The 54,031-nt window shown below is 40.3% G+C and overlaps 1 protein-coding gene across 5 annotated transcripts; it reads right to left on the bottom strand.

Moving 5' to 3' along the window:
* Positions 1-8,698: 8,698 nt before the first annotated feature.
* Positions 8,699-29,751, bottom strand: LOC119660977 (U8-agatoxin-Ao1a-like). 5 transcript variants are annotated; one of them, XM_038070057.1, is made up of 4 exons: positions 29,610-29,751; positions 28,022-28,266; positions 13,767-13,833; positions 8,699-10,809 (listed from the first exon to the last, which is right to left on the bottom strand). In XM_038070057.1, exons 2-4 carry the CDS (start codon positions 28,119-28,121, stop codon positions 10,647-10,649), a joined length of 330 nt encoding a protein of 109 aa, XP_037925985.1. In that variant the 5' UTR covers positions 28,122-28,266; positions 29,610-29,751; the 3' UTR covers positions 8,699-10,646. The 5 variants fall into 5 exon arrangements, with proteins under 5 accessions (XP_037925985.1, XP_037925987.1, XP_037925982.1 ...); XM_038070059.1 differs by lacking the exon at positions 29,610-29,751 and adding an exon at positions 28,739-28,923 and having other exon boundaries at positions 8,699-10,782; XM_038070054.1 differs by lacking the exon at positions 29,610-29,751 and adding an exon at positions 28,739-28,899.
* Between the last annotated feature and the right edge of the window lie 24,280 nt (positions 29,752-54,031).

The raw sequence follows: 54,031 nt of genomic DNA, 5'->3' as shown, positions 1-54,031 counted from the left end.
GGTGGCAGGATGCAACTCTGGCGAACTACGCTTTGGACCTCAAACTTCTCCGAGATTTTACATCGGTGCAGCACATGACATTTTGCGCCATCATATATCGCTGTGATAATAGCTATCAGTTTCTCCGGAATGGACCCTCCTACGAAGAACCTTCCGATACACTCCCTATTCACGATATGGAAAGCTTTCTCGGAATCGATGAAGAGCAGATGCAGCAAAGATATAAATTCTGCGGACTGTTCCAAAATGATCCGTAGGGTGTTGTTGATGTTGTCAATTCAGGAGGATGCGGGGCAGAAATCACCCTACTCTTTGTCGATCAAATTTTTGATATGTTTTTGGATGCGTTCCGGGATTATTTTAGCTATTATCTTTTCAATGTCAGGGAGCACATAGATACCTCTCCAATTGTCACACTCAAAAGGTGTACCCTTCTTTGGAATCATAACGATCATCCCCTTCTTCCACTCTCAGGGAAAAACCTCGGATTCCCAAGATTTCCATACGAGTGGAAGCTTGAAGGAACAGTCCGTATCCGCATGTAACCGTGAGCAGCCATTTCATCCACAAGAGGAGGAATTTCACCGAATGTGATACCACTTGTTCAGTTGTGCATTATTGTGGATGGGAAGTCGACTGTTGAAGTCCTTCACACGACCATCGAAAGATTTGCGACCACATGCAAGCTCTTTCCTGATACAGGAATGTTCCCGTGGTCATTGCGATCTGCAACATCTTCCGCTTTCCTGAACAGCGTAGTAACCAATTCTCTCTTGTCACTCGCTCGATATGAGATTACGAGCGCGTCATGTCCACCGTCGTTCGCAGCGATTAGACCCGCTTTCATGATGTCACAGCCAGCCAGATCTTATGACGCCTCTTTGGGACGAAATCAAAGACCTGTGTAGCGCCCGAGAAAAGAACATTTTCGATGACAGCCTAATGCTCATCGATATTCTCAGGCGGCTTACTCAGTGTATCCGCCATCTGATCCGCAAGGTGGCTCTGTCTTCCCAGACCTGCGAAAAGTGGCGCAAACAACACGCAAGCGAACGTAAACGACCATCAGATGGTGATCCCTTTCGAGGCCGATATCAGCGCCAACTCAATCTGGTTGATCTGATTGTTCGTACGGCTGCGTTTGATACCGAACTCACCTTATGGCCGGCTCTGTGCTCCAACAATGTGTTACCAATGACGAGATGGTGGAAGCTACAGAAATCCACGAGCCTCTCACTATTACCGTTTCGGTCGCCAAGACCGTGCTTCCCCATCACATGTCCGAGCAAGGTGTTGTCAGATCACTTATCACGATCACAATGTCATCTTTAAGAAGCCTCCCCTGAACTGCATTTAATTGCTCGTAGAAAGCATCCTTCTCCCCTACATCGGAAGTCTCCGTTGGTGCATAGCATTCTACAATTGTTATGCTCCTTAACTTGGACCGTAATCTTGCAGTTGCATGGAAAGAATTCGAAGAACTTTTTAAGCAGGGTATCTTCAAACCTTCAGACAATTGTTGGTCTTCGCCACTTCACATAATCCCTAAATCCAATGGTGAATGGAGACCTTGTGGCGAGTACAGGTGCCTAAATGCTCAGACGATTCCGGACCGATACTCCATTCCACTCATCCACGATTCTGTGCACTCTATCGCAATGGAGTTGTGGACAACGACCATCATACCTTTTTTCTTGTGGAAAGTGGGATGGGATTCATCAGGAGCTCTATTTAAACACGGGGGTCTTTCTCCAGACAACATTGTTGAGGAGATGCTGAGGGGCGCTGACAGGTGGAGTCGTGTTGCCCATTTGGTTGCGGTATCGAGTCACTTAATCCGCATGGAAAAGGATTATTCAGCCTGGAAAGTGTATAATGGCAATATCTATGATAGAAAAAGAAGACGAAGCAGACCCTGCCTGAGACGGAGCAATGGCGTAGGTCAGGACGCCAGATAGCTTTTAAGGATATCGAATTGGTGCACCTCAGCATAAAACCGGAATGTCTGGAGTTTTTTATTAAGGCAAATTTCATTGGTGGCAAAAGGATATGTGAATGCATATCTGAGTCAAATTGAAATAATAATCCCGAACAAACACAGTGCAGACAGCATTGGCTCCAAGCGTACGGTTAAGACCGCGAAATGAAATGCTCTAACACGCTTCAAGATAGGCAGTTAAATAATTACAGGAATTTCTGTTTGTAGAATACCACCTTGAAGGACTTACCAAGCGACTAAAGTTGACTTAGGTAAACTGATGATGATGTCGCTTGTAGGTGCAATCCTAGAAAGAGCATGGCCCCTAGCTAATCTTCTGCTGCAAATCATTCACAGATTTCTCCTTTAGCAAAGAGGATATCGTGACTGTCATCAGAACCGTGGGAGATGGCTGCTACCCACAGGAATCAGAGAAGAGCTAATGGGAGAATGCAGACCCTGTTCAAATGGAGCAATGGAGTGGATTCCAGGCAGCTCCAAGGCAAAAGAAACCCAAGCGAAAAGTTCCATAACCACACAAAAATCACATTTACTACCATGGCATGACTAGAAATCCTAATATTCAGCAAAAAATGTCGACAAGTAAATTCAAAGTCAATTGTCACCGTAATCATGATGATCATAACATCAGTTCATTCTGCCCATACTTTCATAAATCAAATGCCCAGTTGATCTTGGAATATGAAAGTGACCTTAGCTGAAACCGGCGGGGTCGCTTCACAATGAACCTCGGTACTTTCCTCGCCTATACATGCTGTAGCTGTATATTTCGTAACCCAAAAGTTATATCAATCCGAGCAAATAATAATCCACACATATTAAAATACTTAGCTGGCAGGCGAGATACTCACAGTCAACTCGGGATGCACTATCGAAATAATTTCTGTATCTTCTTCAATGGGGCATGATCTTCTCTGGCTAGTCAACAAGAAAAGCAATAAGAAATACAAATCCATAAAATGTCGCAATTTATTTCAGTTAACGAGAGGAAAACACGCTATCGACAGATTTTAGAAAACCCATTTCCCTCAATTTTCGCTCATCCACAGGCAATTGTCAGATACCATTGTTATGAATGCGTATCTTTCACACCCAACTTATTAGGTACCGTCTGTACCCATATGCGCCATATGATATGACGTGTATCCAAATAATAGGCAAGCGTAGATAAGTTGTAAACTTCAGGGACAACTCAGTGAATAATTTATTATTGCAATATAAAAGAAAATCAAGACACCATTCATGTTAAAGATCGTAGATAACTACAATGGACCCTCGAAAAGATAAAAAACATGATCGATTTGAAGTCGCGTTCCCATTTATGAGTTCTTCAGATTGACAAGCATCAGGCGAATTTTTCCACTGTATTTTCTGACCAGTTCAACAAAAAGGTGTAGCTTCACACCTATAATCAGCTATCAAAGTGATGAAATATTCCACTTTCCTTTTACTTCCTAATTTCTTTCCTTAGTAGTATCTTGGGACTCAGAGGTTGATTTTCATCACTAAAATTTGGATGCAAAAATGCGAAAATTAATTACAATAACAGCCAATTACCCACGCGGTTTGGAGGACTAGTTTAGTTTAATCGGGGGAGCAGCAGCTCCGTGCACTCAGGCCTTTACTAGGCCCATTATATTATCCCTGTAAACTATGTCCCACTACTTAAGGGACCATAAAAATGCAGCTCCAGCGGCCCCAAGTTCTTTCGCCTGCTGGCAAGAGCTCAAATTTCTCCACAAGGCTACGTCAATCCTTGCAATTTCAGCCTTCAGAATTGACTTAACAGTGAAAGCACGCCAAAAGTTACACCAGCCTAAAACCAGAAACGACCCTTAAAAAGGCTCAGGACAGACCTAAGTCATTGTTATCGGAGCCAAGAAAGCAGGGGGCAGCGGAGATTAGCCCGCATGAGGCGAATACTCCAAAAAAACCCAAACCCAAAGCAGAAACAGCCAGCACTTCCCGCTATTAGCGCCAAACAGATCGCAAATGGCTCACTGAAAAGTGAACTGGGGAAAAAGCGAAAAGAGGAAAACGTGCCTGAAGGAGAATTAATCCAAATAGTTTCCAAGGATCAAAAAAAAAAGGCGAAGAAAAATAAAAGAATAGAACTGACTAAAGGCAAAGACGCTACAAACCAAAAGCCAGCAACAGAAAAGACGAGAGTAAGGACTAGATCGTCGGGTCTGCTCATTAAGCTGATGGAAGCCAAGACGTTTATGGAAGTCCTTAGTGAAATCCGCCACAGGATGAAACCAGAAGACAATATAGCAGAAGTGTCTTTTATGCGAAAAATGAAGGATGACGAAGTCCACGTTGAACAAGGCCCGAAGACTATTAGCAAGAGTACGTTCTGAGAAGCGATCAAGAGGTTCCTGGGGGAGAAGGCTATCGTTTCTAATCTAGAGCCAATGTGCTCTTTAGAAATCCGAGATTTTGACTGCCTCACAAAAAAGGTCGAAGTATACGAAGCCATAGTGCGTGAATGTCCAGAGGTAACCAATGCCCGGATAGGTATCACTTCTCTAAATGCTAGTGCCCAAAACCTCGCCGAAGTGGAAGTTCCCAAGCAATATGCTAGGAAATTCCTTAGGAAATCAAAAATTAGTTGAGTAGCATGCGGTAGTACGAATGCAGATAATCCCCATCAAGTGCTGCAGGTGTCTGGACTATGGATACACGTCAGCAACTTGCAAGGGACCCAACAGGAGGACAGCATACCGCAAATACAGTCAGGTAGGTCACCAAGCGAAGACATGCAATGAAAACGAAAGTTGCGTTCTCTGCAGGGATCGTGGCGCGTCTGGTGAGAGCTGCGTACATACTGTGGGTTCGGGACGATGTGCAATCTAGCATGACTAGCATGATCCACATCCAACAATTAACATGCACTGGAGTGCAACCGCTAGCGCAGTTCGCTGCGGAGGTAAACGTCAGTGCTAATTAGTGGCATGGCATCTCGACTTATCGGGTACTTCTGCATCTTGATTCGGGGCAACGTTCCACCGTGTTCTTGCTCAAGGCCGAGGGAGTAGGTTTGTATGGATTCGGTGTTTAGGAATAACGGTTTTTAGCGTTTACCTGCCGCCGAATAAGATGATGCCGGACTTTCAGCACCGGCTTAATGCTCTGGAGGACGTCGTTTCGGGCACAGAGGAGCAAATCCTCGTAGGCGGTGATCTTAATGCTATGGTTCTTGAATGGGACATGCCTCAACCAGACAGACTCCAGAGGGAAACGGATCCTGTCGATAGCGGCGAGCTCCGAGATCGTAGTCTCAAACACCGGATCCACGCCAACGTTGCGGCACCCAGATTGCGAAAGAGGCATCTCTAACACAACTTTTGCATCTTATCCCCCAGGGCAGTCGGATTCAGAGCATGGTGATGGATGCTGTTGTGGAGGTCGAGGATGAGGTTCATAGAACCAAGGCACACAGCCGCAGATCTCGGCGAATAGTGCTTCTCTTAGCGCTTGATCTCAGAAATGCCTTCAATTTCGTAAGATGGACAGATATGCTAGGCACATTAGACTGTTCATTCCACGTGCCGAGCTATCTCTTGCGTGTATCGAGGGATTATTAGAAAGACCGCCCCCTGCTCTATGAAACGCTAGAGAGCCAGAGGAGGATGGAGGTCAGATCAGGAGTAGCAGGGGACGGACCTTTGGAACGCTTCCTATGATAGCCTGGTAAGACTCGATATGCTAGAAGAGTCGGGCTTTGTTGCCGGACGCACAGTTGAGCAGACGCAAAGCAGATTTTTATTGATGCGACGGGTAAGCGGATGACTGCTCATGGTTTCAGTCTTGCGTTGGAAAAAAACCGAAGTGGCCATCTTGACCAGAAAGAGAATCCAGATCCTGCGTCCCATTTCGTTCGGCGAGTTGACTATAGAGTCAAAACCAGCGGTTCAATACCTTCGGCTCGAAGATGAGCTGCTTTGAGCAATTCAAAGAATCAGGGGACAGGACTGCAGCTGGAGTCTCGTTCTTGAGTTGGGTAATGGCGGATGCTAAGGAGTGAAAAACCATCTACATCCGCAAGGGTTAAAATTGAAGAGTGGTGTCTGCTCGTGAAGAACGTCAACGCACCCTTGTCGAGAGGCAACTCTGTTGGCAATATAAGCCAAGGGACCCATGGAGCTCATCGACAATTTAGATCCGTGTCTGAACGGAACGCATGGTGAGATTGATTACTTCCTTACCCAACTGTTAAGTGGGCATGGAGGTTTTCAGTCTTGCCTGCACAAGATTGGTTAAGGCACGATCTCCTGATTCTGTATTCTACAACGGAGTGGCAGACGACGCCGAACACACCTTTTTTTCTTGTGAAAGATGGGACGGCTTTCGTCAGCAGCTCTATGCAGACACTGTCTCTGCTATGATTTAAGTTCCAAAGAGTTCCCATGATTGTAATGATGTGAAAACAAAACTGGGTATCTAAAAAGTCCGAATATAGAGAGCTTCCAACGATTTTTACCGTAGTCTTGTCAATACGAGATTAAGGTGTGAACTTTCTTCGTTTCGCAGTAATATTTCCCAGTTTTTGCATATGTTGTGTATATTTCTACATATCCTATGGAATGGTTATAATGTAAAACAGTCGGAGAGCCCATAATGCAGCGCAATTTTGAGTCTGCGATGTTATGGAATCATCCATGGTCTGTGCTTAAAAATATTCGAAGGTGGATAAGTTGCTTCCTCAGTGCGTTCAAGGTATTTGCACCATACTGAATTCGCCAAATTGTAGCTGCTATGGCAATTTATATGCAAGCCTCAGATACTATTTCCGAACAACATGAAAATCATACGAAACAAAACAAACCAGGGTCCCCAAAAAATCTACTTATCGTTTTGCATGTGATTCACTTGAAAAGGTAAACGTTGTGCAAGAAATAAATGTGCGGACAGTTTTCGATTGTCTTGTTGACAAAAATATTGTAATATCCATTAACCAATCAACTTGTACCTCCACATATGTGGACATCATAGTCATAATCAACTTTTCCGCTCTTGACTAGGCTCACGTAATGTCGCGGGAGCTCACAAAAAATGTACATATTTATATTTACCGATAATAAAACTTCAGTTTTCTTTATATACATATCTACATTCTTTTCGCTTCCCCCTGTTTCCGTGCTGCAAAGATGCAGATGGATAGATGATGGGCCTCAAGTGGCATAAAAGTGTCGCCAAAAAAGTTTAAGAAATCAACACTGCATGAACACTTTCACTATCCATTTTTGTACGCAAGTTTTCTTGAAAAAGGGATGAGTAATCTTAGTGCAACCAAGTACTATAAATTTATAGAGGTTTGAGTCGCCATTGACGTTATAAAATGATTGAAAGTCAATTTAAATTTGTTAATTTCTTCGTTGTTTATGTCCAAACATTCTATTCACAACTGAGCACAATAGCTCAAGTTCAAAATCACGTATCTTCTCTTAAATTTATTGAACGTCTGCTGACTTTTTATACTATTGTTGCCCAGACAACGATTACTTGTGCATCCTCACCTTCTGTAAAAAAAGATAAAAAGTTCAGAATGATGATCACAACAGCGGCTAATTGTGTCTAGGCCGACTTGGATTTATTAAACATAAGGGCATTCATATTGCTCAGTTTTAGTAACATTGTCAATAAAAATTCTTTGTTGCTTGCAACTTTTTTACGTACATAGATAAATCCACTCCAAAGATTTGTCAATGGTATAAGTAAAGATTAGAAACGACCATATCTAAACTAAGTGGAGTTTACCCTGTTCATTGTCCGTTGAATAAATAAATAGGCTCTTTTCAGCCCTTTTCAAGATAAGCCGAAATGAAGCTAATATTTGGCAACACCACGTTCTGCTGAATGATACTGGTCACTTCGTGAAATAGGTCAAAAGCGCCACAAAATTGGAGGAAGAGAACTTCTCGGAGACCGAATCAACTACGCCATCCTTCCTTTCATCTAGCTGACAGATTTATCGTGAGCGAGGTCTTCAGCGAATCGAAATTTACACCGTTGAGCGTCGAAGAAGGTGACGATTAGTTGGAGGCTATCTTGCCTGCTCCACTGTGCTGGAATCGCTGGGATCTGTGTCGGAGCGCCGGATGCTTATCAACCCAATTGAACTTCGTTGTGCATCAAAAAAACGGCCAGAAGGAGAGCACCCTAGCACCAGTGGCTTTCCATCATCAGCAGGCGGCAATCCCAGGACATAGGAGAGGGTTTGTCAAATTCCGATTTGTCATGTCCGTAGTCCGTGTGTAACACCAGGCATAGTTCCTTCAATGCGATGATTCCGAGATTGCACTTAAAATCTATAGTCCGCCTGCATCTGAAAAGTCCTTAGTGTCTTCTAACAATAATCCTTCAACAAATTTGATGAAAATAACCGCAACACTCAACCAACGAAAAATCTGTTACTAAATGGTGCCTAGGCTATAGTTAGCTAATAGTATATTACTGAAACTTCTAATAATTGAATTCATCCTAGAATCTAAAATACACAAAAACCTTTCATACCTGCAGCATTCAGCTTCCTGTTTCCCGACTTGTTAATAATTCTGTTTAAAATATGAATTGGAATAACCGTCTTCCCATAAAAGATGCTCACTTTATTGCTGATGAATAACTTAAAAAGCGACCTTCTAATATAGCTATGTACATCTATGCATCAACCAACCTGCACTAAAAAGCAACTTTTTTTCAGAATGTTCGAACATCGTTTATTTATTTTTCTTCTGATTTGCCATATATAATATATATAATTTCGATTTATACATCTTGATTGCATTTATTTCATCAAAATTACACCAATATATATATATATTTCTCTTAATAATGTTTTTTGTTTCTAATAATATTTTTGTTGGATTATTATTTTCCCCTTGTGACTCCATTCAATTTTATCAAAAAATAGGATACAGATTTTGCTTCCCTTCCCTTTTTGTTTAATATTTCGTTACCCTCATTTCTATGATAATTCATTTCCTAATATTAGAAGATAAAGAATAATAAAATAAAGTTAATTGCTTTAAGAGCTTTGCAATTTCTAAGAAACAGATAAAATTAGGCCATTTTTCAAATATTCAAAATTCGAAAATAAAACTATTCAAGATTGCCCAGAATAAAGATATGATATCCTGTTCGGATTGGTAAACTCTCCTCTCTTCTCATTTTTGAATTTCTCTTTACCTTTAAATGCCCCTTTCCCAAGTTCATTATAATTCCATTTTTAAAAGTTTGGGTGCAAGCCCTAAGCGACGGGTCCGTGAACCAGGAAAGAGGGAGTAAGTTGCTCCCCATTTGGTCCGGTCCTGCATTAAGTTGATGCGGACTTAGCACCCCTTTCATTCTCAAAATGCCCATTAGTATTCAGTGTATTATTGTAATAGTAGTTGTAATACACTTAGTAAACACATTCTGTCGTTGCACTAATTTATTCTGTTGACAATTCCCAAATAGCTTACATTAATACGGGGATAATTTTCATCACTTCGTTTATGTATATATATAACCATTTAAAGCCTGCTATGATTAAGTATGACAAGTGATACATATCTACATACATAACTATCTCAAGCCTGCTATGATTAGATATAGCAAGTGACTAGTAGGATTATGTAATGAGATATTATTTTATCTGCTTCCACGCGTTAATAATAGATATTTCAATACAACATTTAATAGGAAGGGAGAGAAGATACTAAATTAAAAAAGGAAAGGAAAACAAAGCGTATTTACGGGATAATTCAAAAAATATTCTATATATATATATAGGCATGAATTTGGCATATTTTGTTGCCCAGAGAAACTTGATCCATATATGCATACTTACATTGAAAGTTTTTAAATTGTCACAAACCCATTAATAACCTGCATTAAATATTTAAGATTTTTCACTGAATATATTTGGGGCTGATTTTTCATTCCATTTTTTGATGTTACCAAGAGAGTAGTTACCATTAATGCATATATAGTAGTAGTATGAATGTATATAGACAAAAAATGTTCAAATCTTTTCCCCTCTTATATATTTACGGTATGATATTTCCAATAAATGCTTATTATCCATTTAATACAAGTGTCCGATGGGTTAAGACTTACAAACACTTATAGTAAGAATTCATCAATTCGTTTTAGCCAAGGTCGTCGTTATTAAAACAGTCCTTTGAGATTATTTATCTACATGAAATTTTGAAACCATATTATATGTATATGCATATATGCACGTATATATACCTGTAGCTTATAAAATACATACTCGAATTAGTGCTGGAGAAGGCAAAGTTTATGACGATTTGGAAATAATTATTTGGCTGGCTGGATCCAAATTGTCTAAAGTGCCTTCTCAGCAATAATTTCAAATAATTCTACTGTCATAAGTCCATAAAAAGTATAATTCCAATAAAGATAACAATGAAAACTAACTCATCATGAAATAAATAAAATTAAAATTAATTAATTAAATAAATATTAAAGGAAGAACTATTCCATTAGGACGAAATTTTGGGAACAAAAAAACTCAAGCGGAAGAGAATACAGAGGCAATTGAATAATAAAAATTTCATAAACAAGTAGAACATTGTGGAAATTTTATCTTTCTAAAGTTGAGATTTTGCGCCGTTGATGACGATGATGAAAATTGAGATGTTTAACCCCATTTTTGAAATAGTCCCATACGTTGACAACGACAATTCGAGCCCCATAAATTGCATCTACATGAACTATTGTAGCAGCAATCATTTGGACGATGATCACAATTTCCTCCGCGACGAATACATGCTCGCCTAAAAACAGAAATCAAAGGCGATCGTCTAACAGGAAAATTAGAATATTAGAAAAATGGTATGAAACTGTGATATATTTAAAAAAATAAATATATATTAAACATGCTTTTAAGCAGGAAGCAGTAGGAGCGAAAATATAATCAATGCAATATAAAACAACAGATGGATGCAATAGCGATACTCAGAATGCAAATGAGTAGAAAATCTTAGAACAGTTACTAAAAGATACTAATTATATTAACAATATAGTGGCTTTTCAAGAGTGATATCAGTTAAGAATTCAATCGTATCTTTTCCTGCTTTGCACAACGGCAAGTCCTCACACAAACTCCTCGTGGTGGCCGCTGGAAATCGTCTCCGAAGGGACCAAGAGTGTGTAGGGCCGGGCTGGGAGTAGGCTCATCCAACCGACGAGGATCTGTTCATCTGTTGGTTATGGCGCTGGCGGCAGGATGAGCCGAAGCAACAGCCCGGGGATAGTCCTCCCTGCACTGGAGAAGGTGTTAATAGGAACCCAATCCAAGGAGAAAAGCGTGACCAATGGGGAACTTGTTATTTAAAATGCGAACTCTGAACACCTTGGACCCTTACCCTAGTAGCCGAGCTAGTCAAAGTGGACATTCTTCCCGGACTACTCGTGGAATCAAGACACGGACTCAACAAAAAACAAAACAAATCGACGAGAGGAGAGGAGAGGTGCCAGGCGCATCATCGGAAGACGAGCTGCTGCTTAAAGCAATCGAAGGGACCTCTCGAAGTGAGGCGGCACACGGACTCATCAAGCTAAGTATAGCGAGTACCAGATAGATTACTCCTAAACCGAAACCGTCGAAATCGCAGGATCCCTCAAAATCAAAGACCGATAAGAACGTCAGTCATCGGAAACCGATTAAGTAACGAAGGTCCACTGGAATTCTTCTCAAAAGCCAGTACCAGAAAGCCATACATATTCTCAACAAGATTGCTAAGAATAAGTAGGCCGGTACTGTCGCCGAACGGGATGAAAATTACCTCGCTAAATACCAAGCGATTGTTGAGGAATATAACAACAAACGCCTGACAGACAAACAGAAAGCGTAGCCACCGCTCTCAAACGCAATCGATCTCCAAATGAGATCGAAACAAGTCAGAATACCGGTAAGCTGGATGCTTCGATTATAGCATAACACACCAGTTCATTTTAAGCTCTGGGAAGAAACATCATCAAACGACCAAATGCAGCATCTTGAGAAAAATGCCTCGAGTCGAAAGCCGGTAAACGAAAAGGCTACAGTAGCGGGGGTTCGCAACGACAGTGATAAACTTGACTCTTCCGTGTTCTTCAATACGTAAAGGGATCATTGTCGAGTGATCTTAGATTCCAGCTCACAAGTCAACATAGTGTCAGAAAGACTGTTGGGGAAGTTAAATATGCCACTAGCAACTAATTCAAGGCCAAATCGCCTATAAAGAGTAGAACTTGAGTAGAGCTTTGAGCTGGAGACGCATCCGAGAGTGATCGTTCAAATTCAATAAGGAGTGACCAGTTATTCAACGAGAGTCCAAGCGATTGTTCTACCTCAGATCGTGGCTCCACAGCCCTCGCGAACATTTAACATTTCTTCAAAGAGGCTGATGGGATCGGGTGAGTCTTCTGCGACATGCGGCATCTATACTTTAGACGAACCATTGGAGCGTAGTATTGAACGGTTTTGGCAGACCGAGCCGCTTTTAAAATCCTCCGCGCATTCATTAGCAGAACAACGATGTAAAGAAAGGTTCAACCAGAACAACCGCTTTGAGAATGGCCGATTCATTGTAAGCCTGTCATTTTCCGACAGCGCCTGGAGCCTCCAGAGATATAGCATTGAGCAGGTTCCATACACTTGAACGCAAGCTCGGTCACATAAAGGAAATCATCCCGAATCAGATACCCCACCCTCATTATGTCCTACCGTATCACTGGGTGCTTCGACCAGAGAGTAGCAGTACGAAGTTAAGTGTTTATATTTAGCTACAAGATGCCTTCAGAAGCTCGCAGATGAATACAATACAAGCTATCCGTTGGACTGTTAAATTCTTCGAAATTTTGATGTTTGATGATCTAATGAGTGTCGCCAACAATCTTGGAATGACCGAGGAAATTCAAAACCAAGTAGTGAAAGTCCAGCAAAAGAGAGGCTTTAAGCTCAGGGAATGGACTTCTAACCATAAAGCTCTGTTGCAGGAAATTCCACCCGAGGAATTAGAGGTGTGCCTTTAATGACAGCAACGAGGACGAATGAATAAAAATGTTGGGACTAAATTAGCTGCTTTAATCCGACATGTTCCAAATTAAAGTCAATCGTTTAGCGCAGCGTAGTGCAACCAAAAGGACACTTGGGTCTGATATTGCAAGAATCTTCCATCCATTTGGTATAGTTGCACCAGTTGTGATTGTTGCTAAACTCTTTCTTTAGGAGCTGTGATCACTCAAATACGATTGCGATGCAGCTCTCCCATTGGAAATGCAGACACGATATGTACATATCGAGAAGTAACTGTCCTATTAGCAGCTTAAAGGGCGGGAGCGATTTTTTCACAATAGCCGTCAACAATCACATCATTTGATCACTCCCGAATAAAATGATATATAGAGAAAAATTTAAAGTGTTAATGAAGCATTTATATTAATTTCGCTACTTATTTGTTATTTCATGTATACCATTTGCAAGTCAAATGAACGCCTCAGCAATTTCATTTGTTATAGTGTTGATTTTATTTGTAAAAGCGTTAATTTCATTTGTAAGAGAATTAATTTGACTTGCAAATGCTATATATTATTTGAAGATTCCTAAAAAGTTGATAGTTCATAAAAACTAATAGGTCTAAAATCAAGCAGGTTAGCTTTTCTTAGATGCCAAATAATGTTTAGGAATTCATTGGACCATTCTATTCCATAGGAATTAAAAAAAGCATTTTTAACAGCGATCGGCAAACATGCAAATATTCACATAGGAACTTACTTATCAGCCGGTACAGCATTAAAGTCCAAATCATCCAGGTAGTTTCCAATATATGCGTTGTTATTTGCTAATTGAGACAAAAAATGTTAATTTGTTTCTTGCTCGTTGCTAACTATAACTTTTATTTTTTAAAGTAAGAATATAGAAAAACTGAAAACTGAGTTGAATTTATGTGTTAAATAGCCCTCATGCATTCATGCGTTAGCTCACTGTATTATATTTTTGAAATACTTTTGAATATATCATATAAATTCCTAATCAACTACGCCATAATGCGAACTTAGGAGGAAGCCACCCAATATTCACCACCCCGCAAAGAAAACTGCAGCAAGTCAAGTCAAAAGATAACAAAACTAATGTTTCGATTTATACAAAACCTTAAAGTTTCAAGGTTTTATGCACCACAAGTGAAAGCCTCAGTTAGTGTCTTTTTTTACAAATATAATCGCGCTTAGATATAGATATAGAATAGACGTTACGGATCTGCAAATCTGCTGAAAAGTTGTATGGCAAAATCCATGCAAAACTGGGTCCTTCAAAGGAGACAACCATCACAAACATCGGAGCCGACTCTACGTGTAACGAAAAGAGGAAAATGGGATCAATAGAATGGACTGACCATCAGAGTCACTGGGCTTGGGAACAGGATGTCTGCCAAGAGGCAAAAGGTGAAACCCGAGCCCCGCAGAACAGTTGAAGGGGAACTCGAGCCTCCTAAGCCAAATTCAAGAGCTAAAGGAACAAAAAGCCCTCATGGTTCACCAGCTTGAGCATCAGCAGGCACTCATCCTTCAACTTCGATTCAACGGCGGCAGTCCTTCCAAGTAGTCCTACACATGGATGAAACAACAAATGAGGACTCACAGAAAGGGAACTAAGACGCAGATTAGTATTAAGCATATAAGTGGCTCCACAGGCATCCCTTTCCCAGGCCAATTTGAACTAGCCCGCTGTCTTGAAAAACAACAAAGAAAACATCCTTTCCATCATCCGGTATAATTTGAATCTACCACAACTGTTGCGGGTTTTGAAGGAAACAGGGTAGAAAGCAATCGTAAAAAAATACGTACAATTCGCGGAGTCTGTCGAGGACCATAGAAACATTTTCAATCTTCTCAATGAGCTACGGCTGAGGCTGAACCCCCACAACAACTACTCCTTCCTCATTAAGGATACAGTCTCTAATTATAAGATTAACGAAGAGAAAACGCTAAGTACTCTCCTTACATGCTCCGCCTACCGGAAAGCATTGTATGAGGCAGCATGCGTAATTGTGGGGATGATTCCAGTGGATGTTTTAGCCGATGAAGCAAGCCGCTTGTAGGAGAAGCAGGAAGCGAGCCTTAGCAAGCAAACTGTGCGAATGAGGTCATTGGCTGCGTGGCAAACAGCATGGGGCCAGGCGAAAGAAAGTATATCTAACGGTTCGGTTTAGATGAATAGCCAGATTGTCCTGCATGTGGAGGTAAAGCAGAAGATGATGAACAGATTTTCTTTGCTTGCCCAGGATTCGAACGTCCCAAGAGAAACCTCAAAAATGAGCTGGGGTCCCCCTTAATGCTGGAAAATCTGGCTATGGTGAAATCGGATATTGCGTAGAATGCAGTAGTTCAAGCGATGAAACGGATGCACCAAGGGCCAAAAGAAGTAGAAGCTGATCGGAGGCATAGCAGCGAAGCTAATGTAACTAACACCACATAAAGCAGGAGCTGTTCCAGCCACGCGAAGCAATACCAGCACAGTCGTCCCCCGCGGAGAGAGTGTGGAGAAAATACAGCTTTTAGTCGATAGAAGTACGGCATACGCGTCCTTGATTCAAACTGCGTATCCTTGATGGATTTCCCCCAGCTAGAAGAAAGACAGACAGGCAGATAGGCATTGAATCGATTTTAATAAGGATTTATTTCACACAAAACCTACCGCTTTTAAAGCCTCTAATAAATAGAATCACACAAAAGAGGCCAATAGTTCAATGGAAAAGGCATTAGCCTCACACCTCTCTGCAGATTAACACACATAAGCCGAGCACAAACATTTCTGAGCATAAAGAAAGTCAGACAGCAAAAGTATATATGATACCATATATCAAAAGTAGAATCATAAATTTGCTCATTCCTTCCTCACAATTCTATGCCATGTGTGTCCCATGAATTACCCTATAAATAATATTGAACAAATTTTATGTACCACCTACGTAAATATCCCATTGACTAACATACTTATATGATGGCAGTGGGTGCAGTAATAAAACGGGTAATATGGAAAAGTCCTGGAAAACAACATCCTTCGTTTCTCTTTTTTTTTCTATTTTGTTTTCTATGTTATCGTCATTCTTCCACTATAAACATTTGTGTTTTCTATTCCTTTCTATTTTTCTTGTGTGTGGTCGTTGGTATTTATTCAACTCCTAAATGAATAGCAAGGAAGGAAAGAAATGAGGATGTCAGCATTCTGAATGGCCCTGCAACACTAAGAGATCCTAACATCGGCAGCGTTCGTTTGCAACTAAGGTTATCGAAATCAATGGATAGGTCTCGCAACATGACACCAATCAATCCAGTTACGACACTGAGTAGCGCGAACAGCTTAGAAGAAAACTCCTATCTGTAAGGACTGCATCCTCGCAAGATATTAAGCTTCGCTTTGAATGCAACGAAAACACGAACGAGTGACTCAGACAATGCTACTTCTCCCTCAACGATGTGTAAGAGAGTTCGCGACTAACCCTGAAAGAGGTCTCTGATTTGCCATCATTCAAAAAGTGCTTTCTCTGGCTTCCAGAAGAAGAGCGTTATGGTGCTGAGATTTCGGAACAACTTGCGTGTCCAGAATAACCTCAACACCACCTGGATGCTGCTAGGCAGCAAAATATTGGTCAGTCGAGAGGTCATCGACAACACGGTGACATTCCCTGACACGGCGGCTCTTCTTGGATACTGGAGATTATCAAACCATCTCGGACCACAGGCGCATTGATTTCATTTTAGAATCCGCGGAAGAGAGATTGGGCGACGTATAAAATTGAACCGAGCAGCCGAGTCACGGTCCCATCTATTGCCGAAATTGAGAAGGCAACCCAGATGATCACAACTAGTATGAATCCACGCAAGACACCAAAAAAGGTAAAACACCATGACGGAACTCGGATTTGGCAAAACAGAGGAACCACAGGGGTGCTCCTCAATGGTGCTCTGAAGTCTGACTTTGCTGCTGGCGGGCACTGATATAAGGAAGTACAGAAAACTCTAAAGAGCATAAGATCGGCTAAATGATCATCATGGAAATGGTTTTGCGAGGAGGCTTTCTTGCGATAACCTCAAATCTGAAGCGGACCCTTGTTAAAAAAAAAAACGTAGCCAGAAGCTGGCTTATCTACCTTTACAGAGCGGGAGGTACACAGAAAGCCATGAGGAAACAGCAAGCCATATTCCGAACCAGGTAAACCATTGGGTGACCCCTCTTCATATCGACCGACATGTTATACTATTTCAACGAGTAATATTCAACAGACTGCTTCGCTATTGTGGAAAAGGAAGAAAGTCTTTTTGACGAGCCATTCGGATTTCGTAAAGGTCAAAATCATCCGTCGACGCAATTAACATGGTGACTGGCCTGGTTCGAGCTAGAAGGTGACAAATGCTGCGCAGTGGTGACGCTCGATGTAAAAAAATGCGTTCAACACTGCAAATTAAAGGCTCTAGTCGAACTACAGGCATTCTTCTTCTTGGGAGAAGATTGTACTGCGACTCGGACGATGGATTGAAATACCACAGGGTTGTGCTAGGTCCCTTACTGTGATTAATTATGTACGATGGAGTTTTGACGCTATGCCTTCCTAGCAGCGTGACAACCATTGGCTTTGTGGATGATATCGGGATAATAGTAGCTACAAAACGCTTAGATAAGATAGAGATCTACGAAACTGATGCTATATAGGAGATCAATTTCTGAAGAAGAAGAAGAAAGAACATTTACTCTCAACCATCGCTTAAATACTTGGGAGTCAACTTTAAAAAACATATTGAGTGCGCTGCAATTAAAGCACTGTCCATCGCTGTGACGATCTCGAAAATACTACCCAACATTGGGTTTGGACCAAGACAAAGGGGACGTCGTCTTATGTCAAGGCTAATTAGTTCCGTACTACTGCACGCTGCTCCAGTTTGGACAACAGTTCTGAAAAATAAATCAAACTGCGGAAAGCTAGGACTAAGTGCATTCCGGGTAAGTAGTGCTTATCGAACAACATCAGCAGAAGCAACATATAGTAGCTATTTCAATAGCAACATTAAGTTAAAGTTGTTCCGCAATAATGTTAATATATGAACCTGGAGGGAAAATTATGCGGGTCCGCCTATTATCCCTTTTTCTCATTACGAGCCCCCGAGAAAACTACGGGCCCGGGGAATCCCCCCTATTCCGTTCACATTAGATTTGCTCATACGTTACGCTTGTGATGTGTTTCTACAAAGATAATTTCGATGAAACACAACATATGTATATATGCTCACACAAAATCCTAAGAGCATTCCACTTTACCTCCCTCCAATGAGATTTTCAGTACAGAATAGATACAATTTTGAAAAGTTCCTTCTACTCAGTGTCATTCCATCTCATGTCAACTTCAATTTCCGGTTCTAAATTGTGCCATCAATACCACTTATGTTACTTTGTTTTTTTTTTTTTTTGGAAAAGCTGCCAGAGACGACCATATGATAGACTGACGTATCTGGAGATACTTCAACAAACACAATCTACATTGAATTTGGCCCAATTGCAATTTCGTACTTTTTTACTTTATCAAAATCTAAAATTCTCAATTCACCACTTTATTGATTAGTGCCTTTCTCGTTTGTTATAATAAACGATAAAGACGACAAAAAGGAACTCTCCCTGGGCTTAAAAATAATTTCAGCCCCTGAGGGAGAATACAATCGGAACTCATTCGAAATACAGAGAGACATGATTTAAAATTCCCACAGGAGTGTCGAGTTCTTCACTTCAGGATAGATGGAAGCTATTGTGAGACCAACAACTCAATTGCAAACTAAATTTATAAAATCATGGTGTATCATATTTGTAGATGCAAAATATAATGCACTTTACTAATACGTCCCACACTTATCCACTCAAAACAAATAAAATTTAACGATCCCATCCATTTATATCTGCATAAAAGCATATTGAAAGATATTACTAAATATAGGGGATCACAAATCTAGATAGACAGCGACATTCTAAGTGAATTTTGCGAATTAATTCAATTATGCAAGCTTCAGTTATGGAGTAATAGCTCTTGACAACACGGTTGTCAAATAGGGTGGTGAATAGAGGGAAGGACAACCTCATAATAGCACCCACCTTAGGGTTCTTGCCCAGAGCCGAGGGGACGGCTTTTCTGTGTTCGGTGTTTAGAGATAACGTTTTTCAGTGTCTATTTAACTTCGAATGAGACGATGCCGAACGAGTTCTGAAAATAGCCGCGAGAACAGGGTTTGTAATTTTAAACACCGGATCCACCCCGACGTTCCAGCGCCCAGGCTGCGAGGGAAGCATTCCCGACGTAACCTTCGCGTCGGAATCACTCGTGCCACTGGTGGACGGGTGACGAGTTCTAGAACACTTTCCACCAAGCGACCATCAATACATTGCCTTCGAAATGGTTGGCACCATTGTGCGCCATCCCAGCGGTCTTTCTGTGCATGGGAAGTTGCAGGGGTAAACACCGGGAAGTTTGTCGAAACTCTTGGAACAAGTAAGGCCACGCTGGAGGGTACTCCTGGGGGTGATGCGTAAATTCATTTATGAACCTGATAACGACGGCCTGTGGAGTTTCCATGGCCAGGATGGCATCGAGACGTGGCAAATCCTCTATGTATTAGGGGTCGGCAGAAATTGCAGAGCTCCGACGCGAGTGTCACAGGCTCCGTCGCTTAACACGTCTAAACAACGAGGCATGCACCATAATGATCGGGTATAGATCAACCAAAAAGAGACTCCGCAACGCAATATATAGGAGCAAAGCTCGCTGCTGGCAGGATCTGATCAACGAGGTGAATGGGAACTCTTAGTTACTCGGTTACAAACTGCTAACCTGAAAAATCGGGACTCTGCGGAAACCTTGTTCACTTGAGAACACGGTCCGTATTGTACGGGCAATATTCCCTGCGCTCCCCGTACGGGATGATGAGCGCAGTGCAGAGAGTGCCGAGAACTGCCCACTTTTCTCTGTAAATGGCATCCCAGCAGAGGTATACAAACTGGTGCTGCAACATCGGCCAGACCTACCGCTAGGTGCATTCAACGCTTACCTGAAAGAGAGCATTTTCCGCTGCGCTGATCAACAAAGAGTTGCCGTCTTCATACCGACCACTTTGTATGTTTGACCCTGCTGGGAAAGTGGGCGAAAAGCTCATCAGAAGTAGACTCGCTGAAGTGATATCGTGTCGTCGGAGATTTATCCCCGAGATTGACTATTTCTCTGTCCAGCTGCATAGTGGGGATTGATGTTTTCAATCTTAGCTCCGTAAGATTGAAAAGGAACGATCCCCTCTGATTGTGTTTTGCAATGGAGTTGTGGACGAGACCCTTTCCACCACCTTTCTTTCTTGTGGAAGGTGGGATGGGATTCGTCAGCAACCCTATTTAAATCCAGGAAATCTCTCTGCACACAACATTGTCGAAGAGATGCTGAGGAACGCGGACAGGAGGAGTCGTGCTGGGCAGGAAGATAGAGCTCGACCGATGGAAGCGCCAGATTGCAGAGAGTTCCTTAAACTGACAGTTCCCTTCCCCCTCTTCCCTTTCGTTGGTGAAAAAAACTCCTTAGTTTGAAGACTCCGCAAGGCGGAAGAGAGTTAATTGACGACGTAGATTAGATTTCTGACGAGGCTAGAAATAGGGCCTTATACCCCCGTTAAAAATAGGAACACACTATGAGCTTTTCTCTTTTTTCTTCTTGGTCTGTTTACTGGGTCTGCATTTAGACCCCCAAAAGTTCTTTTATTGATTGCAATTTTGTTTTGGGTCATACCCGTATAACGAGATAACAAAATGTAGGAAATGCACGCGCACAACATCATGACAATTTTTCTTATATGGCAATTCCTCGAACGGGTTAAGAAGATGATAAGCTTAATCCGTGAATGGATGGATATCTTATCAAGGCGCGGCAAGATACATAAAAATAAAAAAAGAAAACCAAGAGCACAGTAAAACAACAAAACAAGAAAACGCGTTCTTGATTGCGCTACAACAGTGGATGGCAAAGTAAGAAGTAATGAGACAAGTCATTTTTCGGAAATTATTCATTTCTTTTTAATGTCACTGGATGACCTTGCATCTATATGATGTTCTATCTTTCGTATAACCACTTAGCAACGGTTATTTGGGCATCATACGCGGTCCAGGCCAGAGCAGCCCATTTTGTTGGTGAGAAAAACTTTAATTTGGTTAATCCGATATGTACTTCCTTGTATGGCGTGCGGACACAGCTTTGGAGCATCAATAATTATGGAAAATGTAGATACAAGATACAAGTACGTGAGCATATCTAGCATATTTCAGCACAGTTCATCTCTCTATAGGGGTTACTTTCAAGGTAATGTTTTTAAGTCTTGTTTTTCAACTTTTTTCAACTAACAATAATTGACCGCCGATATCTAGTAATTGCCAATCAATGATAGTTTTCAAAGATATAAAAAATAGCATTAAATGTTAATATTTTAGATTGTATGAGTCAGAAACATTCATCATTTAGTGTAATCAACCAAAGTCGAAATTCTATTCATATCCCATTGAACAAAGTTTGTGACTAGGTATGGTCAGCAAATTTGAAATCCGGACACCAAAAAGAGATACGTGTATCTGTTGTTTTACAACCATATAGTCACAAATCGAAGAAAATTAACATTTGATCCATTCGACCAGGAACCATCTACGAACTCTTCTGAGTTCTGGCGACTGCTGTGCCCGGTTGGCATTGAATTTCAAAAATGCATTCAACTTCGTCAACTGGTATCGCATTAAAGGGGCGTTGATTGACATAGAGGAATATTTAGCAAATCTGATCTGGAGAACTTTCTGGTGCAAAACGGATGAGGGACTCAAAGGGTACATCGTCACAGGTACTACTGCTGTGGAATGTGAGTGCTACGACTCTCAGCTTTACAAATTACCAAGCTGTAGTTGTTTGAGCACAGCATCCAGAGAAATAAGACAAGAGGACGAAAACGGTCTCGATAACGAAAAGTAGAAAGAAGAACACTGTAAAAGTGTAAGTCGGTGGATGCTCGTCTCTATGCCGGCTGTGAAATACGAGTAACTGACGGTAAGGATAGTGCTAAACTGAGCGTTAAGAAACACCTAGAGTATATATGTTAAAAGACCACTAGTGCCACCGTGGCACTTGTGAAATTAACGCCAAGGATTAGCGGCCCGAAACACAGCCGGGGATTGCTTCTAGCCGTAATGGAGCGATCTGATTAAAGCGGAAAGGAGCAGAAGCATGAGTATCATCATGATTACCTTCAAAAGGATACGAATACTGCAATAGTAAAATATGAATCCATTTAACAAGAAGTGCCTCGTTTCCGCCCAGAAAAGGACTAAAAGAAAGTAGTATAGCATGATTTAGTTAAACAGGACTTACACACGCTAGGTACATACTGCATCATCTCTCCAAAAATAATCCACTTCTCGTAGAAGAAGACAGGCTGACAGAAAGTATCGTAAATGATAGTTTATACAGTTTCATCTTCCAAAAAATGCTAAAAATATCTTCTCGCTTCCTGTTATGCATTCCGAACCATTCACCACACAGTTACTCACTTCAATAACCAAAGATATTTGTGGGTTGAATGCCGCCACTCGAATAAAATATCTTCTTCCTTCATTGTCACACTCTCTGTCTTTTCATTTCACATTGTGGCCACTCCTTGAACTTCAACGCGGTAGGGCTTCTTTCAAGCTTGTTGAGGGATTTCCATCACGTCAGGCGAGAAAAGAAAAAAACAAATTCATCCCCAAACAATAGGAGATGAGTGTACAAGTAGGTTCTGCTGATTTGAAGAGACAACAACGGTTGTATCCGTGGGATGAATAGTGGCTTCATTCCCATCTACTTCCCAACATCTTCCTTCACTTCATTCGTGCATATTGCCTATATAAAATCCCTACAATTTCGTGGGTAAACAATGTTATGGGATATTACAACCTCCATGAAATTAAACAAGAGTGACGAAATGATGTAGATATATGTATCTAATTTTTCTTACTTAACCAAAGCTTCCTTGACAAAGCCGTGACTATTTGTTGTTTATTACTTGTACGTAGACATGTTCAGCAATTTCTTAATCTTTATAAAAGAAAGAAACTTTCTAAGGATAACATATACCTTGAAGGTATAGTTGGTTCATGGCTATTCTTGTTACCCTTCTTACCCTTACCCTTTCTTCCGTTTATTTATTCGGTATTTTTGTTAATTTACCTGTACGCATTGAACAATGTGTGACGTGAATGAGTATGTGAAGTAAAAATAAATAAAATTTTGGTGAATCCGATGTCTGATTAACACTTCCTGCACCATTAGATACGCCCTCTTTTAACTATGAAATCCCGGACCAGAATAAGGATCATTTCAACAGTACAATATTATGCATGCATCTAAACTCAAAGATAATAATAAGGAGCCAAACAGTAGAACGCAGGATAGACTGACGCCTTTTGAAAGCCGAAGTGGACAGAAGGCAAGGACTACGACCATGATGAATCATGGCGAGCCATTAAAGCACCCTGCAGCGTCCGGTGCCAACGCTCCAGCATCCCATTGGACTGTTGTCCTGTGCCGTTTGAAACTGAGTGAGAATGCAGTGCGTGGTTCGCGTCCCCGATGCGCCGCCACAGAAAGGAAGGGATAAGGGAAGAGTGCCCGAGCCTGCAGTTTTTCGGTGGTCCGGAATGGAAATTTCAATGAAAAAATTAACAAGGAAGTCCGCAAGAGCCCTTTCTTCACTAAAAGTATAGAGCTAGATGATTCAGGAAATAATTCTAGTAGTCGCTATCAAAATGTAACAATTCGCACTGTACAATTCCCTCACGGGACGGGAGGATTTGTATCTAGAGATTTAACATCCTCACTCCTCCTATATTCTATCTATATTCTTTACAATTTACATTATTGATTAATATTTCCAACCTAAACACTCAATGGAATGGAAATATGTCCAATTTGTTAAAAGCATTCTATTTCGAATAAAATGTCGTTAAAAGGCAAATAACGCAGAATTTTTAGGTACAACAAAGATATGTCTCTACTCTCATTCCATAGTCTCGGATATGTAGAATGCATCGAACCTTGACGATTTTCGGATTATACAAGACAAGTCTCTGGAGAGAAGAAGAAAAATTAATTTTCCAGAACTTAGCGACCGAATAATGTCGATTAATTAGAATCTAATTTGGATATTAAAGGTATAAATTCAACATGTCCTCGCAACCGCAAAAAGGCATTTATGACAATGGAAAAGTTGAAGTTAAATTCAATTATTATAATCAACACATCGTTTCATTCTTATATTATATGCAATTATCTTCTATTTATAATTAGTACGTTATTCGCTTTCTAGTCTTGTGGATTTGTTGTTGCTTCCATTATTAATTGGAGACATCGAACGGTTCCAGTGCATACCATGAAAAAGTAATTAACATCTCTTTCTCCCTAGTACATTGTCAACGTTTCGTTGTATAGTTCACTGAATTTTCGACAGTATCCACTTCATAAATTAATGAGGTCAATTAAATACCAATTTTTATAAAGGTCTGTATCTAGAATAAAATTAAATTCCACCGTTTACCGTTCCCACCCTCCCACCAAATTTGGTGTCAATCGGTACAAGCATTTCTGAGAAAAGTACGGGTGACAGACAGTAAACTAATTTTAACGAGGTTTTGGTGGTCAAAGGGTAGTATAGTACCCATGACAAAACGTGGATTGGAGCATAAATCCTGGGAAACACCTACTGAACCAACACCAACAGTTCTACCACCAAACCCTATCTCCACCTCCACGTGATGATTGTTGGAACTTCTTTCTTAAAGAAAACCAGCACACAGAGAAGAATGAAGGCGACTCTCCCGCACCTAAAAACGGGGCAAATTGTTCCAACTGGTCCTTCAGATTAGAATTTGGCAAGGGCTGATTACCCTATACGGAAAACCGAAGTTACAAAACCGCAAAAGGAGCCTCGAGCTGGATGGATTTTACGACGAATTACTCAATCAGCAGTCAGACAAAGTGATTCTTGAAAGTACATGGGGGGCATTGGCATGCTGGGGGCTTGAAAAACAACATCGCCTAGAATCCCCTCTGACAATCAGGAGAGAGTTAACACTCCCAGCCAACCACAATACTGCCCTCCGTAACACCTATCAGGGGAAAATGGATGTTGCAATGACCACACTGAACAGAAGTCCTGGAGATGAAACCGGAACAAAGGAGGGCATTTTATTTCCGACCGTATGGCCATTGATGAACTGATCAACAACCGAAGTATCGGCGAGTTAGAGGTCCCGCCAGCTGAAGACCGCAGGCAAACGCTGGCACCACCAAGCATGAAAGAAACAATGCCTGCAATTCATCGAGATAAAAAATATAGGTCGCTAGGAGTCCATGCAATTAAATATGGAGGCGACCAATTACATCAAGGGGGGGTGCATCAACTGATGGTCAGGATGTGGGACAGCGAATCAATACCCAACAAAAAGGGAGATATCACGCAGCGCAGCAATTATAGACGTATCACGTTGATGACTACCATCTATAAGATATCTTCCGTGATCTTGCTAGGTCGAATAGCCATATGACCAAGACTTGATCAGCCCATACCAAAGAAGTTGCACTCCAGGCAAATCAGCAACAGATCAGATTTTCTCTTTGCGTAATGGAAAAACTGTTGAAATATGGCCATCAGTTGCATCATCTTTTCATTGACTTGAAGGTCGCTTATGATAGCACAGCCAAAATGAAACTCGTCCCAGAATAGGCTACGATTATAGTTTTGCCGATGACCTGGCTGTGGTTGTTGCAACAAAACACCCAGAGGATGCGGAAGTGTACGCTACGGACAATGGGGAGAGCGGTAAACACCTGGCTGCAAAAGGCTAGATTGACCCTGGAGGATGAGAGAACGGAAGCTGTCTTAATAACGAACAGTAGGAAAAAAACCGTGAAGACAGAAGTTGGTATTCGAATCTGAGTCTAAGCTATCAAGAACCTGGGGGTGATAATTGACGCCAAACTGAGCTTTAGGGAGCACTTAAGACTATTCATGTCAAAAGGCAGCTGGCGCCGCCACGGCACTTAGAAGTATGTTGCCAAATGTCGGTGGACCGAAACACTTCAGAAGATTGCTTTTAGTCGGAGTCATCAGATAAGGCAGCATTGGTGGAAGCAGGTATTATTCGAGTCGACATTCTTGGTGAACGAAATGAGTGTGCAAGACGTATGGAGGGGCACACAGAACATAGGAAGGCGGCAAAGTCAGAGTCGTATGATATCTGGCAACACAGATGGGACGAGTCTTCGAAGGGCCGGTGGACACACAGGCTTACTCCCAACATTAAGGTGTGACTTGGACAACATACTATGTTACCCAGTTCCTCGTGGGACATGATGGTTGCTATAGGCAGTTTTTATACCTTTTTGGGCTGGATGAGCCGCCAAATTGTACTAGATGCGGTGGCATACCGGAATATCCAGAGCAAGCGAAATTTCACGAAATGGAGAGGAACCATGCGTTGGGCGGGAGCATAAGCCCGGTACCTGGTACCTATGAGGCCGTATTTATCCCGCTTTAGGCCGAATTGTCCTGCATGTAGTGGCACACCGGAGAATGCAGAGCTTGTTATGTTTCACTGCCCAAGGTTCGCGATGAAAAAAAGGAGTCTGAACCAGGCACTAGGAAGGAACGTGACCCCGGAGAGTATAGTTGCGGAGATGCTGAGGTCGAAGGAAAACTGACTTACGGTTTGCTCCGCAATTATATAATAAAAGTAAAAAATGAGTTGATGAAGGAAGGATGGAGGAGGACAGCTCAAAGGACGAGAATGGCAAGTGCCTAAAGATAAACCCACCCCGCGAAATAATATCTAAATGGTAGTCATGCGGGGCCAGGGCTGCAGATACCGGCGATGGTTTTTAGTGAATGTGTATGTGTATTTCTAGGATTTTTCACCTCCGTGTACGAACAGATGACAAAGTCAAGTAAACATTAACCACTTGATCTCAAATCTGGTGATAATAAGACTGAAGCACAATCTCAATGAAAATTAAGCGGGAAAAAAATCAACAAAAAAGAAAAGGCTGTGTAGATGTTCTATGATTAAGAAAGATTTGAACAGGATACACATGCATATTCGTCAGTGCAACGGTTTCATATCAATTTCATTATCAAATGGAGGTATATTTAGAGAGAAGAAACATCCACAATTATGTTAGAATGTCACCTTGAAAAAGATTCTCTTTCTAGTAAATAAAATCTTCTCTCTTCTATTAGAAGACTTTTTCATTTAGATCGCACGATGTAAGGCATATAACACCAGGCGGATCTAATAGTATCAGATATTCTCAATAGAAAATTGAGGCAATAATATAATGTACTAAAATATGTTAATGCCATATATATAAATACATAGCTGCAAGATATAATCACATGAAGTTTTTAATAATTGGGGAAAGGGAATCATAAATTTTAAAGATGCAGACTTAAATCCAGGTCCAATTGATATTTCAAAAGAGTTTATTTTCTGACTTGGATCCACGATGGACAACATCCCTTCGAAAGCAATCAAAATTGTTTTTATAATTGCCATGATAACAACAAAACTTTTCATACCTCAAATCCAGCATATGGAAACCAAATTGAAAATGTTTTAAACAAAATTTTGGGAGGAGCTTCAAACAAACCACACTATTGAAAATTATTAACACAATTCCTGCACTCGTTTAGTTAGGTTAATATCTAATTTCAGTTAGTGAGCACTGCTTGCAAGTTACTTACTAACAAATTGCAAACAAACAGTTAGTTGGCCATCCTAATATGTTACAAATGAAACATATTGTAATGAACTTTTAACGTAAATTATCAATAGGGACAATGCAAGATGTTTATATTAGAACGTATTATACCGCATAAAAAATTGTGAAATGCCAACGACATAAGAGCGCTAAGTAAAAACTATTTTATATTCGCACTTACCAGGTTGATCAGAATACATTTCAGATTTAGCTAGGCCAATAATTAGTGCAATTAGTATGAAGCCAAACAGCAAATTAAGATTCACTCCTAGACCGCACATTTTCGCTAACACTACCGTGATTTAATTTTTCGTCAATATCTGTTTTGGATAGTTTCCCCAGCAATCAACAAGTTTAATTAAATTTAAATTCGTTTTATTGCAAAAGACAGGAACGTATAGCCGACGAAAAGGACGAATAGAAATTCTAAGAAATGCAAAATGCGTTACACTATTAGCTTTGCTTGTAAAATCTTTGTTAGATACAAAAAATTATTTTATTTTAAGAAAATGTTTCCCACAAGAATAACACCAGATTCGCCGTTTCTGTCAGTTAAACTGTTGTTGTCTTGAAAACGTTTTTTTTTATGTGTTTTTTAAACGAATCAAGTTGAGTCGACTATAAGATGAAGGGAATAAACATAAGAAGGTGCAAATAGGACAATCACAAAACCTAAATGCAAAATCTAAAATCCTCCAAATGTGAAATTATAATAAAATAAACCCTCAACGCGATCAAATGCCAATATGCTAATGAATGCAAATTGAACTCGGTCCACGGATTCAACTGTCCCACCGGGGGTGTGAAAATTTACCACACAACACAACAACACGAAGGAAACGATGTGACTAGCAGTATACGAACTGAATTTAGATATACTTTCTATTGGACTCTCTACCTGATGGTTGAATATTGTTCACGAACCGCAAAAATAGGAACTTCTGAACGATACTGTGAGCAACACAGTCCAGCAAGTTAGAGATATATTTTATAAGAGAAAGATACCCAGAGGGAGGAAAGCTTCCAAACTGGAACGTATCTTTTTGTCGACTGACGAGTATTCGGATGATGTGCTCCTGTTTTTAATGGTACCGTTTCCCATCTCATCCGGTAGCTTTCGCAGACTTTCACGTTAGAAGGAACAAAAAAACACGAACAAGAACAACCATAGAGGGAAGTCTTCAGTACAGTAGTTATAAATTGCTGTTGAGGGGTTGCCAGCAAATTTAAGATACTGTGAAAGGATATGAACAAAATCTTTGAACTCTTGTAGTTTGTAGAAGAAGAAACAATTAAGCCCTGTACTTAGAAAAGGATGTAGAAACACAATCTACCGCGAGCACTAATCCTGCAAGGATATCTCCCCAACACACCGGGTTTTTACTAGTTTTCAATGGTATGCAATTAGTTCGAGAAGTTTGCTTTCATAACCCGAGCAGTTCCAGAGAAGAACTCAATATATGTGGGGACCCTGTATCTAGAAATACAAGTTAGAAGTCCTTTGAAGCCGAAAGATTACAATTTCAAAAGTATTAATTACCTAATTTCCAAATAGCTAACTTGCCTGGGTTTCCTTTGGCAAATTAGGATAAAGGACCTAAATTCTAGGTAATGCACTAAACGGGAGGAATCCTCAATAATCTTAGATATCCTTGGAAATATTTCAATAGGTGCTGACTAATCCCCTCTGACAAGGAGGGTAAAACACAAACTGAACAAAAGGACCTTTCCCACTTATATGATATCTATAACTATTGCGGCAACACTACCTAGAAAAGCGTATTAAATAAACTGTTTCAGCTGTTTTTATATACAAATATGAAAATCGCCCTCATATAGTCAAAGCTTTCCACGAAAAACTTTTCTTTAAAGGCAAATTCACAGGATATTTAGCTTTTATCTATGATTCAAATTATAAAACCACCACCACCGACTAGCACTAGCATTTCGCAGAAGTATCAACCTCCCACATACCACTAGAGACATTGGGCTTTCCCGTATCACGCTTGCTAGTCCTCCTTCCTTGAATAACCCCACATTAGTTGTCGTCAGCATATATACTTGCTCCCTTTTGCGCGGGTTGCGCACAATTTGACTGGCAGCAGAAATTGAATAACTTCTTCCGCACAGTGAAGGGTTGATTGTCTCTTTCTCTGTTTTGTTTATTTATCCCTGACGAATTCAAAGTCACATGTTAAGGAGAATGTATCTGATATGAATGAAACGATAAATCGAATTCTTTGCTACATTGATCATACACATCTTATCATTTTATCAATCAAATTCGGTTTGCAGGGGACTACGATATGGGAATTCAAGGAATTTGTAAGAGGTGAAGTTAAGATACATAATATGTATCTGTACCTACGCAGCATGACATGAAAAACAGGATGAACATATGGAAATTATGAGCCGCAAAAAAGTCAAGGGCATTATAGGGAATTTGAGATTGTCTCGGGATAAAATCACATTCACGATGCGTATAATGTATGACGACGTAAGAGCTGAACATATGGAAACCAATAACATGACATAGAACCAGAAAAAGTTCCTTCCTCCTATCTTATGTCGCGGCATACGCTCAGGACGCGTGATTTCACCAAAGGTTGGATAATATAAAAAAGAAAAAAACGAGACAATATACGAATTGGACTGAAAAGTTCGTAAGCTTACACACAGAAGGCGTTATTAGTATTAAATCCATATGATTTTTAGTTAACGCTAAACTCCTAAAGACACGTGGCAGCTGTAAGCTTCGTAATTTCACGTATCTAGGATGAAGGGGGCACGCAAACTTACGATACAGGACCTCGAAACCCCAGTACCTGCGGTTTTTGGGAGTGAACAAGGAGGCTCCCGATAGTCGATATCCCTTTACCGCAGTGCCTCGGTGGTGAACGACTTGGCCACCGTGGCATCTAATGCTACAAGTGTTTTAGATTCGGAGAAGGACGTGTTCAAACATAGTACCATCTTACCGAAACACCAGTAATAAAACTAAGGAAAGGTGAGCCAAAAGCAGATCGCTGGACTACAAAATCAATAACAACGTCCTCGGTTCAAGAGGATTGACAGAAGGAGGTACTCCAGGAACAAGAAAAGGTCGCATTCAGGAGGAGCTCGTCAACTCTGAGATCTCCGCTAATACCAAAGATTGTCAAAGAAAGAATACAGGAAAGATCTATACAAGTCAAGGGTGAAAGAGCGTATAAAAGGAGTAATCCCGCCAGAGTTCATAGAGAACAAGAAATACCCCCCTTCATTGAGCTCGGTGCAAAAATAGCTGAGCTGTCCGAGACAAGTACAACGTGAACCAAGCCATAAAGAATATGAAAAGGACTATCAGAGTCCTCAAAAACAGATCGCGGGAAGACGAGAGAAATTACAAGAAGCCGAAAGTAGCTGCCTCAACAGTGTCACAGGCAACTAAAGTGACGCCTAACCATACTGCTATCGAATTACGGACGAATAGGAGGGTATGGGAAAAGGACGGGGACCCCATAAAGAATCAACAGTCCCCTATGAGAAAAAGAGGAATACAGGCAGATCCTTAAAGTAGAACAAAAAGTTCAGAGGGGGGAAAACACATTGCCAAGTGCGCACGTTAGCTAGTATAGGATAACCCAAGGGAAAAAAGAAAAACACTGAATGGATTAAAGGTACCAACAAAAAGGCGAAAAGGAAACCAAAAGTGCAAATTCGCCCATAGTTAGCTCTAGCAAAAGCAATCTGTCCTATGCGGTGATACTCAAAAAGGTCAAAGCCGATCCCGACCTAAAGAACCCGAGCAAAAATATCAACAGAATCCGTAAAACCCAGACAAGTGATCTCATGTTCGGGATAAAAAGGTCCAACTTGGGCAAAACTGACAGCTTTCGCACTCAAATTAAGAACTCGCTTGCGGAGAATGCTTCCAAAACTGCATACCGTGCAAGGATCTCGATGAAGTAATATCGAAAGGAGAAATTTGCATTGGTTTGAAGTAACAATTCAAGTTAGAAGAACTGTCGGAGGAGTCTATTCCAGTTTGAGAAGAGCCTATGATAGTACTCAAGCGGCCACAATACGATTACCAGTGCAGAAATGATTGGCGGCCGGAAAATTTCGGATTGGATAGGTTGTCTGCCGTTTGTGAGAACAGATCTTACTTAAGAGGTGTTTTAAATGCCTTATGTTTGGTCACTACGAAAAGGCATGCAGCAGCGTGATTGATCGATCTGATCAATGCCGTTGTGGGGATAAAGACCATACTGTCAGGGAGTGCAACAGGAGCAGGGTAGCCAGCAGATTACCGGAAGTGGTAAATGTCCGGAATTCAGAAAGGCGTTGACTGCAATGATAAAATGAGGTTTGTTCAAATAAATCTCAATCATTGCAGAGTTGTTCATGATTTGCTGTAGACCACTTACGAATCGATAGAAAAAACCGTCATTGTGGCGTATGGGTTTAAAGATTTGGCTGGTGAAGCGGCGATATGGGCGTGAAGTCTACAAGCCATATAATGTACTATGAATTAGGCAACCAGTGACTTTGCGTAGACAAAAGTAGGTGGTGTATATGTTTGCAGCTGCTATGCCTCACCAAGCCTGACGACACTGTCTGAATTCGAGGAAATGCTTGACAATCTTATTCTCGATGCAAGAGCACCAAGTCAAAAGGTGACTGCCGACGGCTTCTGCTTGGGCACATGAGCGGGATAGGAAATAAACCAATGCAAGGGGGCGAGTCGAAAAACACCTCCTCTAATCCAGGGTGTTATGCGAACCGTGCCCATTGGATAGTTCGCAGTCGAGGGTCTTCTTTTTCTTCAGCCTTTGTCCCGTTCACAAGCGGGGTCGCCTCGTCGTGATCGGCTTGGGCATTTGGCTCTATCGAATGCCTGATCTGGGTGCAATCGGGGTAACTGACTGTATTCGAACGGAGCCTCACTGATACCTGGTCGCCTCAGTGAGCAAGTTAAGCCTTACGGTGCTACGGGGGGCTATGGCACTCCGGGCCTCTTAACCCCCATACTCGTGGGAATCAAATGAGTACAAAACAAGAACACGAAAACCAAACAAACGGGGCCCCGTACCGCACAAAAACTGTTTAATCAGGCGGAGGCACATCTCCGAATTACTGAGAACCAGGTGGTTACACCCAAGAAGGGAGAAGTTGGGACGTCAAGCAGTGGATCCAAGGTTAACATTGGTATACTGCGGGGACAACAGTCAAAGAACACCACTGCTTAAAGAACAGGGACCAGCAAAAGCACGTCTGAGATAAATATAACAGGCGTCAGGAAGGAGACAGGTCTCAGTGGCGCCGGTGTTAAATGCTACGCTATCTGAAGGAAGGCCTGAAACCAGAAGAGGCCCTTAAGAAGGCTCAGGACAGACCTAAGCCATCTCTACCGGAGCCGAGAAAGCGGGGAGCAGCAGAAATCAGCCCGCATGAAGAGAATGCTCCCAAAAAATCCAAACCTGAACCCAAGGGGGGAGAAAACCCGGGCAGATCAGGAGTGAAGGCAGGATCCAGGAAGCCCGCCATTAGCTATGCTAGTGCGGTCAAGAGCATTCGACTAGCCATACTGCCAAACCGGTTTCCCGAGCAAATACTCACTCGTGAGGAGCAGGAAATCATCGAGGACCATGTCGTCAAGCAGATGATCAAGGATTGGACTTCGAAACTGGTGTTCACCGGGATATGCTTTCGACCAGGCCGTATACTGGTGGACTGCGCGATGGAAGACACCGCAGAATGGGTTAGAACCATAGTTCCTAGCCGGACAGCACGTGCTATTTTGACCGACAACAAAACGGCAATCAACGCACTTAGGTCCAACCAGGTGAATATGATTGGCTTGCACAATAAAGCCTGCATACTCTGGGGTTCTTGTTAGCACTGATGCAGGGAAAAAGTGATTCCCGAAATATCTCTTCCTCTCTCCGGACAAAAACTGATTCCTGAAATATCCCTCATCCCTTCATCAGTGCTAGCAAGGAGACTTATTAGCACTAATAAAAGGAACAAGTAGTTCCCGAAATATCGGTATTTGCAAGCTATTAAATAGTACAAGCGAATGGAAAAGGCAAGTATTAATTATTTCAGGTAAAAGATAAATTGCCAATTTTCTCCAAACAAGTGGTACTATCCACCATTATGAACCTACAAATTATTCATACTTTCCATCAGTGTAAAAATGTTTAACAAATTTCTATGCCTCGTAAAATTTAAATAAATTATAGTAAAATTATTTGAATAGAAAATATATTGTAAAAGGAAAAATCGTACTTACCCCATAGCTGGTTCATGTTGTTACTTCATGATGAATGTCACTAATTTTTACTTTTAGATTATTATTATTATATTATTAGCCTTATTTGCTCGGCGTCCCGTCGCGTTCGCTGACACACACGTCGTTAAGGGCACACACGTTAACTGCAATATCGCGAACTCTGACTCACACGAATTGAGGTCAGCAGCGAATCCTCCTAAGATTCTGCTGGGGGCTTTGCAATACCCGCAAATTCAAATTACAAAGTTTTCTGGCTCCTACGTCGTGTGTGGTCAGCAGCGAATCCTCCGAGGATTCTGCTAAGGCTAGTAGCGAGATTTGCGACACGATTTCGGTTACGAATGTAATTTATATAATTCGTTTAGCCACGCGAAAACAATTATCACTTGCACATATTGTGGGGGGGGGGGGAAAGTTATAACCCTACTACAAATTAAAAGACAAGTGCCTATTCCTAACCAAAATAACGAGGGGGTCAAGTACAATGCTAGCCGCAACGGGGAGAACACGAGGATCATGCGCTCATGTGTATAAGGACGATATATCAATGCTTAGGAACAAAGTTACTTCTCACTAACTCGACGCTACACATTGAAATGCAAAGAAAACGCAGTTTCATTTTTTTAAAAATCCCCAACCTACGTTCGACAATTCAAAAAGCAAAATCATTAGCCACCTCGTTTTCCTCAATCAGCAACCCCTGTAGGAAATACGTTCACCCCAAATAATTATAGACCACCTCACCCAAACTTTAACCTTGTCAATTTTGGAGATTCAATCCAATGCAGCCTGCAATTTTCGGGAGACAACAAAGCAATCCTCCATTCAACAAAATGCAGCAACAGAGAAACAACCCCTTCATACCTGGAATGAATAATCGCAATTTCATGAGAACCGAACTAATTGATACCAACACTTACTCGACAATCTAAACAGCAGCGTTGACCCAATAAAACTGTCCCTACTCAGAATAACCTTCTTCGACCTAGTGGACCAAAATGCACATGAAAACCCAACCTCTAACACATCGTCCTCCCTCATCGTTTATAAGCTTGAAGGATCCCAATTCCAAACTTATACGTTGACCGAATAAAGACTAAAACTCACTGAGGAAGAGGATAACTGGTCCTTGAAATATCGGCATTTAGAAAACTAAATTTAGTCTCTTTTTTTCAATATAAAAGAAGCCGAAAAAACACATACATTAAACGCATTTTTCTCGAAACTACCATTTTCAGCTGGTAAAATAAAGTGGAGCTTAACGAAGCTGGTGAACAGAGACCCACAATAGCCCTTACCTATAAACATAACACATACAATCAATACCAACCGTGACAAAATCCAATACTTCAACGATAAGTGTTCAAAGATCCTATTTCAACATAGCCCACATATACTCGACCATCTTCAGCCGAATGAACATCATTCAAGTTAACAAACTACACCTTCGGAAACTAAACGAGAAAAGGAGAAGCAATAGACGAGCAAAAAAAACAAACAAACAAAAATAAAAGGATACGTCTGGTAATCCCCTCAGGCAACGAAGAAAACAACGAATCCCTGACAGAAGAGGAGTCCTCATCGGACTGATCTGATGTTTCCTTGTTTGTTGAATTCAACAAAGTTAGGAAGTGTAACTTCTTCTTTCACTTCATGTTTTGTTAGAATCGTTATAATCGAAATGGGTTTTGTGGGTTTTACATCGCGAGGGTCGATGTATTCCGGGTTAATAAAGGAAGAAGATGCGCCAGTGTCAATCAGGAATTTTAGCGGTCTTTCAAAAGGGGAAGATATTTCGATGTAAGGAAGTGTATTAATCGTGCTTATTCACATCTAGGTATCGGATTGGTCTGTTGAGGCACTCGATTGAAAACTTTCGTCATCAACTTCAACGTTTGTGATATAGGGGTTAGACTCAGGATTAGAACTGAGAGGTTCGCAAGGATACTCGATAATTTGGCTAGAGTGATCCATCCTTCAACGTTTCAGAGAGTGATGGATAACGTCTTGAAGGAGTTACAGGGAACTATTTGTCTTGTCTATTTGGATGACATAATTATTTTCTCCACCTCGCTGCAAGAACACATAGGAAATCTCAAAAAAGTGTTCCACAAGTTACGAACAGCTAACTTCAAGGTACAGCTGGATAAATCAGAATTTCTAAAAAAGGAAATCGCTTTTCTCGGACATCTCGTCACGACAAATGAAATCAGGCCCAACCCTTAAAAGGTTCAAGCTATAATGAACTTCCCAATTCCAAGAACAACAAAGGAAATAAAATCTTTTCTTGGGTTATTGGGATATTACCGCAAGTTCATTAAGGACTTCGCGAAACTAACCAAACCCTTAACAGAATGCTTGAAAAAGGGGCGGATTATAGAACTGAATAACTGTTATTTAGCGGCATTCAAGTGCTGCAAAGATATTCTGATGAATGATCCACTTTTGCAACATCCTGATTTCAGCAAACCCTTCGTCTTAACAACGGATGCTAGCAACTATGCAATTGGCGCCATTTTATCCCAAGGACCTATCGGTAGCGATAAGCCAATTTGCTATGCTAGCAGAACATTGACCGATTCGGAGATTAACTATTCTACCATCGAAAAAGAATTTTTGGCCATAGTATGGGCCACAAAATACTTTCGGCCATATTTGTTCGGCCGGAAATTCAAAATTGTAACCGACCACAAACCGCTCACATGGATGATGAGTTTGAAGGACCCGAATTCGAGGCTAATACGTTGGCGATTAAAACTAGAAGAGTACGACTATGAAGTAGTCTATAAAAAGGGCACTCAAAATAGCAACGCCGACGCTTTGAGTCGAATTAAACTACCACAAAATAAGGTCGAAATTAACATCAACGAAAACATCGATAACGCAAACGAGTCATTGCAAGGTACTAGAGGGACAACTATACATTCTGCAGAGGAGAACTTGGACACTGGTATTCCCATTTCCGAACAACCTCTCAACGAATTTTCGCTCCAACTTGTACTTGAAACTTCAAATAGAAGGTCACAAACAACATTAAAAATGCCCTTCAGAAATAAGCAACGGCGAACAATTCGTATGCAGGAATTCACGGAACCGACGATTATCGAAATTTTTAAAAAATTTATTCCTCCCAATCGATTAACAACAATTTTAAGCTCAGATGAAACCCTTAGAATCATTCAGGAGGTATACTCAAAACACTTCAAACATTCTAGCAATTTCAAACTTGTTCGATGTATGGAATTACTAGACGAAATAGCAGAAAGCGACGAACAAGACGCCCTCATTCGTAACTATCATACAAAAAATAACCATCGCGGGATAAACGAAACACTTGCCCACCTAAAAAGGGAATGCTACTTCCCTTACATGAAAAGCAAGATCACCCAAGTAATCAACAACTGCGAACAATGTCAAACTTTAAAGTATGATAGGAATCCTCAAAAATCGAAATTTCAATTTTCAGAAGCTCCCAAGAAACCCCTTGAAACATTGCACATAGATATTTATACAATCGACAAAAAATATGTTCTTACATTAATTGACAAATTCTCCAAATTTGCTGCAGCTTATATGCTGGTTGCTCGAAATAGCCTGGCGATCATTAAATCACAGACATTTTATTAGCCTTCACGGCGTACCTGAAAACATTATAACCTTTGTCACCGATCAAGGAACGGAATTTACCTCCTCAATATTTACAGAATTCTGTAAACAATATGATATTAATCACCATATCACCTCGTTTCAACAAACAAGTAGCAATGCCCCTGTTGAGAGACTTAATTCAACCATAACTGAAACATACAGAATAATATACCATAACCACCGGGACAAAGATCCCAAAGATATCCTGAATGAAGTCATAACAACATATAACAATGCGATACATTCATCCACTAAGTATACCCCTTTCGAATTATTTTACGGAAGGACGTATAAATTCAATAAAAATATAAAACATAACAACGGGCATGAGTACTTAGAAAGGCTTAGGGAATTTCGAGATAAACTCTATCCAGAGATCAAAACAAAACTAGAAGAAGTATCAAGGAAGAAACTAGAGAAATTAAATATGAATAGAAATGACCCCGAAACTGTTAATGAGGGATCCATAATCTATCGCAGGGAATGTAGGAGAAATAAACTAACTCGTAGGTTTTCACGTCAGAAAGTAAAAAAGGACAATCACATTACTATTTTGACTAATAACAATAAAAAAACCCATAAAGCAAAAATTAAAAAAAGACGGAAATTTCAGGCAACTTCTTGCAACACTCGGACAGAAGATAGACTTGCAGGACCTGACCAATAGGAACGGTCTTTTACCAATAAAACTTGGCGACGCACGTTTGATTACATCATGCAGTGACCTAATACACATAATACGGCTAGACGAGTACAAAGAAAACATTGATAGAATAACTGACTCACTTAGGACTTTCGACAATATTACTGAACTATCGGAATCATTGAAAATTACGGGAAGCAAACTCAAGGAAGTTAATAACAAACTCTTATCCATAATACCTCGCAAACGGACAAAAAGAGGGTTGATAAACTGACTGGGTACCTTCATTAAAGGAATCACTGGCAACTTGGACGCTAGCGACGCCGAGAGAATTAATAGGCAAATTGATATTATATTAGGCAATGAAAATATTTTGAAATCGGAATTTAGTCAACAAACAAAATTGAATACACAAATGATTGAACGATTTGGAAACATAACAAAACATATTAATCAACAAGAAGTAATCACTAGGTACCTCAAATATTTGAACGACAATTCCCAGAACCAAATCAGAAATGATTATAAAATTTTCAAATATTCGCAATATTTGAATCAAATTAATTATAACATCGATTTACTGAATGAACATATCACAGGCATCGCTGAAGCAATTGTCCTAGCGAAACTCAATATAATCCCGAAAATGATACTAAACCCTCACGAATTAGCAGAGATAAATCATACATTTGAAAATCAGAATATCAACATTACGACAATAGAACATATTTACGAGTTATTAAGTCTACAAGCCTACTCAAATGGAACGAATATCATTTTTAACATTAGAATCCCCTTTACCCTGAGAGAATCCTACACACTCTTCCATGTTATTCCTCTACCTATCCAAGGAACAAAAATAATCCGAATGAAACCCTACCTAATCCTTAATACCGAGCATACCCAAAGTTTTGATGAAAAATGCAACCACATCGAGGGAACATTCTACTGCTACCAAACGCCAAATTGGAAGAAAGTTAGTCAGTCAAAATGTATTGCGAAAATCATCAACAACGAACCAGCCCAGTGCGAACTCCACGATCGAGATAAGGAAGTAGAAATCTTCGAAGCGGAACCCAATCACCTTATCTTCATCAATATGCCCGAAACCATGATAAATACTACCTGCGGTCCAAACAACATCAAGATAAGAGGAACTGTTTTAATACGATTCACAAATTGCCAAATTACTGTAAACGGAATCACCTACTCGTATATATCAAAATCAACAACTTTCTGGGACCAAATAAATATATATCCGACATCATTCAATCAAATTAATTTTACATCTCCCCACATAAACAAGCTACAACTGGAACAACTCGGAACCTACCAATTTACAAAAAACCCACCTGCCAATGCACTGGTTACCTATGTAAAGCAAAAAGACTTCCTCACCATAACTACAGCATCAATCTGTGTGATAATTGTCGTCATAATATCTCTTCAAATGGTACTTCATCGGAAATCCAGCATCGTACTCACAACCCAGAGCGACCCACTTCCTGCTGCATCTTCACCTTGCGAACCGACTAGGATACAATTCCTTTGACCATTGCATCCTACTAAGGGGGGAGGAGTTACGGCATCGCCTACACCACACGTGCCCTCAACCGGGCCACCATCATAAATTATATCATTTCACTGAACTTTGCAATATAATGCTAACAGAATTAAAATTCATTGTATTTGCACCTTGCACATTCCATTGCGCAACATAATACTTGCACACGCTAAAAGTTAATTGAACCGATAAACCTTTGTAAGCAATTTATTAACTTATAAATTGTAGACGCACATTGCAATAGCTGAGTTGTAATTTAGAAGGCAGAAACTCTGCCAGAATAAAGGTCGAATTTAAAATTTTAAATCCAATCTTTTATTTCTTTTGGACATAGATCCCCTAGGATCTATAACTCGCGTCGCCGGTGCGGTTCAAAATTTTTAGTTTGGGTTGGCGAGTACCACGACGCTTTCAGGTCGGGTCACTTCACACCTACCAACTTTTAACCGTTAAAATAATACTGCAAAAGTGTTGGAAATATAATGTTGACTTGTATCAAATCTTTGTCCACTTCAAGCAGGCATACGACAGTATATATCGTCGAGTATTGTACAACATAATGCTGCAATTTGCCATACCAGCTAAACTAGTACGATTGACGAAGATGACCAACTGCTGCACAGGTCAGGATCCAAAATAGATTGACTGATCCTTTTCTAACATGAACTGGTTTAAAGCAGGACGACGGACTAGCACCGACGCTCTTCAACCTAGCACTCGAATATGCTATCCGAGCAATGGATACCAACATCAGCGGGACGCTACTCATTAAGTCGGCACAATTGTTAGCGTATGCAGATGACATCAACATTATGTCTAGAAAACTAACCGATGCAGAGGAACCTCTGCATACTCTTGACAATGCTGTGAAAGAAGTTCGACTAGGAATCAAGTGGGAAAAATGAAAATATTGATGCGATCAAGAAGTAGGACACCAGCTCAATCGAGCATCAACATAGGGGACCTCAACATCGAATTCGTAAACTATCAAAGAACGCCAATGAGATTGACGAGACCAAGAGACGGATAAAGCTAGCGAATAAGAGTTTCTTCTCGATCCTTCTCATAATGAAATCGAAGCACGTGCACGGAAACACGAAGTTCCACGTATATAACCCAATGCTACGCTGTGGATGCGAAGCCTGTATCCTAAACCAAACTTCCGAAAATTTTTCAAACACATTCGAAAGGAAAGCCCTTGGGCGAATTTTCAAAGCAGTTCGCGATCGTAATGGATGTCGTGCCATGAGTTATATGAACTGTGCGATGAGCTAGAGGTCTCGAAATTCGTTAAACTACAACGCTTTCAGTGGGCAGGCCATGTCCAACGAATAGGCGACGATGGCATGCCTAATAAGTTATGAACGGACGACGTGCTGACGGAGCGGGACTACGAGGAAGGCCGAAAGCACAATGGAAGGGCACAGTATATACGAATGCCAAGCAACTACTGGGCTTCCAAAATTGGAGGACGCGGTCACGTGACCGAGATAATTGGAGGACAACAATCTAGGCGGCCAGGGCCCGACGCCGGGCTATAGTGCCACAATAACAATGATAGATTTTGCGAATACAGAAAATTAAATGTCGACATTACGCATAAAATAAGAAACTTGCATTTACAATGGAAACCATTTACGAATGTCAATGTATCAAACCTAAAACTTTGGAATTATATGGAACCCACAAAATAACTTTAACGCAAGATTGTGCCATAAAGTCAATCAACCAGGATTACATGCCTACTAGGAAAGGAGAGGGAATAATTTCTCGAGGAGATCCAATTATCGAATTCGAATGCTGTTACAAAATCGAATTAGAAAACATAATGCAAAATAATGTAAAAATTCATAGATTAACATCAAACAACATCCGTCAGGAAAAGTGGTTGAACAAATGAGTTTGTGGGAAAATAGTATAAAATCGCTCCCTCAATTTATTGCAGCACGCAAAATGATACAGTTTGCTATTTCTTATATTTATTCACAAGATATTATCTAACAGTACCCCTAAATCGATAAAAGATTTAACAAAGAAAGGATGTTCATCAAAGCTACCGCAAAAAACAACGGATCCAATCCCCGGATGATAAATCGAATAAGGAAAAAACAAACAGAATTATTGCAAACAACTACACAACCCTGTACGAACAAGAAAAAAACAGAAACAAAGCATAAAGGATAGTAATTTTTCAACGAGATACGTACGAATTTGTCTGAAAATGACATCGAGGTAGTTGACTCCAGGAAGAAATATACACAACACGCACTTCCGACTTCTGACTTCTGACTTGTATTTCACAACGAACCCGACGTGCCTACATAGCGAAGGTGCGCCAAGTCACCCCCATGCGACCAACACGGTTAGTAGTGGTACTACGGTCCAATTTAGTACTCCTGGGGTTCCTGTTCTTGCTACCGAATAAAGATGGCGGGACAGTTTGGTGAAATCGAAAGATCTTGCTAAGGTGCATGAGATAAAAAGAAGACGTTAGAACTAAAGCCGGGTTCCTTGGGCATTCACGCCGTAAATATGGAATTATGCGCCCTTTTATATGGTCCGAATATAATTCCACATTGGTACCGACCTACATCCTTCTGTAGTGTAGGAACTTGTATCTATGTAGGCGGAACCAATCTCAATGTTCGGTTAAATTCATAAAGCTCGTCATCCACGTATAGTTCTTCCTGTCGATTACGCAAGAAGAGCCTGAAATGCACACGCCCACTTAATGCCCCATCCAGGTTCCGTTCTTGCTGCAGGGTCAAAGAGCTGCTTTCCTTCGTCAATGCTACGGGCTGGCTTTGAAGATCCGAGCCAGCTGGACTCTGCTTCCCTGCTCCCATAACAACAGTCACGGTCTTAGGAGTTTGTGGCATCAAAACGGCGCACCAACGCGCTAATTGGGCTCCTCGGCCGGGATACCTACCTACCCCATCTTTCAATCAAGCGGTTATGGTATCCATGGGCGCCAATCCTTTCTGAATTCAAATCAAGAAGAAAAATATTCAAGAAAATATTCCAAAGGTAAATTAGTTCCAAAAAAGATAAATCCAAGGGATGGCGCCTAGGTAGGCAAGGGGTCATCCCCCATATCTTCTTAATTGTCAGCAGAATATGGTTTATGTATTTGCTAAATATACCTTTGATTATTACGGATCAGTTCCACAAGCTATGTGCAATATGGCATGGACGTAAATATCTTTGCTAAGGGTCTTTCGCGCAGTTACGCTTGAATAGTACGTATTTGACTGGCTGCGGTCGTAACTTGGGTGGACTATATTTAATCCATCGTTTTTGCCTGTTTAGCGGGAGATAATCGAAAGAAAAATGATTCAGTCAATCGGCCAGACATGTTTGTTTAGGATTCGAGCGAAAATTTCATCATGAAAACTTCCGTTTGAGTAAAGTTTTGTTGATATAAATAGAAAATCTAAAAACGATTTTCCTTTTACTTTAGTAAAAGATATTTATTCTTTGTACTTTTTTTCAGTCTTTGTCCCTTTATAAGCTGGGTCGGCTCATCATGATCGGTTTCGCCATTTGGCTCTATCAAATGCTTGATCTAGATGCAATCTCGAGGCTTTTAAATCCTCACCCAGCGTATTAAGTAGCCACCGACTAAAAGATATTTATTAAATAGGAGATATGCATATTTCCACGATTACTTGTCGCCTTCCTCAGTGATTAGGTTTGGTTTGATCCAACCATTCTAGCTTCTTCTAGCGTAACCGACAAGAAGAACTTTACGTGGATGACGAGCTTTATGAATTTGACCCAACATTGAGATTGGTTCCTCCTACATAGATAAAGTTCCTACATTACAGAAGGACGTAGTTCGGTACCAATGTGGAATTATATTCGGACCATATAAAAGGGCGGATAATTCCATATTTACGGCGTGAATGCCCAAGGAACCCGGCTTTAGTTCCAACGTCTTCTTTTTATCTCATGCACCTTTCTAGGGTCTTACGATTTGACGAAACTGTCCCGCCATCTTTATTCGGTAGGAAGAACAGGAACCCCAGGAGTACTAAATTGGACCGTAGTACCACTACTAACCGTGTTGGCCGCATGGGGGTGACTTGGCGCACCTTCGCTATGTAGGCACGCCGGGTTCATTGTGAAATACAAGTCAGAAGTCAGAAGTCAGAAGTCAGAAGTGCGTGTTGTGTATATTTCTTGCTGGAGTCAACTACCTCGATGTGATTTTCAGACAAATTCGTGCGTATCTCGTTGAAAAATTACTATCCTTTATGCTTTGTTTCTGCTTTTTTCTTGTTCGTACAGGGTTGTGTAGTTGTTTGCAATAATTCTGTTTGTTTTTTCCTTATTCGATTTATCATCCGGGGATTGGATCCGTTGTTTTTTGCGGTAGCTTTGATGAACATCCTTTCTTTGTTAAATCTTTTATCGATTTAGGGGTACTGTTAGATAATATCTTATGAATAAATATAAGAAATAGCAAACTGTATCATTTTGCGTGCTGCAATAAATTGAGGGAGCGATTTTATACTATTTTCCCACAAACTCATTTGTACAACCACTTTTCCTGACGGATGTTGTTTGATGTTAATCTATGAATTTTTACATTATTTTGCATTATGTTTTCTAATTCGATTTTGTAACAGCATTCGAATTCGATAATTGGATCTCCTCGAGAAATTATTCCCTCTCCTTTCCTAGTAGGCATGTAATCCTGGTTGATTGACTTTATGGCACAATCTTGCGTTAAAGTTATTTTGTGGGTTCCATATAATTCCAAAGTTTTAGGTTTGATACATTGACATTCGTAAATGGTTTCCATTGTAAATGCAAGTTTCTTATTTTATGCGTAATGTCGACATTTAATTTTCTGTATTCGCAAAATCTATCATTGTTATTGTGGCACTATAGCCCGGCGTCGGGCCCTGGCCGCCTAGATTGTTGTCCTCCAATTATCTCGGTCACGTGACCGCGTCCTCCAATTTTGGAAGCCCAGTAGTTGCTTGGCATTCGTATATACTGTGCCCTTCCATTGTGCTTTCGGCCTTCCTCGTAGTCCCGCTCCGTCAGCACGTCGTCCGTTCATAACTTATTAGGCATGCCATCGTCGCCTATTCGTTGGACATGGCCTGCCCACTGAAAGCGTTGTAGTTTAACGAATTTCGAGACCTCTAGCTCATCGTACAGTTCATATAACTCATGGCACGACATCCATTACGATCGCGAACTGCTTTGAAAATTCGCCCAAGGGCTTTCCTTTCGAATGTGTTTGAAAAATTTTCGGAAGTTTGGTTTAGGATACAGGCTTCGCATCCACAGCGTAGCATTGGGTTATATACGTGGAACTTCGTGTTTCTGTGCACGTGCTTCGATTTCATTATGAGAAGGATCGAGAAGAAACTCTTATTCGCTAGCTTTATCCGTCTCTTGGTCTCGTCAATCTCATTGGCGTTCTTTGATAGTTTACGAATTCGATGTTGAGGTCCCCTATGTTGATGCTCGATTGAGCTGGTGTCCTACTTCTTGATCGCATCAATATTTTCATTTTTCCCACTTGATTCCTGGTCGAACTTCTTTCACAGCATTGTCAAGAGTATGCAGAGGTTCCTCTGCATCGGTTAGTTTTCTAGACATAATGTTGATGTCATCTGCATACGCTAACAATTGTGCCGACTTAATGAGTAGCGTCCCGCTGATGTTGGTATCCATTGCTCGGATAGCATATTCGAGTGCTAGGTTGAAGAGCGTCGGTGCTAGTCCGTCGTCCTGCTTTAAACCAGTTCATGTTAGAAAAGGATCAGTCAATCTATTTTGGATCCTGACCTGTGCAGCAGTTGGTCATCTTCGTCAATCGTACTAGTTTAGCTGGTATGGCAAATTGCAGCATTATGTTGTACAATACTCGACGATATATACTGTCGTATGCCTGCTTGAAGTGGACAAAGATTTGATACAAGTCAACATTATATTTCCAACACTTTTGCAGTATTATTTTAACGGTTAAAAGTTGGTAGGTGTGAAGTGACCCGACCTGAAAGCGTCGTGGTACTCGCCAACCCAAACTAAAAATTTTGAACCGCACCGGCGACGCGAGTTATAGATCCTAGGGGATCTATGTCCAAAAGAAATAAAAGATTGGATTTAAAATTTTAAATTCGACCTTTATTCTGGCAGAGTTTCTGCCTTCTAAATTACAACTCAGCTATTGCAATGTGCGTCTACAATTTATAAGTTAATAAATTGCTTACAAAGGTTTATCGGTTCAATTAACTTTTAGCGTGTGCAAGTATTATGTTGCGCAATGGAATGTGCAAGGTGCAAATACAATGAATTTTAATTCTGTTAGCATTATATTGCAAAGTTCAGTGAAATGATATAATTTATGATGGTGGCCCGGTTGAGGGCACGTGTGGTGTAGGCGATGCCGTAACTCCTCCCCCCTTAGTAGGATGCAATGGTCAAAGGAATTGTATCCTAGTCGGTTCGCAAGGTGAAGATGCAGCAGGAAGTGGGTCGCTCTGGGTTGTGAGTACGATGCTGGATTTCCGATGAAGTACCATTTGAAGAGATATTATGACGACAATTATCACACAGATTGATGCTGTAGTTATGGTGAGGAAGTCTTTTTGCTTTACATAGGTAACCAGTGCATTGGCAGGTGGGTTTTTTGTAAATTGGTAGGTTCCGAGTTGTTCCAGTTGTAGCTTGTTTATGTGGGGAGATGTAAAATTTATTTGATTGAATGATGTCGGATCTATATTTATTTGGTCCCAGAAAGTTGTTGATTTTGATATATAGGTGATTCCGTTTACAGTAATTTGGCAATTTGTGAATCGTATTAAAACAGTTCCTCTTATCTTGATGTTGTTTGGACTGCAGGTAGTATTTATCATGGTTTCGGGCATATTGATGAAGATAAGGTGATTGGGTTCCGCTTCGAAGATTTCTACTTCCTTATCTCGATCGTGGAGTTCGCACTGGGCTGGTTCGTTGTTGATGATTTTCGCAATACATTTTGACTGACTAACTTTCTTCCAATTTGGCGTTTGGTAGCAGTAGAATGTTCCCTCGATGTGGTTGCATTTTTCATCAAAACTTTGGGTATGCTCGGTATTAAGGATTAGGTAGGGTTTCATTCGGATTATTTTTGTTCCTTGGATAGGTAGAGGAATAACATGGAAGAGTGTGTAGGATTCTCTCAGGGTAAAGGGGATTCTAATGTTAAAAATGATATTCGTTCCATTTGAGTAGGCTTGTAGACTTAATAACTCGTAAATATGTTCTATTGTCGTAATGTTGATATTCTGATTTTCAAATGTATGATTTATCTCTGCTAATTCGTGAGGGTTTAGTATCATTTTCGGGATTATATTGAGTTTCGCTAGGACAATTGCTTCAGCGATGCCTGTGATATGTTCATTCAGTAAATCGATGTTATAATTAATTTGATTCAAATATTGCGAATATTTGAAAATTTTATAATCATTTCTGATTTGGTTCTGGGAATTGTCGTTCAAATATTTGAGGTACCTAGTGATTACTTCTTGTTGATTAATATGTTTTGTTATGTTTCCAAATCGTTCAATCATTTGTGTATTCAATTTTGTTTGTTGACTAAATTCCGATTTCAAACTATTTTCATTGCCTAATATAATATCAATTTGCCTATTAATTCTCTCGGCGTCGCTAGCGTCCAAGTTGCCAGTGATTCCTTTAATGATGGTACCCAGTCAGTTTATCAACCCTCTTTTTGTCCGTTTGCGAGGTATTATGGATAAGAGTTTGTTATTAACTTCCTTGAGTTTGCTTCCCGTAATTTTCAATGATTCCGATAGTTCAGTAATATTGTCGAAAGTCCTAAGTGAGTCAGTTATTCTATCAATGTTTTCTTTGTACTCGTCTAGCCGTATTATGTGTATTAGGTCACTGTATGATGTAATCAAACGTGCGTCGCCAAGTTTTATTGGTAAAAGACCGTTCCTATTGGTCAGGTCCTGCAAGTCTATCTTCTGTCCGAGTGTTGCAAGAAGTTGCCTGAAATTTCCGTCTTTTTTTAATTTTTGCTTTATGGGTTTTTTTATTGTTATTAGTCAAAATAGTAATGTGATTGTCCTTTTTTACTTTCTGACGTGAAAACCTACGAGTTAGTTTATTTCTCCTACATTCCCTGCGATAGATTATGGATCCCTCATTAACAGTTTCGGGGTCATTTCTATTCATATTTAATTTCTCTAGTTTCTTCCTTGATACTTCTTCTAGTTTTGTTTTGATCTCTGGATAGAGTTTATCTCGAAATTCCCTAAGCCTTTCTAAGTACTCATGCCCGTTGTTATGTTTTATATTTTTATTGAATTTATACGTCCTTCCGTAAAATAATTCGAAAGGGGTATACTTAGTGGATGAATGTATCGCATTGTTATATGTTGTTATGACTTCATTCAGGATATCTTTGGGATCTTTGTCCCGGTGGTTATGGTATATTATTCTGTATGTTTCAGTTATGGTTGAATTAAGTCTCTCAACAGGGGCATTGCTACTTGTTTGTTGAAACGAGGTGATATGGTGATTAATATCATATTGTTTACAGAATTCTGTAAATATTGAGGAGGTAAATTCCGTTCCTTGATCGGTGACAAAGGTTATAATGTTTTCAGGTACGCCGTGAAGGCTAATAAAATGTCTGTGATTTAATGATCGCCAGGCTATTTCGAGCAACCAGCATATAAGCTGCAGCAAATTTGGAGAATTTGTCAATTAATGTAAGAACATATTTTTTGTCGATTGTATAAATATCTATGTGCAATGTTTCAAGGGGTTTCTTGGGAGCTTCTGAAAATTGAAATTTCGGTTTTTGAGGATTCCTATCATACTTTAAAGTTTGACATTGTTCGCAGTTGTTGATTACTTGGGTGATCTTGCTTTTCATGTAAGGGAAGTAGCATTCCCTTTTTAGGTGGGCAAGTGTTTCGTTTATCCCGCGATGGTTATTTTTTGTATGATAGTTACGAATGAGGGCGTCTTGTTCGTCGCTTTCTGCTATTTCGTCTAGTAATTCCATACATCGAACAAGTTTGAAATTGCTAGAATGTTTGAAGTGTTTTGAGTATACCTCCTGAATGATTCTAAAGGTTTCATCTGAGCTTAAAATTGTTGTTAATCGATTGGGAGGAATAAATTTTTTAAAAATTTCGATAATCGTCGGTTCCGTGAATTCCTGCATACGAATTGTTCGCCGTTGCTTATTTCTGAAGGGCATTTTTAATGTTGTTTGTGACCTTCTATTTGAAGTTTCAAGTACAAGTTGGAGCGAAAATTCGTTGAGAGGTTGTTCGGAAATGGGAATACCAGTGTCCAAGTTCTCCTCTGCAGAATGTATAGTTGTCCCTCTAGTACCTTGCAATGACTCGTTTGCGTTATCGATGTTTTCGTTGATGTTAATTTCGACCTTATTTTGTGGGAGTTTAATTCGACTCAAAGCGTCGGCGTTGCTATTTTGAGTGCCCTTTTTATAGACTACTTCATAGTCGTACTCTTCTAGTTTTAATCGCCAACGTATTAGCCTCGAATTCGGGTCCTTCAAACTCATCATCCATGTGAGCGGTTTGTGGTCGGTTACAATTTTGAATTTCCGGCCGAAAGTATTTTGTGGCCCATACTATGGCCAAAAATTCTTTTTCGATGGTAGAATAGTTGTTAAGACGAAGGGTTTGCTGAAATCAGGATGTTGCAAAAGTGGATCATTCATCAGAATATCTTTGCAGCACTTGAATGCCGCTAAATAACAGTTATTCAGTTCTATAATCCGCCCCTTTTTCAAGCATTCTGTTAAGGGTTTGGTTAGTTTCGCGAAGTCCTTAATGAACTTGCGGTAATATCCCAATAACCCAAGAAAAGATTTTATTTCCTTTGTTGTTCTTGGAATTGGGAAGTTCATTATAGCTTGAACCTTATCAGGGTTGGGCCTGATTTCATTTGTCGTGACGAGATGTCCGAGAAAAGCGATTTCCTTTTTTAGAAGGAATAGGAGTAGTTGGCCATATGGTGTACCATCTGTGACACTTATAATTGACAAAATTTCTTTCACATTATCCAGAAAATCAAAAAGAAGACGCGGATTCCCGTCGAACCTCGGTAGGTCTTTTATAGCATCCGGAACGCGAAGAGAATTGAATAGATCAGTGGTGGTCAATATTACATTGTTTTCGTTAGTTGCCATATTATAATTGCTTTCACTTTCACTTTCCGAAATTTGATTCACTCTTATGTTTTCTATTGAAGTTGTAAATTGATTTTCTTTAATATTTTCACTTTCTCATACACTAGTATTTTCTATTTCTGTGATTGGTTCTAAATCTAACTGCCTAAGTATATTTAGTTGCCTTAGCCTACGTGGGAGGATAGTATAGGGGGCGGATTTCCTTTTGGGTGAAATGGGTGGAGGTGGCATAGGAACAAAATCTCGACTTACCAGAAAATTAGTTTCCACATGCCTGGGAAGATTTTCCAATCGATGCCCTTGCTGCCACAATACACCAATAACACACTTAATAACACTTTGATACCGAACACGATAAACCGTCGTACTGCGGGATCTGCGTTATACCCCGATGAACCTTCGGAAGAATTTAGGAATCTGTCCGCCGCCTAAGTGCCGACTGCGCCAGTTAAAGTTATTGGAAGGATAAACTCCAAAAAAATATATAGTTATTAATTTATTTGGACAACGTTTCACGGCTACAATATAATTACAACTCCGCTCTTACGTGCTAAAGTTACAATTTTTATGTTTTCTAAATCTGCTTACACAGGTGGGTCAGGTAAAATGCATATCCGGCATGTGTCGTTGGAATTAGCTCGAATCGTTGGTTCGATGATCTGCACATTTTGCTGAGTGGGTGGTTATAATGTTTAGCTGATTCGATGGCATGTGTTGCATTGTCGGAAGGTTTTAGATGTTAAGGGGTGATCCTGTAACTCGCGCGGGAGTGATGGTTCTGATTCTGGTTCTTTTTTGGGATGTGAACTATCCAAGCACTCTTCCAATCTGATGGGAAGTGGACATTGATTAGGCAATGTTTGATCATAGAGGACGTAATGGGAACAATGCTAGGAGCGTATTTCTTTAGGACGATGGAGGGAATTTTGTGAAGCCCAGCTCATTTTTTATTTTTGGGGTTAAAATTCGTTGTCTGGGACTTTCTAGATCTTTTGTGACATTCCACAGACACTAGCCTGCGTCTTTTTGTGCTGAAGATTTGAGACATATCTGCTGAAGGACACGTTTTTATATTTGTTAATAAGGGCCTTGTTTGTCAGAAAGTTTAGGGTTTTTTTTTTTGCTTTCCATAGTGCGGTTTCTTTGCCATAGTCTGCGAGCTCTATTTTTCTCTGCAATTAGTTCGTTAGCCTCTGCCGGACAGACAGTATATATATTTTTTTCAAATGATTTCGCACCACAACTTCAGATATTTCTTGGTAACTTAACGATTATTTTGGGCCATAATATCCTGTTTTTTTTTTTCAAAATTAGTCATGGAGCATGTATTGCTGTGGAGGTGCTCAGCACCTTTGCTCCCTTTATATGGGTTAAATATCGTTATCGTTCTTTTGTAGAAAACGAAGCTTGTGTAGAGAAGAGTTGGTCTGTTTTTTGCCGCAAATATTTGCCTGGTCCTATGGAGAGAGAAAGTTGGTCCTTGGGGAACTCCAGCTTCGATTGGTCGTTCGCTTGAATTGTGCTTATCTATTTAGACTACGAAGGATCTGTTTTTTAGATATGATTGTATTATGTACGTGATTGGAGATGGGGCTTTGAATTTTTTCATTTTATTGATAAGATCGAAATGAGGGACATTGTCAAAAGCTTTATTCATATCTCTTCTTCAAGGAAGTCTTTCAATTGCGAATTAATGTTTTTCTTTTGCGATTTCAGCAATGATTGATTGGTCTTCAGTTTTGGGGAAACTTCGGGTCTTTTTCTGGTTTAGGAATGACTACAATTATTGCTTATTTTTCCAATCTTTAGGGTTGTACTCAAGATTGAACATAGTATTGATAATTATGGTGATGGTCTCTTATATGTTTTTAGGCATGTTTTTTAGGCATTCGTTGGAGATGTTGTTCCAATCTGAATTTTTTTTTCTTTAGAGATTGGAGGATGTTTGTTATTTCGACTTTGTCAGTTTGAAGATGGAATTCTTGACATGAGAGTGAGTTAGCCTCCGTGGATGTTTGAAAATCGTCTTCTCCTTCCTCCTCTGAGTCTTCATCCGAAAAGATGTTTTCAGGGAATTGGTCCTAGAGTGAGTTGGCGAATGCCTCTGCTTTGCCCTCTTTGAAGTATTCTAATCCGTGCTGATCGTGGATTGTTGGAATCCGATACTTTGAACATTTTTTGGAATATTTTGTTATGCGCTAGAAGTTTTTGTCCCCGTGCTCATGGGATTCCAGATAAGAGAGTAAGTGGTCCTTTTTGACAAGAGTTTCTGTTATGTTGTCGGCTTTATTTCATTTTCTATCTGAAGTTTGGTGGTTAGGTCTAAGGGAAATGTGTAGTTGATAAGGGCTTTGAATGGATTCTAGTCGGTGTTTTAGTGGTTTTAGGTGGTTCGACTATGGAAATATTGTTAAGTGTGAAAAAGACTGGTTTGTGATCTGAGGATAGCTCTTCTAGGCATTCTGTTGAAATGCTAATCCCTAGGTTTCTAGGTAAACCAATATTTAGTATAGACCAACTGCGGTAGTTTCCATGATAGGTCGGCTCTTGTGGAGCGTGGTGTAGGATTTGGTTAATGTTAATGAGATTGTGCATTTCGACACCTGATCTACTGTTTCTTCTAGAACCCCATGTTCTGTGGTGCGACATAGATTTATTATATGGTCCATTTGTATGGATGGAGTTTTTGTTGTTTACGTAGGAGATGTTGTTTGGTTTATTTGGGATTTTGGTACTTGAGCGAAGAATTTTTTAATATATTTTGGGTTATGTGAGCAATCTCCTTAGCTCGCTTCCAAATCCTATTTGATATATTCTGGCGAGATTCCATCAAGGTCTTTAATAATAACATTTAAGTTCTTTTCTTCCGCTAGGAGGAAGGTGTGATATTGTTTTTTGTTTCTTTAATAAAATTGATTATTTGGTCAGTCGATTCTTCGGAGGTGATACGAATTGTTAAGTAAGAAAAATATTCAAGAAAATATTCCAAAGGTAAATTAGTTCCAAAAAAGATAAATCCAAGGGATGGCGCCTAGGTAGGCAAGGGGTCATCCCCCATATCTTCTTAATTGTCAGCAGAATATGGTTTACGTATTTGCTAAATATTCCTTTGATTATTACGGATCAGTTCCACAAGCTATGTGCAATATGGCATTCCTAAGCGTCTTTTGCGCCCTTCTCATTCCAGTTGAGGTGCGCGGCCGGTCCGGTTTCGGATTTTTAGCGTGGGTTGTTCGGTGTAGTTTTTAATAGTTTGTGACGCCGAAAGAGTTCCAGAATGTTTCTGATGCAAACGCTAAATGCATTCCGTATCCACAGTTCCGTTTCTGATGCGAGGTATTATTATATTGATAATTATGGTGATGGTCTCTTATATGTTTTCAGGCATGTTTTTTAGGCATTCGTTGGAGATGTTGTTCCAATCTGGATTTTTTCTTTTCTTTAGAGATTGGAGGATATTTGTTACTTCGACTTTGTCAGTTTGAAGATGGAATTCCTGACATGAGAGTGAGTTAGCCTCCGTGGATGTTTGAAAATCGTCTTCTCCTTCCTCCTCTGAGTCTTCATCCGAAAAGATGTTTTCAGGGAATTGGTCCTAGAGTGAGTTGGCGAATGCCTCTGCTTTGCCCTCTTTGAAGTATTCTAATCCGTGCTGACCGTGGATTGTTGGAATCCGATACTTCGAACATTTTTTGGAATATTTTGTTACCTTAATTTACATAGTCTCCCTACCAAAAGCAAGTAATGTCGAATACAACCACATTCAGATTCGTTTAACAATGAAAGTCTGCAAACAATTACAACTAGAATACAAGCTATGTGCAATATGGCATGGCCATAAATATCTTAATAAATCCT

The sequence above is a fragment of the Hermetia illucens genome, chromosome 7 (assembly GCF_905115235.1).
Source record: "Hermetia illucens chromosome 7, iHerIll2.2.curated.20191125, whole genome shotgun sequence".
Classification (NCBI taxonomy): domain Eukaryota; kingdom Metazoa; phylum Arthropoda; class Insecta; order Diptera; family Stratiomyidae; genus Hermetia; species Hermetia illucens.
The sequence above is the reverse complement of the archived record's forward strand: the minus strand, read 5'-3'. Positions and strand labels throughout refer to the sequence as shown.

Excerpts from the sequence above, each read along its gene's own strand:
- LOC119660977 (XM_038070057.1), bottom strand. The coding sequence starts at position 28,121 with ATGTGCGGTCTAGGAGTGAATCTTAATTTGCTGTTTGGCTTCATACTA. Across the intron at positions 13,834-28,021 it reads AATGTATTCTGATCAACCTG|CAAATAACAACGCATATATT; the intron begins GTAAGTGCGAAT and ends TGTCTCAATTAG. Across the intron at positions 10,810-13,766 it reads AATGCTGTACCGGCTGATAA|ACGATCGCCTTTGATTTCTG; the intron begins GTAAGTTCCTAT and ends TTTTCCTGTTAG.